The sequence below is a fragment of the Hetaerina americana genome, unplaced genomic scaffold, assembly GCF_022747635.1.
Source record: "Hetaerina americana unplaced genomic scaffold, ioHetAmer1.1.p SCAF_61, whole genome shotgun sequence".
Classification (NCBI taxonomy): domain Eukaryota; kingdom Metazoa; phylum Arthropoda; class Insecta; order Odonata; family Calopterygidae; genus Hetaerina; species Hetaerina americana.
Window position 1 is genome coordinate 2,311,705 of NW_027287217.1, and position 72,089 is coordinate 2,383,793.

Below are 72,089 nucleotides of genomic sequence, written 5' to 3' on the forward strand. Positions count from 1 at the left end.
ACTCTAGGCCCCTCTTTCCCCGGATACTTGGTTTCTATATGCCTTCTTTAATTTTATTCCGTAAGTCTTTACTCACAATAGGAGGCTCGGTTATCATTTTCAGCTTCGGTGGGCATTCAGAAAGACGAACTAAACGGATTCTCGGGACTAAACCGCGCTTGGCGGACCTCCGCTGTGTCTGTAGCCGGCGAGTCCAGGTGTGCACGACCGGCGTCTCTCGTCCGGGGAGGCGCCGTCATTGTCATCGGCCGGAGGAGCGCTCCCCTCCGCCGCTGAGGGTGCTCAAACGAGGGCTCACCTCGAGGCGGAGTGGGACGTCGGAAGGTGGGATATTAGTACGGGGGTCACTCACTGACCTGCCCGGCGATTGCTCCGCGGTCGTCCGTGGCGTTGGCGGGAAAAAAATCATCAATCGCCCCATATCCTTGGTGGCAATACCCACAACCAGATAGGCGTTGCTAGGACACCAATTGCCATTGAATAAAAAATCACCGCGAAACTCTTTTTAGTGACAAGGAGTCCCAAAGTATTTGAGCCATTTGTCGTCACGATCGCCGATTTCGATGTAACTCTCCTAGCGTTCGATATTGTCAACCAGAATCTTTAACATTTTTCTCTCGTAATCTGCAAAATCTTCTTTTCGAGAATGTTGGCGATGAAACGATATCACTGAATAGCTGACGGGGAAAAAGAAAATATAATTTGTTAAACTTAAAGTATTCAATTGTTGCAAGCGTATTTTAAATTTCTCCATGCACGGTGTACATTCAACAGTCATAGTTAATTGTTAAATAATACCAGAATAAAAATCCCATCGAATATTTCAACAACATTCTCTGTTCAAGTTAATGTGGCTAATGATCAGTGAATGAGAAATTGGGTTACTAGGTACTATGATGCCTGAGGTTATATCACAACCTTCCTGAAGCAGATAGTCTAAGCACCATCTGTGTCCTAGTCTCGTATGTACAAGTAAGCAAGGCCCCGCTTAACTGCGTTGAATGAAATAAATTAAGTATTTCTGTATTTTTGGTATGCATCGGAAAGTGAGTTACTTGTTCTTCAAAAACTCTTCCGATTATTTAGTTCACTGCTAGCTTATCTCTCATACCTGTGTTTGATATACTTATATGTACATATGCCTCTAAGTAGGTGCTACCTTAATCACAAGTAGAACTTTATTAGTGTTTACGTATAACGAAGAATAAAAAATACTTTACATTTTCAGGAAGCTATTCTTGCATTTAATCTACAATAACTTCAGTTAATATGAATTTCATTGAGGGTTAGTAGCAAATTATTACTCGGAACCTTATGCTGTTGCAAAATATTATAACGGAATCCCATAAAGTTTCCATGGAACGTGTTTATCTATGCCATATTGCATGATTTAAACTGAGAATTGGAACGATTTAAGATATTATGTGGTAAAGTCTAAGCTTTGGAAGCATCGTAACCATCTTTCCACCACAATGGAAAAATGAATCGAAGGAAATAACTTAAGTAGTTTAATTTATTTACCGCTATAACCACGTATTGTGGGTTAAATTGTTTGTAGAGTAATAACACCACTTAGAAAGCTGCTGACTTCAGAATTTATCTGTGCATCAAACGTGATTACACCTGTCACGTCGAAAATGCATCGGTTATTATTTGCTGTACTTAAATAATGACGTCGTAATATTTGTTGAAGCATCTAATATAGTTGCTAATTTGGTTGTCTTAGTGATTTTTTTCTTCACATATTGCACAAACCTATGTCAACAATTTAGCGTAATAATATATGATTAAGGATTTATTTTATTCGTAGGGTAGCCATTAACAATGACAAAATGTGAAATGCAATTCTTCTTCGAGTCACGCGGATTCCCGTTTCTCCCCTTCTGCTGAGCCTATTCTTACGACATAAAGTAGCATCAAATAAATATAAGTATTGATTTAAAACAAGGGCGGTGAATCTTAGGAACTTCTATTAATTGAAGAGACAAAGGAATTCAGAAATCCCTTTTACATATGACCTCTTGGTGATTTATTTCTGACATAAGAGAAATATATGGTTAAAGTTGACGGTATTGGCCCCAGTTCATACGATACCACTAAGGAAACACACCCATCATCTGAAGTATTGTATTGGAATTAGCGCATTTATGTAGGTACCTACATGGTACATTTATATAGTTACATAAAAAAGTGCACACAAGTATTTGCGATTTTTTTATCGACATAACTTTCTTTTTTTATCGGGAATACACCGACCGATTAGATGATTGTGTTGGATGCAGCCAAAGGAATTACAGTACTCGGTGGACTTCTAAAGCACCTCCGCTATCATGATTTCCACCAACCCCCCGTAGCATTTCATGCCGCCTACAAATGTATTTTCTTTCTCCCTCTCCCCTTCGCTCACTCAACACTCAACCTATCACGGCCTTCAGCATCCCATTACACTTCTCAATAACTTTTTTTCTTTCTTCGAAAACCTCCGTCCGCTACCTTTCTTCCCCTAACCCATCTTCGTTTGTCTCCTTGCCTATTCAGTTTTATTTCTCTACCCTTCTTCGAAACCATAACTCAAAAACCAAGAATCTAAGCCCATCCTCTTCCAACAAGGAAAAGGTTTCGTGCAGCGATACGCTCTATATCATTGTCTTCAATATTTATTTTCTTTGCGACTTCACTTAAAGAGGTTCTGTCATCAATGCCATCCGCCATTAAAGTACTTGTACCATAGAGTTTTATTTTGACCGTATTATTACAGCAAGTGTTTTCGTCTAAAATATATCGAAACATATTATTTTTAAACTTTGATACAAACTGTCCAACTTTGGTGCTTTATTTTAAATTTATTATTGTAAGAAAGTCGAATAATTTGTCCATCCACAATCTACCTTAAGAATAAGAATAGCAGTAATAATAATTATTTTAAGAAAGAATCTAATCATAGCTTACGAAATACTACTGTGAAAAGTATTCGACTGTCAATCAAAGTTTCATTTTTTTCTACTTGTCCTAGTATCTATATTATTGAAATCAAATGCTGTTACATATGCAATCTTCTTCTTCCATGCACAAATTTTCCCGTTAAACTGTCTGATTTTGGTGCGAAGAAATAGAGCCTATGTTACTCATAATACGTGTGCTTAGCTGTAACAACAAGCGGATATTTTTCTCGAGCTAAAAATCCATCATTTTTTATAGATATATTTAATGGATAGCAAACACAGTTACCTACACAGTCGAGCTGCAAATTTTCTTCCAAGCACAATTTTTCCGGTTGAGAAACTTTCCTAACCGCAGTCCATTGCGGTCAAACTGAAATTGCACAGGGAATCACACGAATTTCGCCCTTCCAACCGTTTCCAGAGGTTCGCAGCGTAGCGCACTTGTCCGCAATGACTTCCCTTCGCCTCGCCCGCCGGAGCAAGCCGTGTTAGGCCGAGGGCGGGCAAACGACAGGGAGGGAACACAAAACATTCGTCGAGTGTCGTCCACCACGCCGAACCCTCCCTCTCCCCACCCACCCCCCTCCCACGATCACCCCATGATGACCGCCGGGTGCGCGACCCGACGACTCCCTCTAGACCTCAGGGTTTGTAGCCTCGCCGCCCGTCCCAAAACAACGACTGCTATCGTGGGACGACCACTTAATCGCCCAACGGCGACAACCCACTCACCTGGAGACTTGCGGGATCGCGGTGTCCCTTCGAAGCCAGTGTCCCTAATCCCTCGGCGTTCGTCGTCCACCGCGTCCAATTGGGGTAGGGGCGCAGGGGGAGGAGGTGGGGGGGCGTCGGTAGGTGTCGGAAGCGGATAGAAGGCGCTCAGCGTCTGTCTGCACGGGCAGCGAAACAGCCGCGTCCTCTTTGGGCCTCTTCACTCGCGCACCACTTGTCCAAGACTGACTATCGCTGCAGAGGATTAGTTCTGCACCTGGCCGCGGCAAAGGGCGCTGACGGCGGCCGGAGGGGGCACCTCCGATTCGGTGGGGTGATGGGCGGTAACGATAAGGGGCTCCGCCCTCCAACGGTCGCGGGGAAGCGTCCCATTGGTCCGATATATTTCTCTCTCTCCGTCCCACTTACTCCTTTGCCACTCCCACCTCTCTTCGTCCCTGGGCGCTTCGCCCGACTCCCCATCGTTGATCATCAGAGAGAACTGGGAGGGCAGGGGGCAGATGGCTGGCCGGTTTGCTCCACGCCATGAACGGGCAGGTACATTCCCCATTCGGGCAGGAGCGTTCGAGAACGCATATGGCTGGCCGACAGCGTGGTCCCTTCATCAAAATTGATGTGGGATGCGAGCGGATTATACGATAATTTATTATGTGAATTGTTGATATTTAGTGTTGAATCCAAGTTCGATCCTAAATTGATCGACTCCTCCCGACATTTAGACGATCGCAGAAGCCCCACCGTGGTAGTCATGGCGACGGGACTTGTTTATCACGGCCGGCGGGTTTATTATTTGACCCTTTACCCGAAAGGTTTCGCTTGCGTTGGAGTCACCAAGTGACTTGCTGTCTAATACAGCCACTAATAAATGGGAGAAAACATTATGCAAAAACGTTCAAGGGGATAATCAAAGTATTGTAGCACTATTTGGGAGAGGAATAGTCATGGATTCACTGAGAAAATATTACGTGGAAAAATATAAATGAAGTCCCACGAGAAACTTTTAGTGCGAAATATTCAGGCAAATGAAGAGTTTAGAAAGAGATTTTTTTCAGGGAGTAATAGGGTCAGCATTGCTTGAGGATGAATGTTTGGCTACATTATTGAATCTGAAGAGTTGAAATATCTAACTCATAAATAAATAACCTACATATTTTTTCCTCTTCCTGTGCACCTCATATATACAGCGGGTGACATTTATTTTACAATATCTACTTTAATATCCGAGTAAATACCTGTCTATTTTATTTACCGTGGATAATTGATTAACTTATGTGATTAAAAGTTTCATTATCTAACACTTTGGAATTCTATGATCACTCTGTGGTTGATAAATGCTACAATTTCCTAGGTATATTTATTAGCGCGGAGTTAGGTCGACATTTCGTGGTTTTTTATTATCAGAGGGCTTCAAATCCTCAAGAGGTACATTGCCTTCGGGAAGCTACCAACTGTGGTTAAAACGGATCAACAAAATCATTTTTTTTTTAAATTTCGTTTCGAGACACTGTAAAATTAGTCAAATGAGCCTTAGAAAGAAGATTAAGTACACGAAAGAAAACAGTTGAAATAAATGTTTTGCATTTTTATTGTACAATGATTTTCATTATTGAATGAAAATTTAAATTTTTTGCATAGTAACAGACTCTACATATCATTTCTATTAAATATCTCCAAAAATAGATTAATTATACCAACATTATTTTTCTGATTGTTAACGGACCCTCAGGTGTAAGGTGATTTGATTGTGATTTTTTTATTAAATGATTTCTATTGTTTTATTTTGTCAGGTTAATTACATTTAAACCAATGACTAAAGAGGCATTGATGTAGTTTTTATAATAATTGTTTACTTTCAAACAATATCTGTAAAATAATTAGTTCGTTTTTAAATTAAGATATATGAGCACTGTTGAAAAAACCATATGTGAGTATTTATGACCATTATTCAGAAAATATATCCCTTCCTGGAAATAAATTTCGATAAAAGCGGTTAAAACCTTTTGACGCAGTTGATAAATCAAATAAGAATGTACCTACCGTTGGGCAGCAGCAAGAAGAGATCATATTATAGGAATCAATTAGTGATGAACGTAAAGACCAAAATGCGCTCTGAAGGGAAGTATTACCCAATCAAAGCGTATTAGTGAAATCAACCAAATTTATATGCAAGGAAAACAAGTTTGTTTTATTTCCCTTCCAAATGAGGAAAATTGATATTTAATAATCAGCATAACTGACTTTTGGAGTTTTAACTAGTTCTATCCCTCTGTTTTTCTATCCGAATACCATAGCACGTAACTACTAGTATTAATTTATTCTTGTGAGAATAAATTGTGTTTCTTGCATACTGAAATACCAGGAGCACTAATCTCTTAGCAAATGTATGCTTAGGTACTACATACACCTAAAGAGTCATATTATTAGAAGGTAGTCTACTGTTTTAGCTAAGTTTTGGATGGACACAGACCTAAGAGACATAAGAAATTCATGATTATATCTATATGGAAAAACACGGAATTGGCGTAACTACTTCCTAGTTGAAGGTTTGATCAAGTGCCTGCATACTAATGATGATAAAGTTGTCTTCTTAAACATTCAGATGTGATTTCATCTCCTGAATGTACACACCGCAATGCCATTTGCTTCCTCTCTCCAACTGCAGTTCTGCAGACGACGAGTCGAGGAGGCATCGCCGCAAGCTCCGTCGGCAATCGTGCCAGAAAGTGTATGGGGGTGCCTTGTCAACGGGGAAGAGAATGGAATCCTAATGCATAAGTACATATAATCTCTCAGGAATCCCTGATGGAAAGAGACGATGAAGACAACAAGGCGATGAAGGGAGACCGAATAGCCGAGTCGACTGGATACTACAGGTATTCCCGTCATAGTTTGAAATACACGAGACCGCAGACATCAGTCCATCATCGCACATCCAAAATTAAGGGAAATATCCATCAAACGACAATGATAAAGTATCCCTCTCGACAAATGCTACCCAAAGATGGACCAAAATAATGTTTAGTGGCATAAATATGATGGATCAAAGAGATAGCGTAATTTTTTCACTGTCAGTAATCTACGAGCATATTTTAGCCATTCAAATACATACCTACCATCTTCGGAGTATATTTTGTCTCGAAGTGAGTGTTTTTCAATCACAAACAAGCCTTAAATCAAGAGAAAAATCTTTCTTTTCCATCCTTGAGTTAAATCCGTTTTCTTATCTTAGATTAAATAGTCCTTTATTGACTTTAAAAATCTGTACTTTTTATTGGGAATTTCTTATTATTATCACCTATTAATTAGATTATCACTTAAATACCGTCCAAATATTTTTTGCAAGTTCTGCCACTGCAAAGGATACTTTACTATATTATTTTTATCCTGAGATCAAACAGAAATAACTCAGTTAAGAAATATATTCGGCTTTCACAACACCAAAATATCAAGAGTGTTGGATTCTCCTGGGAAAGTTACGGTCACATCATTTTTCGTTATCCAGGGAATGGTGTATCATCATATCTCACCAGCACACACAACAATATATACGGCATATTGTAAGGATGTACTAGGAATTCTCCTTTCGGCGGAAAAGTCACATTTCAACAACCCAGACTGGAGTAGTAGTATTTAGGGGAGGCGACCGACAGCTGAGGTCATTCGCGCAATAGAGGATGGACAGGAAAGGATGAAGTGTGGAGAGAAACCCGGCGTCGGCATTAGCCTACTCTTTGCGAAAGGCGCCAAGGAGTCCGCAGCTTAACGTCTCATCCGACGGACGGCGTACTCACTCAAAGTGCCCTCCACAAAGCACCACTTGTGGGGAGCGAGATACCTCTGAAAAATATTCAACACCGCCGGGATTTGAACCCGAGCCCTTAGGGTGGGAAGCCAGTACGTTAGCCACCACACCAATTCCGATCCCCAGACTGGATCCGGCACCACTGTTATCCATGGCCGCAAATGAAGAATTGATTATTTAAGTGAATTCACGATCACGCTTAAAGGAACAGTATTATCACTATAAAATGTGCCAATAATGTAAATTTAATCCCTAAAACGGATATGGAATGGATAATGAATGCCGAGCCTAATGCAGGGAGGCCCATATTCATTGATCAACTTTGCTGTGTCATGATCTGGAACGTACTCACCCGTCGTGTGCAGTTGTAGGAAACAGCTTTTAATAAGTTGCGCGAGTATGGAAAATGATGTCGCTACTCGTTTTATTCGCCCGAGTATCTCGTCCAAGTAAGTTATAAGACCACAAAATATCTATTCCTACACTTAAAAATAAATACAAACCCATCTATCGCACGAATGTAGGGTAGTTTTTAATTTTCTGGTTGGCAGCTGTAAATGAGGAAATGGTCATAGCCATTTTTAAAAGGAATTTAATCAGAATTGTTAACATTTCATCAAATTGATACGAATTTCACGGTTTCAATGAGGTATTCATATGTGAAAGAATTTATTGCGAATGATAGTGATAAGCTGAATCCTATTTGTCATAGGTATATATTACGGTAAAAATAATCCCACATTTGGTCATTTATTCTCGGCTTCCTTCGAGTTGAAAAAGATGTTTTGGGTAAACTTTCAACGAATCACTAAAAATTATTATTAAATAAGACGTGAGCCTCACGACTTCAATACTGTTTTGGGTCAATATTTTAAATTTTGCTTGGAAATAAGAAAACGCTCATCCACGAAACACTAGGCTTTAGCCCTTAGTTCTTCAATATAACTCTTTGTGCCTCATAAGAGCATTTGTGGCACCCATTGATTTTAAACTTTTCCCTGAGAACTTTGTTGGCATGGATTCACTGCCGTACAGGTGCGGTGCATGGTAAAAAAAAACTTTTTTGTCATTAAAATTGTTCACCCATGATATGCATACAGATAAGAAATCAGCAAAATAACGTGAAAATATTCGATGTAATTTTTAGAAACATTATTTTAATTATGATCTGGTCCTCTGTCTTTCGTAATATATTGTCGAGCTCTCCATTTACAGGGTTGTATACGCTGATCGCCTCTTTAATACAAAGCCATGAGTGCTTTCTTAAAGTCTTATTGACATTTTTTTTCTTAGTATGTTATGCATAGTATCAACTGGATGATATTCTTCGAGGAAGATTTAATTACAGGATGAATGTATCGCAGATCGGAGTATTCCATTCAGTTTCAGCAGATGTATTGTCATTACGGGATGGCGATTTTTTTCTAGCCTTCATTTTGTCTACGGCGATTCAACGCAAGTATTCACCTGTCTGTATAGCCCATCTTTGAGCTCAAATTTCCTGTACATTGAACGTTCGTTCGATCGGTTCTTTCGGCATCACTACCGTTTGAAGACTCTATCGGAGAAATTTCACCAATTTCACTTTTACAAGTGCTCAATGTGCTTTTAAATATATACTTTTAAATACATTTTCTACCGAAATTAAGTCATAGATACTATTAACACAACCTTTCCTTTACCTGCCGCGATGAAGTTCCTTCCAGATTCGTCACTCCTTGAGGCTGTAGTCGATGAAGTAGCCTTTGCTATCCGGTGGTCATATTTATTTAAAGTAATCTACTGGTTAAGGTAGGTTTTGCATTGACACAGCTAATGAATAAATATTTTGTGACTCCCTGCAGAATACAATCCAGCAACCCACTCTACATCAAGTCCTTTTTCATCTCTGTGTATTTCTTTCCTCCCTTCATCCCGTTCAGCATCCCTATCCTGTTCCTGCCCTTTCCTCGTTTGTCTAACATTCTCTCCTCTATTACAGTCTCCAACATCCCTCTGCCGATCAATACGCCGTTCATTTTATTTTTCCTGCCTCCATAGGATTTCTCCTAACAAACCCCTCTCGTCGCTCACCATACCAAGTACTTCGTAATTTGTTTCCCTTTCGGCCAATTTCACCTTCTCCATCCTTCCCCACACCCATATTTCAAAAGCCTCCAATCTACGTCTATCCTCCTGCTTCAGTTACCACGTTTCCGCGCCGTACATAACTACGCTCCATATCAAAGTTTTGACGAGTCTTTTCTTAACATCCTTACTCAACGTCCCTGTCATCAACCCACTCCTCCTTGTGAAAGCCTCTTTGCCTAGCGCAATTCTTCTCCTTACGTGCCTACTACTTTGACCTTGATGGTCCAAAACACTTCCGAGATACGTAAACTGTTCTACCTGCTCTAGTTTTTGCCCCCCTATTGGTTGTCATATTAACAAATGCTAATACATAACGTCGTTCATTGCATTTTGAAATAGGCAATTGTTTTAACGCATTTAATCTCTACGGATATGTTAGCGGTGAATTAAATAAACGCGGATGCTTTGTGGGTCGTGGAAAATTTATGTGCTGTTTCATAAAGTCGGCAATGAAATTAGGTACGAGCACCAACTAATGATCAAATTGGTATCGCAGGAGAAAAAACTTGAGTCCTCACTCAGACATGACAAGAAAAACGTAGTCATTTGAAGGCTGACTTAGGGCAATAAATGCTCTTGTTAGGGAAGAGCACGATCTGATGAAATAGTTGTAATCAACGTGAATTGATCGCCTGTGCGTACCTGCTAATAGTTAATTTAAACTGTGGATACGATTTCACAATGTAAGTAATCTCTTTGCTATAAGGCTATCAGTCTGAATTTAAGTCTAATTTCTTTTACGATTGCATAGCTACCTAATGAGTCATGAATTAATCATAGTTTTCTTTCCGATTGAAAATGGCTATCAGAAATAATGAGTTGCGGGTTATAAAATGCATGCCGAGTCAGGCTTGTCACATGGATATGGGGGTACATGAATGCTCGTTTTAAGGCTATATTTACGCATGTTGAAATGTAACAAATGTTCATAATGTGGTTAAGGGTCGTGTGCACGTGAAGTGAATGTAGTCTACTCGATATGTAACGCATGTTTACGTCTCCTACATTTATGGACGTGTTGATTTTTCATCGTATATTTTTCAAGTGCCTATTTAAATTAGCTGCTAACTGTGTCAAGTTTGTAGTAATTACCTATTGATTTATCGGATATTTCTTTTTGCGAAAGAACGGGGTTAGAAAATAAACCCTATAACTGCTTATATTTGTTGATACTCCTACTATAGTTTTCAAATTGAAATGAAATGAACTTGATGAGAATATATATATATATATATATATATATATATATATATATATATATATATATATATATATATATATGTTCATATTTATTTATGTATTTATGCATGTATTTATTTATTTATTACCATATAGCTATTGTTAATCAAACTTTTCAAGAGGGGATTTAAATTGAACACATTTTTCAGTGCTAACATTTCTTAGCAAATTAAATTAAGGAAATTTTTTCTCCATGTTTTCAAATTTATCATTTATGCTGGAAGGCATATTGATTTGTCCAAAGATAAAGTGGAGTCTTTAAGTATTTCATGCGGGTAAAAACGCATCTTACATAAACTGGTATCTTGTAATCCAAAATATCAATATGATTATCGTTATCGTGTGCGAGTTGCGAATTTTTGAAAGAAGTTTTGTGCCTTTCTGTGACTTTTAATCACTATGGGTAAAAAAATAGAGATAAAATATAACGAGTATAATTATGTTGTTGTTGTGAAGATATCAGTTGATTTCTCATGTGATTTGATCTCTCATGAAAATATTTTATGCAATGATATCGTTTATTCGATGCGTCCAGTAGATCAGCCATTAATTAATTACTACTTTCCAGGTTATAAGATTTACTTTTACTGATTTTGGCTCAGCCGTTAAGTTCATAGATGAAAAGAAATTCTTTTCTGATGTGATATGTATGGTATCATTTGTGATGAGGCACTCCGTTTCATCCATGTTCTGTTCCAGCCATGACAAAGTTGTTGGGGCACACTATATTCATAGCTAAGGCATAGTACGGCAAGAAATAAATTTAATTTCATATACTAAATTTGATTACCTATATAAACAAAATGTTGCGAATAATTTGTCAGTTCTTTCCAAATGCGAATGCAATTCCATTCCAAGGAAATTAAAGATTTATCAAGATCCATGTCTTCTTAAAGGAAGGATTTTTATTTTCATTTGACTATCAAGTTTCGGATAAATTTATGCGTCAAATGTATAAATATTTTTTTTTATCTTTTAGCTTTGCTTTTCGTTAATTTGTGGAAGTAACAGTTTCTTGGGTACTACTCAATTTTATTCAGAAAATATAGCTGATGATTCCAAATCCTCTGTTTATCCTATAAAATTAATGAATGCTATCTAGACAAGATATCTTATGCAACAGCGTACGATTTTTGCTCTCATTTTATTTACATATTTCAAAGAAACAAGTTTTAATCTAAAATCTGTCTATCATTGTAACGGAGATTCCCATACCATATTTATTTGGTCTGTCTTTAAGCGAACCACTGTGTTAATTGGATGGGAAAAATTTTATTTTATGCATATCATCAGATAAGAAAATTTCTCGCCAATTATGATGTCAAATTTGATCATTTTTTATAACATGTCCAAGTCTGGATTTCTTAATTGGGGTTATCCGCCAATTATTTCCTGGGATGCGTGCCATGGTATTCAAAAGAAAACGGCAAATATCGACACATTTTACTTGGATTTACTCGAATGTTTACGGGGTGTAGAACAGCTATTTGATATATTAGATCTACATATAGTGAAAAAATTATTAAAATGCAAAATAGTGAAGACAGTATGCTCTGCTTATGGGATAACTTTATAGGACTTTTCATGAGTACATTGAGGCAGGATTATAGATATCTTTTTAAGTGGATGGATGAAAAAATGATTGAAGTCCTGATAGATAAGAATACATCCATCAAACGATCACTCTGAAAAGATACTCGTTTATATTTTATTTCGGAAGGCATACCAAAAGAAAATTTGGAGTAGAGAGCAGTAGATGGAGAGGTAATTTGAAGTACGTATCTTATGAGAGCTACATTAAAAGATTATTTTTATGGAAGGTGAGTAGGGACTATAAACGATAGCGATTCAAAGCAGAAGAAGAGGAATATTGAGCAAGAATCTTCCCCATGGCAACGCTCGCCATCACATCGCCCATCAAACCGTCAATCTCCTGTTACTATTTGGATGGGAAATCATCACCCACGAGACCCAAATCCACACTTGGCACCCGGTGACTACCAATTGTTTCCTAAGTTGAAAAAACATTTGGCTGGAAGGCGCTTCAGCGAGGTTGACGTGGTAAAAGATGAGGGTCAATGTCACCTCAACGACATGGTGGCGAGCTGGTATGAGATGAACATGCAAAAACTGCCCAAAAGCCTAAAAAAATGCATTAGTGGAAATGACATTATGTCGAAAATCGAAGAATTTTAAATCTTTGAAATGGTGCGTCAATTATTGAAAATAAACGTTTTCTTTCTTTTTCTTATAAAATTACAGGCCTCACTTTTGGGGTTACATTAGTAAAAAGACATTCCCACGAAAGGTGAGCATCATGGGTCATGGAGAGAAAAAATATAATATGGGCTCAGAACATCATGATCTCACTGCGACTGCAGAGGAGCCAAAGCGGACAGGAAATAGGATGAGATATGAGATGTGGAACTAAGGATGGAATTGGTGCTCAATCAGCTCTTGATTTGTATGATGAAGGCAGCCGAGAAATTGATTTAATTGTTTATTTATTTATTTAACAACTTTTTTCGTTGGGACGAGATTGAGACGGTATAATCCCTTCTTAAACCTAACCCCTACAATTTACATGACAGACATTTACAAACACCCAAGCCCAAGGTGGAGGAAAACCCACCCAAGCGGGAATCGAACCCGCGACCTCTGGGTTGGCAGACGAGGACGTTACCCCGCCACCACCGAGCCCGGCAATGTTATAGTTAATTGTTAGCATGGATGCAAACGTGGACTTCCAATTTCATGTTTTCAACCTAATTTAAACATTGAAAAACAATGTACATACCTAGCGGTTAGTAATAGGAAAATTTCAGAGTACAAGAAACTGCGGGAGAGGCCGTGACAGTTGCTTTTTAACCGAGTCATCCGCTAAAAATACCGGGATCCTGGTCAAGGCGTATGATTTTTACACTCTGATATGTTGAATTTTAAGACTGCGGAGCTTTACGTGAAGTCGCATCCCCACTTCATATTCTCAGCCAACAGTATTCGTAATTGAATTGGAGTTATAAGATCTTGTAGGTATCAGAAGACCTTAGATAACGCATTTTAGTATTCTTTTAAATTTTTTCCTCTTAAGTTTCATTTTCTCAGCATTATTTACCTAATCGGTTTACCATACTAACCTACTTTCCTTCGTACAATCAAAAACACTTCTTTTATTACATTTTCTAACTCATAGCCTGAAATTCTCTCTAATATTAACATTACCGATTACATCTCAATACGTGTGTCTACTTCGTTGATTTATCCTATGAGTTCAGCGTGTAATACGATATTTTACTTGCTCTCGTTTTGATTTTACCCTCAGTAAACGAAATAATAGTTTTTCTTCCTCCCTCTCCAGCCCATAATTTACCCCCTGCATACAAATCTCCTAAAAATCCTCGATCCATCTCTTTCTTCATTGACTAGGTTTCGGATTCTATGAGAGTAACAAAACATAAGGTATCTTTTGTCCACTGTTCCACTGTATCGAAAAAGGACTATTGTTAGGGCATCGGTCCGGAAATTCGATGGTCCGTGGTTTATGTCCTGTTCAAAGAGACTTCTTTTTGTCTGGAATCTGTACCATCCACCTCCCTACCAACCTTGTGTACGTGTGTTTCAATCCCTTTTCAGTACAGTGCAGAAAATAATACACTGTATTGTTTTCTGTTGACATAACTTGAATGCCACAGGTCTCGGCCTCAGCTAACTCTCGTATAACGTTCGCTCTTCTGGAAAGGAAAATATGCGGTAGCAGCGGTACAAATATTGCATCGACAGTGGAAACCATCCGTTTTACAGTGCCATTCTCAAGGTGTTGGAGGAGGCTTCCCTTTGACCCACGCCGCGAAGTTTGCTGGCACACATGATGCTGAATGGAGCTTTGTAAGTAGGGAGACGCGGCCTGCGTGTGCTCCGGGGAGTCATCGGAATCTGCGACAGCGCTAATCTCAATTTTGCTAATTGTCTTTCTGTCTTTCATTTAATGCGCTTCATTAAGTGACAGAAATATTGTGGAAGGCATTTCAATTAAGTAATGTAAAAATCAATTTAACTTTAATGCATAAAACTGCTACACAAAATAATTTTACCACTCTCCGATATTAACTGTTTGACTTGCCTGTTCCCCAGTGATGAGGAGACCCTGAAGCCCGCTTAACTGGGCGATGAGCGTAGAGGCATCCGACTGCTAGTCACGGAGGACCCGACCTCCATACGTGCTTGCTAAGTCTCGCGTCGAGAGGCGAGGCGACAGAAACGTATAATCATTGTTTGTGGACAAGAATTGTGCCTCAGGGAACTCATATCCGGCTGAATGAATCCTTCGCTCTTGGGCGGATGAAATACCAAATATACGTGTTGACCTTTAGAGTCACCTCGTCGTTACTGGAGAGAGGATATTCAACACTTATAATGGTGACCTTTCAATAGTCATTCCCTAATTAACACGCAGGAGAATATACCGAGTGTTAGGAATGATAATGGAAAAAGTCTCAATTAGAGGTATTGCACGGATAAATCGAAAGAAATCTAAAATGATATTCAAAGTCATGATCCGTCCCGTGACTCGCTAAAACATCGTTTATTTCGAAATCTTTCCCAAAGAATTTGAATTCCAAAAAAACATTTAGGTATTGTTAAGTTTCTTGGATACCTACGTATAAAGATATCGAGTTTCTATTCACCCATTCATCGTAATGAACCCTCGATCACCTCAAATATTTATTAATTTCATTCGGTTCATGAAAAGTGTGAAATAATACGTACCTTTGCCTAATGTGTGCCATTTCATTTTTTAATTGTTGCTGTCTATCCTTCCATTTTGTCATTAAAACGAATAATAATGATAAATATACATAATTGATGTTTTTTGTATTTTAGCGGTGGCAAAAGTAACTGAGCGGAAGAGTGAAACAAATTTTTTTTTCGTTTCCAAGACTTTATTCAAAACCCTAGAAATAAATTACTAACATTTTTAAGTTATTTTCGCCAAATTCAGAAGTCGTGTCAATAAAGAACGTCGTCCGTACGAGCGATCACCGTTTATGGTGCAAAGAACATTTTACGTACATCATCTTTATTGCCACTGTATTGAGTAGGCGAAGAGTGCCCCTAAAATACTCAACAGAACTTCGTCGGAAATCATAGTTGATATTTTCATGCATTAATAAAATTTTTTAGAAGCCTACATATCCAAAATGTAGATAACCGAGAGAAAAATCGAGTGCACATTAAGTTTATCAGTTTATTAATAAGTTATGTAGTACAGCATACTTCGACATACATTTTTACCGGACCGTGAAAATGTATCAAACCCCGAATATATTTGTAGAGAAAAAGTTGCAAGATCCAACAAAGTTGGCATTTCATTTTTTTACCGGCAAAATTTCGTTATACCTGCCACCAAAAGGTCCTCACTCCCATTAAACTTCCTCAAGATCATTTCCCATCCATCATTCATCATATTTTCGGTAGCTGATGGAAAATCGGGATGGGCATTGATAGGCTGGAAGGTAAGACAGGGCTCTCCGTTATCGTTCGTACTGTTTAATTTATGCAGCGAGGAAATGGCGAGAGAGGTATGGGCGGCATGGGTAGTTGGAATGGAAGTAGGCGGGAGCTGATTAAGTCAGTTTGATTTGAAGATGATAACGCCTTACTAAGCCTCTCAGCCTTCGGATTGCAACCGTTGAGCGCATTCAAGAGTGAGTATCATAGTAGGGGAAAATTATCCATAGGAAAACAAACGTAATGAGATTAGGAAGGATAAGAAAAGTATTAATGTTGGAGGATATTATTGGTTAAAAAGTTTAATGTATTGAGACTTAGTGTGAATATTCAAACGAGAAGGTTGTAAAAGTAAAATTATTAAGAAAGAAATATGTTGACAAAATAAGTGTTTATAGGTGGAAGTATTTCATAATATCAATACTGAGGAAGGCGACCAAAAGCTGAGAAAATTAGTACAATTGGGCATTGGTGGGTGATTTTGCAGAGATAGGTTGTTGAGGCAATTGACGAGGATACATGGGTAGAGAGAGAAACTCGGCGACTGATTTGACTTAATCTAATTGCGATAAGCACCAAGGGTTCAAAGAATTAAACGTCCCATCTGACGGACGGTGTACTCCGCTTGCTCTCCACGTAGCACCCCATTAAAGGGATCCGGATAGCTTTGAAAAATCCTACCGCTGCCGGAATTCTAACTTCGGGCCACGGTATTGGAAGTTAGTACACTAGACGACGCACAAGACCGATCACCTGTCTTGAATAATCAATGGGACTTCTGAGTTAAAAGGAAAAGAAGATGCTTTTAAAGAAAAGGCCTGATAGTCATTTATTTGGCACCTGGTGTAGCATATTTATAATATCTTGCATTTTGTAGAAAAGCGAGCTGTCTTATATTTGGAAACCTTTTAGGGAAAATATAAGATGAAGGTAAAGAAAGATAAGCGAATAATATTAGGCGAAATGAGATTGTTCAGAAAATTCAAGGCTAGCAGCAAAAGTGGATTGGAGGAATGGTGGGAGATATTGGGATTCCAAAGGTTTTATAATCTTTAGAATGCTGCGAAAGCACTGAAGGAGAAAAATAAAGCAGAAAAAATATGGTATAAAAAATAATAAGATTCAAAAATGGATAGAGTTGGAGTGAAATTATCTTAGATTAGGTATGTGAAAGTGTTTTAAAGTCTTAACGCTATCTTCAAAATGTTTCAGTAATTACCGTCCAAAGTTCTTTACCTCATTCGTTATGTATTACTTCTTCGTTTTATTTGTGCACACGTAAATTTCTTTCATCCTTGATTCCTTTATATCGAAGTTTGCTCTTGTATGGTAACTTTGCTCTTTTCGCATGGCCACAGCTGTGGGAAAATGTGTTGACGTATTAATAAACAAATTAAGTTTAAGATATGAATGTTGATTTAAGGTGGTATAAGATTAAGTGTTTTCTCAAGAAGTTCCTTCAGGTTCTTTGGCACTGTGCTAATCATTTGTTAGAGTTGCGATGATGGCCCTATCAGAATTACGAGATAATTACCCATTTGATGCATTAGCTGATATAACATATGCTTTGGTATATTATGAGATTACTCATGTCTCATAGGTCTCTAAGTGTAAATGGCGTAATTACTTTTAGGCACTTTGAGGGATCAGGTCTTCTATGCCTCCGCATAAGCTACCTACTCTAAGTTTATTACTGCATTAACTGAACGAGAAGGAGAGAGAGATTTCTCCGATGATAAGAGGAAGCCTTTGATACCACATTGGGATGCGCCGACCCCTTCTCCCTCAATGCCAAACAATCAAGATCTGATTCCGCGATATCTCCTCGTCCAAATGCCTTTTCCGGCCCCCACGGACACCCGAACCCTTTCCCCACTCCTCAACCCCCCCCCCCGGCCCCTCCCGCCCCCTCAAGGTCCACTCGAAAAGTATACATTCATATTACGTCCCCGCATCCGAAACGCCTTCCCCGTCCCACAGCTCTACCCGTTCCTCCGTCGCTGCCGGCCTGCTTAATTCCCCCGAACATGCCGTCTCACGGCATATCAATAGCCCCCCGTCGGCGGGCCGCTCTTGAAAGGGGAACGCACGCCTCTCTCGGGGAATTAAAATTCCTTGGCCCGAGACGCGACAACGGGGGGGCGAAGGGGTGAGGGAGGGAGATGAGCGGGAGGGGAGGACAAATTGGGGTGATGGTGGGGTGGGGGTTGTAATTTGGACTGTTTGCCCCCCTCCCCACTGCCCCCACGCCAAATCTTTTGACTAGGGGTCCGCTTCACTTTGGTCCCTCCCCTCTATACCCAAACCACCTTCGGTTACGCCAATGGCCTTGCGCTAAACTTATTCATAATTTTGTCCCACGGTAGCATACAAAATTATCTCAAATGCCCTACAGGACAATAAAGTAATTGACAAGGTGTATTTTCAAAACGACCACGCAGAGTCCTGTTTCCCAAGTGGCGTGCGCCATGTTCACTTTGAAATGCTGAGCCTTCAAGACCTAACGTAATGAGCCAAGTTCTAGCAAATTTCTTCAAAAGCTAAGTGTCATCTTCATTAGATTGACTGTTCATCGAAGACTTCGTGGCCTTGAAGAGCACAAATTACGTTGGTAACGACATTCCATTCTGGACCGACACAAATGAATAATTTTCGGAAAATATTTTCCCCTAGTGCCTAATAAAAACACGAAATATGGCATAATATGTAGTTGCCCTTTATTTATCGATGGTGCTATTTTTGTAGGAGGAAACAGAATATCGCTAACAACATGCTCGCATATAGTAATCTCCTTCCTTTTAACGTTTGTTTGAGTAACACTGACGCAAATTAACGAGTTTCTGTTATCTTTATTTAAAGTTGATAATTTTATCACATATTTTGGTTCTGAAATTTTAACCAAGCTATTAGATTAAACTTGAGGGTAGATCTTTCAGAGCCAGCAAACGAAATACTACCTGACCATTACGTAGAGAGCGGCGTAGGTCGCCTCCCTCGAAGAAGCAGATACGCCGGGTTTTAACCATATGCCTTGCGAAAGAAATAATGATTGAGTGGTTTCACCATCTAAGAAAAACTTTGAATGGCATTTGAACATAATTTCATGCACTTATCATAAAATTCTCGTTTTATATGACTATGACTTTACGTTTTCGATCAATCAGTTCCAAGAAATTGGTAAGTAACCATTGAATTTTTTTGTTTCATAATAGGTAGAATATACAGTTATACCGTCACAATTTTTTCTCAGATTATATAATTTTCCAGTTTCCGATGTTGAAAATAAAATTATAAATATCGGCATATCAGCATAATTTCTGTATTCTATTCCCCGTTGATTGTTTCAAAGGCTTCTCCGTAAAATATGGTAACGGTCGATTTCAATAACGTGCGTATAGGCATCTTATATTGAGTTTGATTTGATATAAAATATTTGACAAATTGATTTTTTACATTTATTTCCCATTTATATCCAACATCTCCAGCCGTATACATCCAGCCCACAATTTTAAAACAGCGTTCGAAGCGCAGTGAAGCTGCGTAAGTATGAACATTGAGGATGAAGCAAAAGTATTTTTCGCAGCTCTCTTACTCCCTCTTATTTTACTTCTTGTCTATTCACTTGTAGCACTATAGTTTCAACTAAATAATTAAACTTTATTCATCTGTGAAATTCTCTTTCTAGCATCCTTCATGAATTTTGTAATAACTGTGGCCTTGCATTAATTCATCCAAGGCTATTAAGTATAAATTATATGTAAAGCCTAAAAATTTTGAGAAACTCTTTTCGCTTGTCTATGCAAATCATTTTGTTGTTAGGTTCTTTATAAATTCTTTCTGGCTAAATTCGGTCTAAAAAGCCAATTTTTTCTTTCTTCCACATCGTTTAACCATCGCAACATTTCTTCTTCCGTCACGGTATGGTAAAACCACACTCTATTTCAATATTTTCTCCACCTACTCCCTCTCCCTTCTTTAGTTCTCCATAGCCATAGCCTATTTTCCCACCATATTAAAAACTGCATTATTAGCTTTCCTCTCTATCTAAATAAATTATTTTCCCAGTTTTTGCCATTTCAACATTTTAAAGGCCTCGATGACTTTTCTTTCTCTGGCATCAAAGAGTAGGTTTCCAGTTGTTATAGCGCTATGCTTTATAATAGATAGCCTTTGTAGTGCATTCCGTTTTTTAAATTAAGCTGCGTTTTTAAAATGTATATTCAATAGTGGATTGATGTTGTGTACTTTTGACTTTCATTGCACCAACGTAATTCGTTGGCTGACAGCGGTTATTCTGGAAGTAGTGAAAAATACCGTCCAGAAGAAGAGTTTTTTATTGTTGCCGAGTCACACCCATTGCCAAACAGTCGCTTTTAGATGGTGAAAGTTTTATCTGATTTGCATATTAGGGCAACACGAAGGTGTCCTCTTTCTCCTCCACCCCATACCACGAGTCGGGAAATGATTGGTACCCTTCTCCCTTCGTAGGAAGGAGACATGAGGGTCTGGAGAGCTCTAGACATGTGGATGTGGGCCCCGTCCTTTGGCGAACACACGACCATCCGAAAAAACTCTAGCTCCCATCTCTCCCCTACGCAGACCCTCCCTCCCCTAGTAATATGTTTAGTGTACTCGAAAGTTCAGCATTGTTAACTTTTATTCATGCGAAAGGATAAAATCAAGAAACCCAGTATGCTTTCTCTATATTTTAAAATTTTTGATTGTACCTCTATTTCTGATTGGATAATATTCTCGTCTGAGCACTTATCGGTTGTACGTCCATATCATATTATCCAATACACATTCTTTTCCTGCTCTAACATAAGGTACATTTCGGATGTGTGTCACAGCAAATGTGTCAATGTGTTTTATCTGCTTTCATAAAAATTCATTGATGAGTAATCGGGGATCGTCTGAATCCCTACCGCAGTCACCCTTCTCATGCTCTTGAGCGCGGCCTAGAATTCCTCGTAACGTGACGATGAATGCTGCGAGTTGTCAAAAAGAACTAAGAGAGGAGTTTGGGCTAATTAATATACTATTTAAGGTACTTTATCAATGTTATAGAGTAAATAGTGCAACGTAATATATACATATATATGTATATATATTATATATACATATATATGTGTGTATATATATATATATATATATATATATATATATAACACTTTTTGAAAGTCTCACGGATAATAATAATTTATAACACGGAATAATAATGTATAACACTTAGCACTAGTGGACACAGACAAAAACACAGAAACACACAAAAAAGAGACACTATTTTTCGAATTTTCGGTGGTCGTGACCACCTTTATCAAGGAAGAGAGGGACAGAACTCATTTTATATGTATATGTATATATATATATATATATATATATATATATATATATATATATATATATATATATATATATATATAAACGTGTGTTTGTGTATACACACACGCATTCATTAACTTGGATACAGATATAGGGAGAAGGGATTGGAACACTTATAAAAGATAAACACAGGAATGATGGGGAAGGGAAAGTCAAGCAGATTACGAGCGTAAAAATATTTTCTTGACCGGGACTCGAACCACGGATCTTCTACTCACCAGGCTTAGTGCCTTCTAGTAGCTGCGATGCTTATACTTTTTAAAGCTGTAATATAAAACTTTCAAATTCTCATGCATTGTTTCCTAGGCAACTAATTAGTGCTGCAACTTTTATTACCAAAATTAGACTCCAAATGTGCAAATTAAAATAATGCACCGTGCATGACTCAAAATATTGAGAAATGACCAGGTGTTAGTCAGCCGGGTCAATACGATGCATAGTCGTGCCAAGTTCAACGTTTTACCGATTTCATCACGTCCAGGGCTCTCGTTGATTTTCATATCCCATTGCTACTCACTGGTCCGTCGTTTTTTTCCCCGGTGAGCATGCGTTCTTCCCCTCCATCCCAACCGCCTCGCACCTTTCATCCCTCCATCCCGCCTACTCCCCTCATCCCTGGGCACCTCCCTCCGCTGCTACCGCAAATTAACGCCGCCGGTTATCGATCTCTCGGCTTTAATAACGCCACCTACTGATCGGAGATGAACGACAGAATGGACGATACAAAGGAGTGAGAGGAGAGAGAAAAGAATTTGAAAGAGTGGCAAAGCAAGGCGTCAGAAAAGGGAGCGGTCCATCCCTCCCAGCATCCCAATGGACCCCTCCCCCCCCCTTTTCCCACCTCCTTCCCCCATCTTCCGAACCCCTCATTCCAGGCAATAATGACGCCGTCTCGAAAGCTGTTCTTTTAATGACTTATAATTATTCGATGCGTCATGCTTCCGTCACTCCATTGTGAATGCATGGGCGAAGGGAGGGGTCGCACGCATCTAACTATACGCGAGCGTTTAATCGCTCCATCGACGAGGAGTGTACGGAGGGCGTATCATTCGTCCACATCGAGATGATCTCTTCGCCTTAATGGGGAATTAACATTTAAAAAGTTTTCTGAGCCGGGTAAGTTTTTATCTTGGTAGAAAGAGAGTATTTGAATACCCGAGGTGTGTCGGAAATTCACACCATGGGTCAAAAGGAGTGGTCACCTGGGTACGCGCGTTTGCATATTGATAAATTCCACTTTATACATACCCATACCGAGTAGTAATGCCGAGGGTGTTACTTTTCGGATATGTTTATGAAGGATGCACACGTTTTGAGGGGTCGGTTTCCAGTTTTGTGAAATGTCGTAACTCATTTTCTTGGGTCAGCAGAAGATAATTTTGGTATCTTTGAAGATATCAAGCAACTTAATTAAATTTCGAAGCCACTTCTTTCATATATGTATTTGTCGAAAATTTCGTAGCGAATATTCAATTTTGTAAGGTTACGTGTGTGTTACTAAATACTTACATCGGCCTATTTTGGCATAATGTATTGTTCAGGAAATAGAAAATGCAGTTTTCCACTAAATTTATATTTTCAAATTGATAACTAAATACGTACAGGTAACTTGTAGTTTAATTCTCAAACGGAAAGAGAAAATTTGAATCGCGGTGTTAGACACTTGAATTAAATGGAATCTCGCTTGGAACTTTCCGGAATGTCTGATGTTAGTTCCAGTTAGCTCTTCTCCAAACACCGAGGTGTTTTTTCGTAATTGAGCTTAACCTGTCAATCTCTTGAAGGACCTCGTTTGTGAATGCCTAAATCTTTGCAAGAGAACGGAGAAGAATTTTATAATTTAGAGGATTTCTAGATCAAAATGTATTTTTTGCATATAGGCATTGTTGCATCACTCCATCCCTAAAATAAATTTTAAAGATTTTAAGAATTGGCGGTCGTGCACTTGATTCAACCTTTGTCCAAATTGTTCCAATAAAACGCTTATCCTATTTCACGAAGCAAACATGTAGTTGCTTACAAGCGACTTTGTTCTCCATCGAATCCTTTAAATAAATACTTATTATTTGAATGATTCTGCAACTGTGGATGTACGAGAGCTGTTCAGAAAGTAAGCTACGTTAGTGTGTAGCGAGCGAAGTAGTGGAGGAATCCGAATATTTGCTGTATTAACAGACACACTAGGGCATAACGCCTAGATATGCAGTGTGTGGAAGGCCTGGTCGCTTGTTGTTCATTTACAGTAGTTAGTCAAATGGAACAATGCAATTGTTAATCCCACCAAATGTAAAATCTGTTTAGTGATAAGTTTTTACTGGCAATTAACTTCAAAGCTACTGACATTCATCGGGGGCTTTATGCTGAGCACTGACTTAGTGATGAGTGACAGTTTAGTGCGTCAGTGGTGTCGTTCGTTTAAGATTGAGAGGACAAATGTCCATGATGTCCAAGAACTGTCCATCCCTCAGTTCATCTGTCACAAGACCAAGCCGACCACTGCGGTCCTCGTCGCAAATATTGTTGCGGCCATTTTCATACTGAATTCTCCACTGCCTCAGCACACCTTCACTCATTATTCCGTCTCCGTACACTTCACAAAATTGCCTATGAATTTTAATTGGCTTTTGATTTTTTGCCTGCAAAAACCAAATGATAGATAGTGTGGGAATTTCTATTGCAGCGCACATTTTAACAGGTCACAGTAAGCTAAGTAGAAGAACCGTAGTCCGAACACTACCACAGCAGGATGTGTACTGAACGTAGGGACGTTTAGATTCCAATGTGGTTACTCTAGCACTACTCATCGCCAAGCCAGGTTAAAACGTAAGTTACCTTCTTGACAGCCGTCGTAGTTTGAGTAAGGAACGTGTGAACGCGAAACACCCCCAAGCAAGAAAAACGTAATTATTATAGATACCCATCAGCTAGAGATAAGGAATGAATTTGCTCGTTATTGAAAATCATTATACTATTTTGAGAAAGCAGTTCAGTAAAACACACATATTATTATTTAAAGTTGTTTCTTTTTCTGCTTCTCAAACCATCTTCATATTAGCAAACTTCACCATTTATTTCCTCTATCCTCACCTTTATAGCATTCATCTCAATCACATTTCATTATTTCCTCCAATTCCTTAGTCTATCTTCTCCAATTTCCCTCGACATAGTTATCTCCTATAAAAAAAGAAAACATCTAACTATTCATCCATTGTCGTATTGCTGTTTAGCTTCTACTATTCATTTTCCAAACCAACAACCTCGGATATTACTAATTTCAACTCATTTTCTTTCTCAAAATATCAAGTTCCGTATTAGTAACGCTACACCTCATATATCTATTTCCATAAGTCTACTCAAGTCTTTCACTAGTTTCGTACTCTAGAGAATTAGTTCTAATTTGCAAGTGCTTCTTTTTATATCTCAATTCTCCTCTTCTCTGGCCATATTAGGTGAAAACGCTTCCCAAACCCGTAAATTGTTTCACTGGCTCTGATTTATGACTTCCTATCTTCATGTTTAACTTATCATTCGTATTTCAGCAAAAAAAATCAATAACCTTTTCCCTAACGCGTATGTATTTTCCAATCGGAGAGTATCTGTTAAGGTATTGGAAATATCACGAACGGGTTGATAGAAGAATGGATAGCAGTACGCTGCGGCAGCTGAGCAATTACGAGTGACCACTTATGGCGCGAGACACGATCGATTTTTACTCACCCGTCGAGCTATCGAATCTCCCTCGTCCAATATTTGCTCAGCAAAGCAACAAATTTCACTGGATAATCATAACCCTTTCATCTTTGCTCTTGAGTGCAAAAAAGCAGGACATCCATCTTCGAGTCTCCGCAACTCGCGGGGGGACGGCAAAAAAATGAACACTCGTCGATCGGATCGGATAGCGGCGATTTTCTTCCCTCGGAGAAGCAGGGAGGCAGGATGCGGGGATCGATCGTCATTTATTCCGCCTGCGTTGTTTCGCCTCCTATAATGGCGTTCCCCGTCCTCGCCACATCCTTCCCGGGTCGCGAAAACAAGAGACGGGCGAAATCCGTGAGCTTGTTTACGAGTCGGCCTCTCCGTCTTTGATGTACGTGGAAAAGTAGAGGCCTGTTATCCGAAGAATGCTTTTCAGAAATTTCGTTTCGTTCCCGGGGCGCTGTTTAGCGAAGGCGGATGCCGGGTGTGCACTACTCACCTTCTCGATTCGTCATCCGGCCGCGCTAACGAAGAGGTATCGTCGGGCCATTGAGCGCAGCGGCGAAGGGTTGGAAAAGGGAAGTGCTTTGTGGGCATCTGGCCATTTTTCCCTCGCAAATGCGGTTGTGGGAAGCCTCTGAGGTGCTGTCGGCGGCTAAATCACGAAACGAAAAATCCACTCTTTCCGCTTGTCAATGTTTAACATTTAATTTAGTACGTTTCCATCTAAACTGCTTAATTTTACAATTCAGTGACGTTTACGATCGCGACGTGATGTGGTGGATTGGAAACCAAATTTGTCCATGGAATGGAATATACAGCTCTGAAAGTATTCAAACTATTTTATATTTGATCGGGAATGATTACGATAGCTTGCATAATTCTCGAGGTATTACGGTTTACATTCATCAATGATCCATATGATCATCAATTTAAAATACTTGTAAAACTAATTGGAAGGTTAATTGAACTATCATTAGGGGCCCATTCCTCAAAGTCACCGATAGATATGCATGCCTTTTAAAAATTTTCGTGAATGTAATGTAAAACATTTGAAATTGCGTATTGTGTACTGTAGACATAATTGGTGCTGTATTAATTTATTTCCCATCAAACTCCGTGTTCACAAATTACAAGTACTTGTAAACTGGCTTATAGTTTAAGGAACGGCCCTTATTTATACAGTTATATACTTAATGATGATGAAATGAGCCACAAATGCGCCGTGAAATTAATATGTTTTACATTACAGAAGTTTCATTGCAATTTATAAACAATTTTCTTATTTCTACATCCATCATTATCATCATCAGTATTTCAATCCTAAGATTGTTTTACTGCAGCCCTCCATTCCTCCCTATTTTATGTTAATATTTATTTTATTTAATATTATGAATATTACTTTGTTTGATATTTCTACATATCACATTTCAATTCCTTTAGGTTTTAATGTAGCGCGTATCAATAAAGGTTTTTTCATGAGGAATATTTGCTTTTGTGCTTCATTTAATTGACTTTCACGGAAATAAGAATAAAATGTTGTGTAAAAAAATATTCATAGAAAAAAGAAATTATTCTTAACATATTTAACATGAAAACATTTATGAGAGGCCAATATTTTTTGTGATTAGCCCAACCTGTTATAATGAGGCTTCTGTCACTATGTTGTCCTAATTTTTCGTTTTACATACAAGATCGCTGAGCAGATCTTCTTCTGTCTTAAAAAAAACCATGTTACCACTTTCTTTTGTTCCCAAATGTGAAATTAACGCATCTTTGTTATACCTACAAGGGAAAAAACTCAAATAAACATTACATTTAAAAGGGTACATGTAAATTCCTGCAGAAAGACAATCAATGCACGGGATTATGCGAGGGGCATGTAGAGTGGCGAGGGATTCTCCTGGGAGACCGCGAAGTGAGAATGCACGAGCCGAGAGGGAGCTGTCGACCGCGGGCTTTCTTGCTTGTGGAATAAAACTCACATTTTTTCATAGCTGATCAAAATAATATCTGTTCATCTTCTTATTATTCCTGTTTGGCAAGTGCAACATAAATCACCCATGCTGGTTCAATCACCTCATTTGAAGGTTGATTAAAAGAAAATCATGACATTTTTTCAATAAAGCTATAAGATCGATTTAAAATCTCCTAAAACAATCATATTTGGAAAATAAAAATCTCTACGGAATCCAATAAAATTTCAAATTCGTGAAAGGGTTAGAAAAACTTTATTTCAATCGATGGAATATGTGAAAGATCGAATTAGTTACGTTAATTGGCATTATAACTTTGATATATGTGTCCATTTTGTTGCAAAACTCAAATGTATTCAAACATTCTGTCGTAATATCCATCATCTGATTTGTTCCAAGTGATGGGTCACTAATTTCCTTATTATTCAACAATAAAGACTTAGAAAATAATAAAAAGGCTCCCATTAACTTATTTTCACAAGGGATAATAATATACCAATATTCAAGATTTTTCAAAAAATCCAACATGAATTATTAGTCTCATACAAATTTGAATGAAAGCATTAGCTGAGGCTCATAAGGGGAGGTAAACGCTTAATTTCTAGATAGACTTTTCAAACAATCTGTGTAGCGTGCATGGTGAATCAGGCAGAAGTTGTAGATTCTTCCATATGCTATTGCTAAATCAACCTATGCAGCGTAAAATAGGAGGAGAACCGTAGAAAAATCAGTTTTTATCATTTTGACACTGAATATTTTTATAATGAAAAACAATGTAGACAAGTCAAGTAATAGGATGAATATCAAAGTAGAGAATAATGAATCTTTTTTAATCCGATTATGTAGCTATAAATGATGATGGCATGTTAACTGTGTTCAAAATAATATTCCGTGCATGAGGATATGAGTTAAGTGGCCAAGATATAATGTCAGCATAGTTATATCCTTTTTCAAAAAGTATGGAAAACTGTCTATGAGGAATGGTATTATTCTATTTACTAAGAGAGTATAGAAAGGTGATCCTCAAAAAATGTACTTGTCAAATAGGGGCATCCCATCGTTGGATTTGTTGACATTAGGTCATTATTATGGAGTAAAACGATAGTAATCGCATACAATTTTACAATCACTTTTACCTTTCTGTCCCTTCTTTTTTGTGATAAGTTTTTTTTTAAATTATACGCTTGTGAAAAGGAAAGGAGTGGAGATTGCACTCGAATGTTGGGAGATAAATGCGTAAGTATGTTAGGTATTCGCATAATGAAGTATCTTTATGATTCTTGAGTGCTCTATACATTTTTAAATCCCTCGGAATTGCGCTCAGGCACCCATCGTGACGGCGGGGGCTTTTTTGTTTTTTTAATTATTTACTCACTGCCGTTAATTTACCTCCGATGTTTTTTTTAACGTTCCGATTCCGTTTAATTCCAAACTTGCAATGTGATACATACTTTTTCAGTGCATTCCTAATGCGTATTCAATTGATCAAGTCGCTTATTAGAAATAACAACTCTCATCAATATTTCATTACGTATCTACCCATTGAAGAGATCCTAGAGCATATTTAATGCACATTCTTTAAAGTTTCCTCGCAAATTCTATTCACAATGTCAAATTAATACTCAGAATGAAAGGTTGAAATGGTTTGTAGATATACTTGTCTGGTTAGTTGGTGAAGGCATACTCACGATTTATTTAATAAAAGAAATCCGTTTCTAGTCTTAAGGCATGCAATCTCTAATTTTATAACATTTCAAAATTTAGAATGAAGCAGTTGAAAAAAATTCGCAAGTTGCCACTATGCATAGGAAGAAGGAGGAAAATGCCTCACTTGGTGCTCAAATAGTTGTATAATGAAACGCGGTAGATATAACCTTTTAGATTCCCTAACCATTTTCTATCCCGAAAGATCATGCCATTTTGCGTCGAGGGCGCCTGATCAGACCACAGGTTCACTTGAGTATTTTACGGAGAAAGTCATCAGCAGTTGCTGTGAGAATGCGCCATTTAAACTCCAATCCCGCGTCTTTGTTGTAACATTTGATTCTTTCCACCCTGCAGCATGGGAAGCGATTCCTCAGCTGTTACTTAAATCGATCCCTGTGACGGGGCGAAGGACGGGACTCCTGCTCCCCATCCCTCTGAGACTCCTCCTCGACGCGCGGCGGCAGTTAACCAACTCTTCCGGATTTCACGGCTCATTCCCCGAGGACCGAGCACGTCTCTCCTCGGTCGCATGTTCCGCTGTAGTTTTTAACCCCTCCCGCCATTGCACTCACTCAGAGGGCTTTTCAATCCGCGGGGAATAACCGCACAAAATTTAATTTCCCTCCATGCTCCCACGAGAATCGGTGGCATTTTGAAATGCGCCGTTGATTCATTGCTCTCTCTTTCTCTCTATTTATCGGAACGATCTTTTTAAGGCTGGTGTGTGCGCAGCGATCGGCGCATCGGCATTTGCGCAGTGTTGTGCGTTGACCCCCCCCCCCGCCGCTCCTCCTACTACTAAATAGTCTCCCGTCCACACCCCTATCTCTCGCCCCCTATAGAGGACCGGGAATCCACACCCCCGCATGTCCTCATCCCCCTGCCCCGATACGTCAACGATCTCCCCCCCTCCGAGTGAGTGCACTCGCTCAAGTGATCGGGTTGCGGCGGGGAGCGGCGATTGGAGGGAAAGCGGTCGACACCGTGGGACGACGTCGGTGAGGCTCTACGGCGAGCAACAGGGAGGAGAGCAACAGGAGCCGGTCCCCCGGAAGGATGCTCACGCATACACGGCAGAAGGATCTCGTCAAATTTTGCTCATATTCAGAAAATAATTCATTTGAAAGACCATCACACACGAGGCATGAGAGATATTATACATGCATATATATATATATATATATATATACATTCAAACACGAAATCCCGCCAAACGGCGAATAAATACTCATATATACAGAAACAGATATAAGGAAAAGGGATAGGAACACATATAAAGGACGAACACAATAGAGGTGGGGAAGGCGGAATCGAACGGATCACAAGAGTAAAAATATTTCCTCAACCGGGACTCGAACACCGGATCTTTCCACTTGCCGGGCGGATGCTCTTAACCACTTGAGCTATCGAGGATAGTCAATTTACCCTGAGATCCGTGGGTCTAATATGTCGCCAAGCGCCCCGATTCTTTCAGCCAAGAGATGGCGTCAGGGGGCTGTTTCACCCACCAAAGGAGAAATAGACAATACACAAGGAAAGGAAAGGACAGTGGGTTAGAATTCATACAACATCATACAGGAAAGGAACAGTGCGTTTCGTGGCACGCATAGCCAGAAGAAAGAGATGAGCCACATTGGCCAAATACACATTCAAACACGAAATCCCGCCAAACGGCGAATAAATACTCATATATACAGAAACAGATATAAGGAAAAGGGATAGGAACACACATAAAGGACGAACACAATAGAGATATTTTTACTCTTGTGATCCGTTCGATTCCGCCTTCCCCACCTCTATTGTGTTCGTCCTTTATATGTGTTCCTATCCCTTTTCCTTATATCTGTTTCTGTATATATGAGTATTTATTCGCCGTTTGGCGGGATTTCGTGTTTGAATGTGTATTTGGCCAATGTGGCTCATCTCTTTCTTCTGGCTATGCGTGCCACGAAACGCACTGTTCCTTTCCTGTATGATGTTGTATGAATTCTAACCCACTGTCCTTTCCTTTCCTTGTGTATTGTCTATTTCTCCTTTGGTGGGTGAAACAGCCCCCTGACGCCATCTCTTGGCTGAAAGAATCGGGGCGCTTGGCGACATATTAGACCCACGGATCTCAGGGTAAATTGACTATCCTCGATAGCTCAAGTGGTTAAGAGCATCCGCCCGGCAAGTGGAAAGATCCGGTGTTCGAGTCCCGGTTGAGGAAATATTTTTACTCTTGTGATCCGTTCGATTCCGCCTTCCCCACCTCTATTGTGTTCGTCCTTTATATGTGTTCCTATCCCTTTTCCTTATATCTGTTTCTGTATATATGAGTATTTATTCGCCGTTTGGCGGGATTTCGTGTTTGAATGTGTATTTGGCCAATGTGGCTCATCTCTTTCTTCTGGCTATGCGTGCCACGAAACGCACTGTTCCTTTCCTGTATGATGTTGTATGAATTCTAACCCACTGTCCTTTCCTTTCCTTGTGTATTGTCTATTTCTCCTTTGGTGGGTGAAACAGCCCCCTGACGCCATCTCTTGGCTGAAAGAATCGGGGCGCTTGGCGACATATTAGACCCACGGATCTCAGGGTAAATTGACTATCCTCGATAGCTCAAGTGGTTAAGAGCATCCGCCCGGCAAGTGGAAAGATCCGGTGTTCGAGTCCCGGTTGAGGAAATATTTTTACTCTTGTGATCCGTTCGATTCCGCCTTCCCCACCTCTATTGTGTTCGTCCTTTATATGTGTTCCTATCCCTTTTCCTTATATCTGTTTCTGTATATATGAGTATATATATATATATATATATATATATATATATATATATATATATATATATATATATAAATAGACATATATATGTCTATAGAGTCTTACTTGAAGAAGGCCTCGGAGAAGGCCGAAAGCTTAAACAATTTACCATGTGAGTGTCTTTTAAGTGATACTATTTTATTTGTGTTCTATTGTGCCGTCCCAATATTATTTATATATATAAAACAACAAACACAATAATCAACCCGAGGGTTTGTTTAGTAGGTGATGGTAGAGTTCACCCAGTACTAAGCCCGACGGCTTGTGAAATTCACACATCAGGGTAGGGGGGCCAGTTCCTTTCCCTGTGCTGGTTATGATTTCCCAGGAAGATCTGGTACCTGAAAAATCACATAGCTTGGGTGGAGCTTCAGGTGCCCAGAGTGCTTTACCCGGGAATCGAAATTTATATATATATATATATATATATATATATATATATATATATATATATATATATATATATATATATATATAATATCTTCGAAATGGAACGCTCTTCGGCGACACACTTTCTTTGTCTCTATATTCTAAAAATCTACATCTGTGTTTTTTTATATATTTGTATATATATATATATATATACATACATACATACATATATGTATATATATATATATATATATATATATATATACATTACAGTACACATTTAAGGGCACGTTTTTGACTCCTGGTGACTTTTGACTTCGGCGGTTTCCTGCCAGATGTGTGAATTTTTGGCGTACGAGATCTTTGAGATCTTTCTGGGAAAAAACTAGTGGAACGAAGAATAAACTGGCCGCCTTATTACCCTGAATGTGTTTTCACCCGTCGCAGGACTTGGTATTAAGTGAAACTCACCCACACCTATCAAAGGGGTCGGCTACTCAGATTGAATCTGGTTCTGCGAAAAATCAACTTGAGAGAAACTTTCTGATGGAAATTTAACAAAAGAGCGACCCTTAATGTTTTCTTATTGACATAATTTTGTACTCTTTTCCTCCATCATTGAAATGGGGACTGTAACCACATTGCCTATCCTCATTTGACTATGCGTGTAAAAGATATAATATCCAGTCTGATTATATTATCAATACTCCTGAACAAGTTCTTCATCAATGTTGCGACGTATTAAAGGTTAGAGAAATAAATGATTTGAATGAAGTCTGACAAGCACTAATGACTTTAACAAGTTTAAAACTAAAAAGAGGAAGGACTCCTATAACTGTAATTGAGCATATTACATGGTTAATCTTAATTAGTCATTAATAAATATATTAGTGAGTAGATAAATGCCACATTTTTTCGATCCTCAAAGGAAGAGATTATGCCTGCCATCTTCTAGTACTGGTAAAAACAGCTATTTTTTATCGCCTAGATAAATGCGTTTATCATAAAGAACTCGTTTATGGGGCTATGATGTTAAGTTTAATATATTTTACTCTAGGAAAGGTTTGGTGGCTGATATACTGAGATTTTTGTAGTCAAGAAATCCTCTGTCAGTTTCTACGAAATAACCACTTTATTGTTTCATTTTTCACGGTTTAAATTAATTATTATTTAGTATTTTACTCAAAAATGTCAATCCCCTGCCCTAGTAGTAATAAAAACATTATATTGGCGGAATACTGGAATGCGGTTGATTGCGTAGCTGAAAACTCCCAGTTCTGGAGGATTTGCTTGATTTTATAAGAAACAATTTTAGATTTTTCCGCTTACGCAATGTGTTTTAATGCAATAAATTCCATTCAGTTGCGTGGCCGTATAAGGGGCATCCACCCCTTTTTATAAATGTATGCAAATTATTTGGAGAGGGCTGTTTAAAACGGTTGCATACCTTATGCTACCAATAATCATGTTGCTGTGGTAATCCTTAGGGGATTTAAACCCTTCTAAATGTAGCCGTAAGTTACACAGAACCAGAAGGCCATCACATCGTTTTCACGGTACACTCGCAGGAGTTTCTCTTCAAATGGTTTCCGTCAGAACGCATGGCTTTCCTTGCTTACGTGCATTTTGATTTTTGTTTAATCTATAATTGTCTTTAACTTTGCCGAACTGCAATATTTTTTAAATTTTTATTTTAATTTCATTTATCGCTCAAGGCTTTTTATGACTTCATAATAGTAATTTCATGTTTCGTGACTTTACGTGATTTGACAGGAGTACAGTTGTCGATACCTCGCCGCAGCATTAAAGGGAATGCCTCCCTCTTTTGTGTATACATTAATTGGTTTAAGATATGAATACTACATACATGCTAACGGAGTCATTTTGAAGATGGTTCTTTAAACCCCATCAAGCTTCCTTCATCGAACACTTCTTTCGTTTTGGTTCTGCAGTATTGCTTACTGGAGCAGGTAATTCAGCGAAAATGGTTTGTGGTCACTAATACCCTCACTTCTACCAAGATTCGTGATCGTTTCAGGGTAGCATGGGATGCAGTAAGTTATACTTGTCTCCTGGCTAGTGTTTTCACTAGCTGGCGAAAGGAGTGGTTGCTGAGAGCGTTGCTTTTCCTCGGAGGGCTCACGGTTTCGCGATTTTGTGTCAATGCAATCACATTTCCTGTCAATTAATGGAGTTTTTAATTCTCCTCCACCAACTATATTGCGTTTGGTATTCTAAAAGATGGCGGTTGACATGGTGGTGGATATTGGGTATGAATTGTGTGTCCGTTGAAATTAGGTGTGCTCTAGGAAGTACCAATTTTTATATAAAGTACAGATTCAGGTGCTAAGAGGTGGAACTGTTCCATAATAATAGAGACAAAGACTATTGCAATTTTCCACCTAATACTATTAAGTATAAGTGGCACATTGTAACAGTCTTCGTCTCTGTTACTAATGTTTATGTTTTCCTTTTACTGTTCACTTTTGCCCATCAAATGTTTTCAATAAATTAGCTAAAATTAAATTGTGTATTGACCTTTGAGTTTGTTTTTATGGCAAGGAACGTCCTCCCACTTGTCTAATTATCCATCAAGTGCGGACGTTTTAACCTATCTTGAAAACTATCCCTTTTTATCTTTGGATAGCAAGGTAGCAGGGACCTAAAACTAAGTCGGTAGCTAACTTATTTTTCAGCTTCACTTCGACCAGCTTGTTTGAGATGAATGCAGCACAGACATTTGTGTCGGTTCGGTCAGCGCCCACTTCCTACATTTTTTTGTTTTGACTTCGTTTCCGTTGACAGTTACAAGTGAATTTTTGCCGTTCCTACTCTATTTTAATGGTTAAACTTTCTATATTTTTTTATATTATTTTCTCGGTAGGAGCGAGTCTAAGTATTTATGTAATGTCCTTGTCAGTAATTTATGCATTTAAGTTGCTACATAGGTGCATAATAAAAGGCTTATAGTTTACCACTCAGTGCCGCATATCCAAGCAGCGATCTGAAAGGAGACGATAAAATACGGCAAAACTCATACAATAATTGGATGTATTTTTCCGTTTATGTCAAAGGAGCTCATCGTTTCACTCATTTTCCCTCCACATAATTGATACCCTTGGTCTTACGCATCTATAGATGTCTTAGCCACTCATCGTCTTAAAGACGTGTCCCTCCTGCTACGATTCTGTCGATAGTTATATTCCGCATGACTCCCCCCACCTCCCCTAGTCACCACACTCCCACCCTCTCAATTTTTTATTCTCCTCTCCTCGCTTCCCTCTCAAAAAAATCGAGAGAAAAAAAACTAACTTGGAGGAATGAAATATGCTTCTTTTTTCATCCCCTCATCCACCTCCTCATCTTCCCCTCCCACGCTTTCCCCTTCCCTTCTCCATATCCCTCCCCCTTCCCCGCTCACTCAAGAAATGCCTTCGGTTTTTAAGAACCTGTAATTTCACGGCTATTCCGACGTGCCGTCGCCATCTTGTGGAGGCCATGTCCCCTCTGCCCTGATCGTCCACTTCCGGTCCACCCGCACGGGAAGCGACGGACGTTGCTCGGGAAATGTCATTCGGCACCATCTTTCCCTCCCCTTCCCCACCCTCCTCCCCCCGCGTACACCACTCAACAGCTCTCGAGAAACAAACGCCCTCAATCTATTGCAAAAGCACATGGCCTCTTAAGCGGCGCCTTATGGCTTCCGGGATCCCTAGACAACATAAAGATTACTCTCCTTAGTGTATAAGGTTCTACGAGTGGTCTAGAATAAAAAATAACTTAGCCATTATACGATAGGATATGGTGCTTTGCTCAAGAAAACATTAGCGGGAAAATATGATCTTTGATTTCCTATCCGTCTAGATGAGATGCTTTTGTTTGAATTAATTTGTATGCAAGTTATACAAATGTACTCGCAGATATCTGTACTAATGAACTTTCCTTTTTTTCATTTGCTGAAAATCTATTTGTAACATTACAAATCATTTGTGTTTATTATTTATTTATTTTATTTATGCTATTTATCAATTATATTATTAACTTAAGTGTATAAATGATTTATTATTGTAAGATCACTCTTTTCACCATGAAGTAGGGTTTAGCTGTCTGTGCTAACGCAAACCTTTAAGGATATGAGAGTTATCATTCGTTATTGAAAATTTGTGAATAAATAAAAAGGGTAAACGCATTTCATCTTATATACTATTCATATCTCTAGTTAATTAAAATTAAGTTTGCGTTTTTAATTCTTCATTGGCCTTGTTATACGATAGGTCTGTCTGAGTATTTAAAAATAATCTCTCTCACACTGAAAATTCGTAAACCGGGATTAAAAGACTTTTTAAATTTCAGCATTTTCTTAGAAATTATTTTGATTTGTATCACGTAGTAGGTGCAGAAGAGTATCTAAATAAAATCAGCAAATGTAATAGTTCAATAACATTTTAAGCTGCCTGTTTTATAATTTTTTGCGGGAATTTTGCTTCATTTGTTTATTAGAGAGGCTAATTTGTGCAAAATTATAATCTACTGGAGTTTAAAAAGTAGTTCATTTAGTGTTTAATAATTATCTTAATTCTTTGTGGAATATCATTACTGAATATTTTTCTATGCACAAAATTAAATTAATGGGTTTTGAATCATATGTATTTTCCAACGAAATAGAAATTGAAAATTGGCATAATTGAAACTCAAAATCTAAATAGTTTCTAATCAAATACACACCTGATAAAAACCGTACGTATTTCATATTATATTTTATGTATCTTCAAATATTTTACTGAAATTACGTCAATACTGCCACATCACTCGTATTTACAGCATGGAGACTTGGACTTATTTATATACATATACGTATACTTTGTAAGCTAATGTCGTGAATACGCTGGGTAGAGTCATCCAATTATTACAGCGGATTAAGAGAAATGGCGATAGAGCCAGGGTTAAAATTGTGGTCGCAAAAAGTTTCTTTTTTGCATTGCAGTATAAAATTTCGTCATCAAGTGACGCCCAGAACCATTATTTATGAATTAAAGCATGCTTTTGGCATCAAATTTACTTCAATTCAAAGAATTCAAGTTCCACTGTTCGCCCATCTGGTAATTTTGTTCTTAAATGCAGGGTTGCCCCCAAAAATGCCGTCATTGACTTCTACTCACGATCCGGAAATTTCCAGGAAACGATTTTTTTTTAAGTTTGGCTGCCCAAATGGTGTGATAATATGCCTCCCCTTAAAGAAAATGATGGCAAACGGGAGAGGATGTGGACTGAGGAAAAATGGCGAGGTTCGAGAGGGGAGAGAATTAGTAGTGGGTTAAAAGGGAAAGGACGGACATGAGACGGTGGAAGACAGAGAGAGACGGTTTTGGGAGCCAACTCGACGGCTGGTTTAGGGCTCATACCAAAATCCATCTTCTAAGGGAGATAGATACATAATTTGAATGTTATATGGCGTGCCCTAGAAAAACAAATAGATGCACACAAAATTTTATATCTGGATTTTATAAGTCAGTTTTTACAAGTAATAAAATACGATTTGTGGTAGTCTATCGTTAGGGCACTGCATAATAGAGACACAATAAAGAACCAAAATATTGCTAAAGGCCCAGTTATCATTTAAAACCGAACAAAAGCGCAAAATATATTTTTTTTCTTTTACATGTTGTACATGTATATTATAGTGAGCTCCTACGAAACAAAAAGAGCATATCAGTTTATGAAAAATTCGGTTTTAATACACAATTATTAGCAGTAGTCTCATAGGTTGTCATAGGACTATGGCATAACAAACTACTTCACTCCTAAGCCAAAAAGGATGTGACACAACATATGAACAAAACTTATACTTGATTTGACAATTACTCATTTATCACCTCTGCATACTTTCTATATCCCTTAATTCTACCTGAAATACTTAATATTTTCATCTACTTTCCCAGCATTCTTCCCTCTGCTGTCTCCCTTCCCAAACAATACCTCGAACTCCATCGTTTATTTTCCTTTCTGTCCGTTTTATTTTCTTTACTCATTTTTAACTGCCCAGCAGTTAATTTTTTGTCATATATAAATACACTCTTTTAACCCTAAAGTAATTCTTTTTCTGTCCTCAACAGTATTTACTTCAAATCTTTACCTGAGTTGCCTGTCATCAATTCGCGCTTCTTATGACAATATTCCGTTATTTAAGTAGTAAAATAAATCTTTATTATTATTCAGTTAATTGCCAAAATGTATGATCACAGCATTTCCTTCGTGGGAACTCTAGGTGATGGAATAGGCAAGGAGCGGAAATAACTTTTGATGCCATTGAATACTTAGCACTCACTAACCTGGTTTTAATACTTTTTGTCATCTGCAAAATTGAGTTAAAAGGTTGAAAACAAAGTGATTAAAATTATTCAGACTGCTTGTGTGACAATCTTGCCTTGGATCTCTTGGACCACGATGAAAGTGACCCAATGTTTTTAGAATAGGTGGTTACTGGTGACGAGGCATGGATCTTTGACTACGACCAAAGTAAAACCCCTTTGAGTACCATTTTGGACCACTGAATAATGTCGAAGGTACAATGACGAGGTACCTGACCGAGGGTCCAGTAATTGCCTCACAGGAAGTATACCACAACTGGCGGATGTACTGGCATTGGTGTGTCAACACATAAGAGTGCTCTGATGAGGAATTTTAGCAATTTGTACTTTGATCTGCAATAGATATTTTCCCCAGATTTATTCTACTTATTTTTGGGGCAGAGGATTATGAAGAAAATAAAAATAAATATCAGGAAGTTACTCTGATTATTATTGCCTTTATCCTGTTTTGTGAGTTATCTATAGACTTATACTCGTATTTAACTCTTTCTCAGTATTTATTTTCTCGTTTTATTCATTTCAAAAGTCTTACTTTTCAGTGAGAACTGGTTTTAAATTGAACCTATTAATAATATGTGAACTAAATAATCAATCCGTAGGAGTTGCAAATGTAGAACGTTAAGTCAAATTAATTCATATATCCACTATTCTGCGGAAAACTCTCCTTCCTATATGGTGTTGAACATCTTTTAGTCATTTCACATGAGATAAGTTCAAACATGCGTCACAAAAAGCGTAAGGTGCAGTTTATGAAAGAGGTTCTGAAATCAATCATTATGCAGCGTTTCAACCTAATTATTATTTCTGTTAAGCGTCATAACATCTTAAATGATTGTATGGGGACGGGGACCGGGAGATATGTGAGACGTACGGAGGTATATTTGAGCCCCGTTGCTTCTCTCACAACCTCACGGATATTAAAACCCTTTATTTTCCCGATACGCCATTTATGAATCATCTCGACCAGCATTCCGTTCCTTACTCTACATAGTAATCGATAACATTTAACGAAAATTCCTGGGACTTCACCGTAATGTTCCATTTGTATTTTGGTAAATATTTATGCAGATCTAAGCATTGACTGACGGAAAAAATTACAGTCGGCAAAGCCTATTTGGTTGGCGAATGTGGTTCAATATGTGTCCCTCTTTCCAGGGGTGCACTCAATCCCCTCTATTTCGTTTCACATTTGTTTTGAACCTTCCCCACAACCTTGTTCGATTTCTTCCACAAGGGTCTCCTCAAAATTGGCCTCTGATGATTCGTATAATAGTTGCTTTCATTAAGTTTGCCGCCGTGCCATAGGGAGGATGAATTCACCCGACCAATAAACTCTGCCGCAGGGGACTAAATGGAAAAAGGTTCCAAAAAGGTCCCTCCGCATGATCGTCCATCCCTCTTCACCCTCCATTGGACCGCGTAGCAGTGTTGCAGGAGAGACTGCACTCAAATCGCATAAGGGGAGTTGATGGACTCCAGTGGCTGGCTGCTCGAAATGGATCCTTTTTTCTTTTGATCCGCTCCAAGGCGTTAACTTGCAATGAAAACAAAAAACAATCCCTATCTAAGCTGCAGTAAAAGAGTAATATCCTCTCGTTCACACGCGATTTGGTTCAAGACCGTAACCTCCCCCTCGTGTTGATTTTGATGAGGCGCTCTCGGTGTAATGTGATTCATAAAAGCGCAAGGCGATGAGGAACGACCGTGAGGTCCCGAGTTCTCGGTACTAGGGGTTCAGCTATGTTTACGATTGAAGTTAACCTCGATCATGAATTGGATTCACGTTCACGAATTTGGTTTACGATTGACCGCCTCCTGGAATGTACCCCGGCAATAATCATCGTTGATTGCCGGTTTCGCAGCCTCACGCAAAGATCCTAAAGTTCGACAGTTTTGCTCCTCTGAACGATGGTCACCACAAAGAAATTAGTTACCCACAAAACCAAATAAGCACGGCGCCATGGACGTCATACGGGTTCACCCCGATGTTAACGAAATAGGTTTTAAGGTAGATCATAGAAATTTAAATACATAGTTCTCATGAACCGCCGTCAAGATTTTACTTGAATAATGTATTTTGGGGTCAATTTACCTAATAATCTTTAATAAATAAGGAAATTCAACGAACGAAATTGTGCGCAGCCTATAGAGAACCATTTAGCGCATACTGGTATTGGCTAAGATGTGGAAATTTATAATTAAAATTATTTCGACTTTATTGGGAATCATCAAGGATGTTTAAATTAATCAAAAACCAATTAACTTTTATAAATATTTTCCAATCTCTTAAAACGCTGAGCGTCAATAACCATGTAACTAATGCAAATTCCTGAAATCGAGATAAGAAAGGTAATGACGAAATAACACCTTAAAGAAAGATACTTTGAAATTAGAGGAAGAATTCTACTATTTAGGAATAAAGAGCAACAATTATGAGGGAAGCAAATGAGAAGCAGGAGGCGGAATAAGTAATGCAAAGGCGGTTTTCTTCCGAAATAAATAACTACGAATAATATATTTTACCATTATATATAGAGAAGAAACCATTGATTGAAAACTGATGTATTTACTTACTTTTTATAATGTATGCACTTTAAATAATATATTTACTTTTTCATAGACGTGAGATAGTAGGATAAAAATGGACATAAGAAAAAGCAGGACAGTGGTGATGAAAGTAAAATGAAACAGTAGGTCTCTACCATGCATACTGTATGAAAATAGGTGTACAGAGAGAATTTTGCAATAAGATGAGAGTAAACCAAGTGTTGAGGCATGATGAGACAAGATTATTTATTGGCTATCGTAAATGAAGAACCCATTAGATTTTGATGATTACGGAAGATGACCAAATTGAAGACAGAGAGGTGGCCAATGGAAGAAATACGATTCAAACTTCAGAAATTGAAAAAGAAGAAAATGACTAGACAGTGAACGGAATATCTTGGTGAGTTTTAGCAAACCATTCCACGGAAAATAAAAACCCGTCATTTGGGTGTGCCTGCAAGAAACACCATACACAAACTTGCTGTGTCAAATGGAATGATTGTTCGATTAATTATCACTCTATAGCGAGGCTCCATTCTCGCAGTTTTGATTTTACACTCTTATTTGCCCTTAGCGCCACGATGTGAAACATTATCCATAGCAATAAGTATTTCAGTTCTCCCTCGAAAAACATATTCCTTGGTGGTGTGCCATTACACAACTGACAGGTAAAAGGAAGATGAAACCTTGTCAAGTCAATCGTTATTCTTTTCAGGGTAAATTTCCACAAAATTTGAAATTGACAGCTTAAGCTCAAGTTGAGTGATTTCTACATTTACACTAAAAGGATACTTCGTGTTGAGGACAGGATTCCAACACTTTAAAACCGTTTCCCAACGTTCAAAGAAAGGGATGCATCCTTCCTTTGGACGTTTTCCAACAGCAATGGTCTTTTCTAAGACTCGAGCATTTAATGTGGCAGATAACTCAATTCGGATTGCGCCAGCGTAATGACTTGATTGAATGCACCCACATCCATTGAATTCATATCAAGGTTCTTCCTTCGATGACCCAGAAGTTCGCCTCTCAGACAATAGACCTTCTCTTTAGCCCCAGAAGCAATCAAAGGGGAAACGATAGAAAACATTAAAAATTGCAAATGAAATACTATAAGATAATAGCGAGCGAAAATATAGTGTTGCGACGTGCCGGGAAAAAAACCATCCAGCCGTGTTAACATATTTAATTAAGGATTCTTATTTTTTCTTTTCGTTGTGAAACCCCCTTCTCTGCTTTGAGTCTCCGACCATGTCTTTTCCAGCTCGAGACCCTTTGTTCCCGTTGCGTTTCATGTGCTCTGACATAATTTCCTCGCCGCTTTCGGTCGATAATTGGACTCCATATCGATACGTACCTCGTCTATAAAGAGTTCGTGAACCGGAAACAATTGAATTTTTCCCCATCCGGCGAAGGATTATTTTGGCCCTGAACGGAGTTCTTACTTTCGAGGCATTTGAACTTTTTCGTCGAGTGAACTCTGGTCAACCTTCGGTCATAATCAACTGAGTCCAACGCGCACATATGCGTTTGATTATGAAATATGTGAACTTCTGGATACCAGGGAGAATGAGGATGATTAAGGATCTACCCTCCATCCTTTAAATAAATTGAAAGTAAATAAATGATAGTAAAGAAACGAATTCTCATATGGTATTCAGTAGAATTTTTCTAAATTTTCCGAGCCTTACCACGTTTTGACATTTATAACGACAGATTCGCTGGTATTTCAGCCCCTCTAAGTCGAAGGTAGACCATCACAGCTGTTGTCAACTATGTCCACGTACACAGTGAACCAGCCAATGCAAGCCAGGTATTCTAACCAGCGTCTTTAAGTCGAAGGTAGACCAGCAGAACTGTCGTCTGCTATGTCATCGTACGCGGTGAACACCCAGGAAACAAAGATAAATTCTACTAATAAACGCCACGGAAACCTAGGAACCAACTTCTTTTATATCCATATGACTAAAATTTGTAACTGAGTCATTGAACCCTATAGCATGATTCAAAATGAAGACGTGGGCAATAATTATAGTCACAAAATTGGACACAAGGAGCAGTTACAAAGCATTATTTAAGGGCCTAAATATTCTTACCCTAATAATATACTTGTGTATATTATTTAAGGTATCCTGTATGGAAGACAAACCAAAGCTAAAATATTGATGAATAAAGTTTCCAATAATTTTAATACTTGTATGAGATGTGATCATAGGATTGTGTTGCATAATTAAGAAATGTATTCCATGAGCCCAAAACATTCTGGGTCTTGATTTTTAATAAGTTACCCACAGCGATCAAGAATATTTAAAAAATTTCCTTGTTTAATAAATAATTACGAAAATACATTTTAGAAAACTGCTTTTATTTTATGAATGGACTGTTTTCTTATAACTGGCAGACGTTATTGCAAAATATTTGTTAAGACTTGAATAAACCTACCTCGACCTATAGTAAACTTTAAAAAGTGATTTCCTTGTGCTGCCACACCTGGCTCCTATAATTGCTATGTGGGCGCATGGACTTTTATCTGCCTCTTGAATACTCGACTACCATCCACGTTGTGAATGTTCTGTGATATTAAGTTATCATTTCAATTTAATTTATGTCTTAAGTGAGTCTAATATCGTCTCAACAACTGGGCCTGAGACCAGTCCTTTCCCCTGTACCACCTGCGATTTCTCAGAATACCCTGGTGCTCATCCAACCTGGGAGGCTCTCTTAATTCAAGGAAGAGAAGAAAGTCAGCGGCAAATGTTACGTACTTCAAATGAGACCCCACACATGCACACAAATTTGGAAAAAATAGACGATTCATCGGAAATAGAGAAATGTAGGACAAAAAACGCGAATTATCTCAGCTGTCGGTCACCTACCTTAATAATCACTATCACTACCACCATTGGACAATTTAACTTCTGGTATCAGTTTTGAAATTAGATCTTAGTTTTGAATTAGTTTAAAGCCTAGTTCCATTTAATTCAGAAAGAATAATTTTTGTTCCTGTACAAATGAATACAATTCATAAGTTTATACTAATGCAGAGTGAACTCCTTAACACTCCTGTATATGCTATTCTCGATTCTCCCTACGCTGAAAATGACATTTCACGGGAAAACGCTCCTGAATTGCAATATTTCCTACACCACTCTTTCGTTTTTCCATTCCGCAATCGTCTGCCAGGTGGAGCTCTAGGAAACTCTATTAGTGAGTTTAATATCGAGCATTACTTGATCGTAGGGAAAGCATTATGTCTACATTAAACTAACGTAAGTGGGGAGTTGAAAAACCACGTTCAACTTGCAAAAAAATATTGTTATCCCATATTTCTTAAGCATAGTAAACAACACAACACAACAACATAGTGGTCTCAATTTCGCCCTAATAAATACCTCTATCTATCTATCTAGTAAACAAAATCAAAATGAAAACTAACAGAGTACGGATACCACTATTCGTCATTTCACCAAATCGAACCGCAGTACTTCAGTACTATTCTCAGCTACGGTTTAGATAGCAGTGACTAGAACCCGGATGGAAATGACGGGTTGTAGAATTTCATCAGGCAAATTTACGTCTGAACACAACGAGGCAGCCGTGCAAACGGCCTTACCTGCCTCCTTTTATTCCAATGGGGCTCTCAAAAGAAGTCAGCCGAAAATTTACGCAGCACCAGACTAGGTTTACAACGCGCAAGCCCCGCACTTGCTCTCGGGGAAACTTTATGTGTTCACGCATCCTAAAGGTCCCCAGTTCCCTCTCCTCCTCCCTCTCTCTCTCTCTCTCTCTCTCTCTCTCTCTCTCTCTCTCTCTCTCTCTCTCTCTCTCTCTCTCCTCCCATCCCCCGTCGGTCGTAATCAAGTAATTCGCCCGTAATAACGGGGTTAATTCGCATTCGCGGGAGGAACTTGATTGTACATTCTGCGCAGACGGGTATAATGAACCTTTATCGCCATCCCCGCTGATTGCCGTGCCTCCTGGCGGGATGAAAGTGCAACTTTTCTTCCGCCCTTCGAATTTAACGTGGGTAAGTTGCCGAGGCCGTAATTCCATATCATTCATTATTGAGAGGGGCCCGCATTGCGGAGAATGCTGTTTACGGACATTCGCTTGACTACTTCTCGCATTCCGTCACGGGTTCATTTCCTTCCTTTATTTTTTACGCCAGTTTACTTTGCGAGAGGGAAATATCCTGATTTGCTCTCTTCTCTCCGTTCGGAAACTTCTTGATTTATAATTTGCGGCCTGCGGTCTAGCAGTCACGCAATCAGGAGTTATGGCGGTAGGAAGTAAGAGTAATGGTTGTTTTTGGATTTGGCCGCATTAGCGCTAATGAGTCTACGTTGCATTTTGATGACTGTAATTGATATCTTTTCGCCGGTGTTTTCTTCTCGGTTTAGAGTTACATTGATTCCTTTGAGACTTTCGTAGCTCTTCCTTGATTGGATTCCGCTGTTTTTCCAGCGATTTGGGCCTCGAGAACCGTTTAATGCATTGTGATGTTGAACATTTTGAACTTTGCAGGAAAATATCTTTGGAGGTACCTACGACGAGGAAGAATGCCTTTCGCCTCTGTTCCTGTACTTACAAGAACACGCATTGGTACTTTTGTTGTAAATTTCATAAATTTTCTCAAACTAATCTCAGTAATTGTACACAATGCTTTATTATACATTTGATCCATTCCCTTAACGTGCTTTGAACGCACACCTATTCATTACATCTAATTGCAATACCGACGAATCGGGGACTAGCACATAGAGTAATGTATCATTATATAAGTATTTTCTTTCTTTTTTTAGTAAATATACCGAGCGGGATTTGAATATTTCATGCAAGGAAGACGACTTCTCCTTTCCCATATCTGCCGGATGCCAATGGCGGCGGGGTAACATCCTCGCCTACCAACTCAGAGGTCGCGGGTTCGATTCCCGCCTTGGTGGATTTTCCTTCATTTAGGGCTTGGTTGTACGTACTTGTGTAATGTAGTGTCCGTAATGATTTAATGTAATTTCTGTAATGTAAAGGTTAGGTGGAAGAAGAAACTTAGTAAGTCTTAACCTCGCCCTATTGAGTCGATAAATAAATATATCACAGGTTACTTCATCCAAAAATAGATTTTCCAACTGTATTTAAATTTAAATATGAAAAACGGTTAAAGACAGCTAAAATTTTTCTAATTACATGCCTCTTTACAGACATACTTTTTCTTATAAACGCACCTCTAATGTTGAGTAACCTAATTCGCAATATCTTCTTTAGTAGACTGAAAAGAAGGTAATAGCGTTCAATATAAACCATTTGGATTTTACAGCTAATATGGATCTGCTAATACACATTTACTCACGTAAAACCAGAGTATTGTAGAAACAGATGTCAGGAGCATGCTCTGCCGATTAACTAGGAACTTACCTGAAAGTAAAAATGAGAAACTAGATGAATATAGGTTGGAGGAACATCACCATGGAAAATTTCATATGAGATAAAATACCAGTGTTTAGCTTACCAATGTACCCAATTATATTTTACTCCGATGTTGACTCCCATTAATTAAAATTAAACGGTAATATTTAAAGTACCAGTAGTAGTATTGATGAAGATTGAAATCTAAATCCTGAACATGCACCATTCCTAATACACAATTGAAATTGCATGTCCTATTTTGTATCTAGTATGAAGTCATGTGAAATACGCAGTGTTTTTTTTATTATTCACTTACAACAGCAGTCTCATGTACATGGGTGGATTACTTGAATTTCCACTCAAAGATGGTGATCTTTGTTTGCATCAGGTGTTTCCTTCGATATTGCACGTTGATACTGGGTAATCTAAAAAGTAAAGTGCTGTAAGGTGGTACTTTATGAAACTCATCTCCTTTTTTTTATCTCTCTTTCACCGCGCTTTTAACACATTTATGAGAATAATTCTTACTTTATGCGGGTAATAAAATCGAGAGTTGGGAAATTTAAATATGTCATGTTTCGCCAACATTTAAAGTTTTTCCATTCTCAAATTGATCTATCATTCAATTTATGGATCTTGTTTTCATTCAAGCGTCCCAAAAGACATATTGAGTGTACTTTACTGGGGCTAGATCCTGGTGTTAGACGTAAGAGTCTGGTAGAAGTCTGCATATTGTTTCAGAGGCCCGAGTGCTCAATTAAGAGTATACGAGTACTCAATTCCCATAACACCAAAGGATGGGAGCAGTCTTCATGGTCTTCTAGGAACTCGATTCCTAGGGCCTTAGATATTGCCATCCAGTAGGAAATCATTATGGGAAATAACAGGAAAAACCCTTTCTTTTACGATGTTGAAGCTATAAGAAAAAAGAGAAATTACCCAGAAAGTTTACAGCAGCATTTAAAACTTACAGGAATGAGGAAGGAGCAGTGATGGCTGGAATCGATTACCGGTCGTGTACAATGACACAACAAAGTTATACTTTCCTATTCTTACGCTTTCATTACTGTTTTTATTTCTAGTCCTTTTTAGCACACTTTGTTCAATTTTTTCATGCAAGCATCTTATATATTTATGTGAGGTTAGGTGAATGGATATTTTCCCGATAATTCAATAGTCATTGGTGCATTCCATATTAGTTGAACGGTAAATGTGGGCATCTGAAGGTGAATGCCCGTAGCAATATAATACACTTTTATGTTATTTACATCAGTTAAAAAAGTTATTTTTCATCGCCACCTTTGAAACTAACCAATTCAACTTCACATTTAGCAAATCTGCGCTAGTGATACTAAAGGTTTTCCAATCGTACAATTTTCACACCACCGAAATCGGGCATGAAAAAATCGGACAAGTCTACGTGACGGCTGGACCCGGGCGGACTCTGAAGTCAAGGATCTAGCCGATCAGGGAGTAATCCCTTGTTCAAGCACCGCCCCCCATCTGAACAGGACAGGCTCCCGATAGGGGCCCAAATGGATCATCGCGCACCCATATTGGCTTAAATAGCCCCTATGAATCTCGAACAGCCGATTTGCATGCTTATAGTTGTAATTTTGAAAATCAAATTCAATCTCCTCTGCTTACATCTACCCTCCCATATCTAAAGATGTACGAGCGTTGGAATTTCTTTTTTCCATAATTGCGTCAGTATGTGTGTTTTCATATCTAGATCTAAATCTCACGCAATATGCCACGAATAAATATTGGTGAGGTCGCGGGAAAGTCTTGCGGTCCTTTTTTTACTATTTACGGTTGATAGTCACATTATTACGAGTAAAACAGTAGTTAAATAAACTTTTCTCACTGTAGATTTTAGAATTTATGCTATTGAGCTTTGATGCAAATGAGGTAAAGGAAGGGACCGAACACGCTTCCTTGGGGGACTCCAAAGCCTACTTTCACCGAATCGAACTAATTAGAGCAATTTTTAGTTTTTGCTCATGATGAAAGAGAAAATCGTAAACTCATTTTACTATTTTTTCAATTTTGTTAAATTCCACATGATTGTAGTATGTTCTTTCAACTTAGCTTACGATTCATGATTGAGGTTTTTTTGTTGAAATCATAGACTGTCACGCGTTCTTCTTTTATTTCCTCAAATTCAGATATCCGTGAAAGTTAACAATGTTAAGCAACGTAACAAATACTCTTTCAAAAACTTAATTGTCTCTTCGCAAAAGAACTACTTACTGCCCAGGGTTATGCACAGGGATAAGCTAAGAGTAAACATTTAAACTTAGGAAATCAGAAGAATATGAAGGCAGTCTTAATGCTCATAGGTTTCATGAGACCGGTTGTAGGATATATAATGGAAAGGAAAAATGGAGATTTTACTTTGCTTAATTAGGTCCATAATATGTGACAAGGATTTGGGATCCATGGGAGAAGGCGTTAATTAAGGAATTCAAATTGATCAGTGAAAATCCCTTAGATTTTTATTAAATCGTCATGAAAGGAGAAGGCTTTGACAGGTGTTAGAGGAATTATATTGATCTTGATTCTACAATAGAGTAGGTTTAGACTCTTAGAAAAGTACAGGACACGCAAGTTTGCTGGTGACGTCAATGGGGTTTTAATGGCCCCAAAATTATATTTGTAGATATAGACAAAATACCTGCGTAGTAGGTATGTGCGTTGAATTATTAATAGAAAATCCAAGTAACATATGAAAGCTTGGTTGCACTACTCGTAATTCGTCTTTTAATATTTTCGGTAGCCGCGAAATGACGGACTTACGAAAAATGGAGAAACAAAACAATTGATTTGAAATATGGGATCATGCAATTGCGTGTTCACCGTAACCACCGAGAAATGAGCATCGTAAAAGTTTCAAATTATAGCGTGCAACTCCAATTAGGTGGCCAATTCAGAAGCCTTTTTTCATTTACATTCTGAAGTGACACTAACGGACTGTTAAAAATACATTGTAGTATTAAATATTTATTAAGGCTTTAAAATGGTCTCGCCTTTGACATTCATCATAAATAGTTATTAACCAATGAATGACTACATGTACCTTTATACCTAATGATGTCCCCAATAGTTGACGCGAGTGGTAGAGTAATAAAAAATAATAGGATAAAACCAAATCTATTTTTCTTTAATTTCATTACCATCATTGAACTATTTTTTAAATTTTATCTCGATTGACAAACACTTTTTGTCAGTCAAACTAGAGTAATTTACACGGGTTACATAGAAACCTTGGAAATCGATGTTTGTGTGTATTTTACCAATTTCGTACTAAAAAAGTTTAGCAGCATCGGTTTTCATGGAAAATGCCAACATTGGCCTAACTCCCTCGAGGATTGACGGCCCCGGCGGTCCTGCCGCCTTCCAAGCGGGCGACATTCTGCGGGGACACCGCCCTGAACATCTCGCCGCCATCACCGATCGGTCCTCCACGGAATGGATCGACCGCCATCATTACGCGCCCACAGGAACCTCGAGGCGCGTGCGCTTCAGGACGCGGCGGCGTCTCTCCATCTTTTTCCTCCGAAATCCAATCGCTTCTTCCCCCTTTTCGTTCGAATTCGAGATGTTTTTAAAGACGGAAGAGAGCGTAATCTCTCCCTCGGTCTGCGCGGTAGATGAAATAAAAAAGAAAAGAGATTCTGATTTGCGTCAGGGCGCATCGCCGCAGGGCAGGCACGTGCCCCCGTGCGAGGGATCGAACTGCCGTGTATAAGTGGCCCCGTGTGCCATTGGAATTCAAATCGATTGGAGGAAACATTAATGGGGGACCAATTGGAGAGGCGAGGGGGGCCTAATGACAAGCGGCCCACTCATCCCTCCACCCCGTTTCCCCCTCTTCCACCCCCTTATGGCCCATCGCCTCCCTTATGTGCGCCTTAGCCCGGAAAACAATCGAGAGATGTGAGGGAGCGGCCAATCGGAATTGAGGATTGAGCGAACGTGTGGATTGAAGACTCCCATCACCGCTTCCCACATCAATGTTCGTTCACCTTTGCTTTCGCCAGCAGTACTTTTTCGCGTCGTCAACACTAGAGTAATGGTTCGGTGAGCGATGAAAAAATTATCCTCGGATCGTATTAATGATTACGATGGGAACGCGAGGCATATTTAAGTGAAAAACTTAATCTTGGTACTCTGGGTTTATCACGAAAGAGATCGAGGTGATCTCCAAGAAAACTTTACATGAGACGCAGAAGTAAGTAACATACATCAACTCTTATGAACATAGGTAGTCCATAGTCAAGCTTTTGAATTTCACTCATCCGAGATATTTATACGAATTTGGTTTCCTTTCATGTTGATGTCTGGGGTTTCCCAGGAAGACCAAGTAACCATAAATAAGATCTCACAGCTTGAGTTCTGCTGATGATTTAAATCAGGGATTCTCCACAGCTGCCTGCGAAATCCACCACCTGTCGCCAAGGTTTATGCATTAATATTGGAAAAATCTTTGCTCTACTAAGCTCAAGGGACTCATATTTAGCTATACCCGCTTCCTCTATGCGGAAAATGCATAGTGTAGGGAAAACTCATAGTGCTGTAGATTACTGGTCGACCAATATTCTTTCGGGAATGAATGGAACATAGTGTGATAGTGTTCCAGCTAATGCCAACTAAAGTTAAGTCAAGTCAAGAAGGGACCATTAGGTCTCAATTTCGCCAAAATAAATACATCTATCTATCTATCTAAGTTTCCAATTCCGTGTTCTTGATCTGCAAGGAGTTCCCGAGCTCCACCACGCAACTGTGGCTTTTGATCGGCCTAATTTCCCGCTTTTTGAAGATTGAAATCCATGATGAGTTATGGGAAAGATGAATTAAATGTAGGTAAATATTAGAGGGAATGGAATTGGTAGTTGAATCTAATTAAAAAATATGTTTAATGGAAGCCTCTTCTAAAAATGGGAGGAATAATACGTGAAAAAATACAGTGAGAGGGAAGAAGACGATAGAGGGTCTCGTCCTTTCTACCCTTCCCTCCAACTATCATTACTCACTTCCCTCCCACACCATCTCTCCGACCTTCTCACCTCCCTGCCCCTATCTGAGTGTAGTACATAGAGATGGATGGATGTCTGTATGAGTTGTCACCTGAAGATGACGTTGAACGTCGAAACCCGGGTCGTACCGTGATAACATTTTAGTGGAATCACAGAGTTACTTTTTTTTTCATTTCCAATTGTGTAGATACCTGTAGATCTTCCTAATCACCTCATCCTTGATTCACTATTTTCTCGTCCTTTTCCCATTTACAGTTCGAAGTTTCTTTTGCGGCTTTTGGTTTCCCTTTCTTGATATATATTTCTATTTTTCTACGAAAGTACTCGGCTCTTTACCCTCATCCATGATTTACTCTACAACCTTCTGATACACCTTCCTTGTTAATCCAGTTAATGATTATATATTCCATGTCCTAAACCCCGCCGCCCCTGCCCTATCTTTTTGAAAAGGGCGCTGCACTTCCTTAACAACTAAAATGTGGTCAGAGTCCGTATCCGCTCCCGGGGAGCTGTGGGAATAGATCAGACTCTTCCTAAACCCATTTATAACCATAACATAACGTAAATGATACCTTTCTGAGTCACCTGGCCTTTTGTGGTGTCTAAACCAAGTGTTGGTGATGACTAAGCCCTGTCTCCTGCGGAACTCAATTGCTTTCTCCCCGCGGTCATTCCTCGTGCCTAAACCGTAGTCCTCCACCTCATCATCATCTCTTCCTTCGCTTATAGACGCATTCAAATCCGCCATCACTATTAAATGTTTCCTAGCAGGAACACACACGACTACATGTATGCCCTGTAACTGATAGTGTATCCTATCGACTTCTTCCTTTTTATGATTGATTACCTCAAACTGCCAAAACAGATCTTCTCTTTTTACTTCGCCATAATGTTTTATCCTTCTTGTACGTATAGCGCACCAATTCCACCCTTCCTCAGCAGAATTTCCCTATCCTAGCACTGCATCTTCCACCATTCTTATTTTGCTTTATTTGTTGCCCACCTCAATTTATTCCTTAATTCTTTGTACCTTCTTGTGACTTACACTGTGATTATATTCTTCCATTTTCTTCTCTCATCTTTTCTCCCTATCGAGTTATTAATGATTTCTGTCTGGATCATCTTCTTCGAACGCGTCATAATTCTATTTCAACTAGCTTATTTTGTGTAACGAAAGCACGATCGTGAACCGTGTTCGAAATGTCTGCCTTGCAAAATCACGCGCATCCCCGACCTACTCTTTCCTTGATGAAGAAAGACGTTTCGCTTTTCAACATAGAGTACTTTTATTACGACCTAGGCTTCGTTACTGCGTCACATCTTCATGACCCTGAACGATAAGGGAGCAGAATAGCATTTTCCGAACTCGGTAGGGTCATATTTGGGTCAAAGTTAGTCAGGTGTGTATTCACCCCCTGCCACACATCTTAAATTGGCTTACAGGGTACTTAAGTGTCCCCCTTTAATTCTAATTAGCCTTTTTTCATCAGAAAAGTGAAAATGGAAATGACTTCATTTTGAAACATTTCTTTATTCAGATCAAAGGTGATATCTCTCATTAACTAATATTTAATTATAACTCAAAACTTATATTATTTTAAGCATCCAAAAAAATATTTTATTTAGGGAATTAATCAATAATTAGAATGGCTGTTCATATGCATAATTGCCAGTGAATTCAGGAGGACCCAGGTAATTCACTTCGTAGTATTTCATCATATCAGCGAGATACAACTGCTACATGCGTAGTTCACCTTCGAGATCGTTCAATTCCCTGGTGCGCAAAGCCTTAATGTCCCTAACACGTCTTCTAGTCTCATAAAATTCTAGCATTCTCTTCTCAATTAAATCTAAAAGGTACACATTTTGGCGTTCGAGTGCATCCAGCTTATTCAAAAGCGTATTCACATTTCTCGCCAATGCTCTCTCCTTCTCTTCCATTGCCTGTTCCCGTGCTCTCATTGCCATTTCATATGACCACCGCATCATTTGGTACTTCGTTTGAGCACGGCTCAAATCTTGCCTGAAATTCTCTCTCATTGAGGCCAATTTCTGGTTGAACTCAGTATTGCAATCAGCCTGTAGATGTTCCTTTGCACGTTCAATAATTCCTCGAACATTTGTAGACTGTGCAAGGAAAAATTCGATACTTAGAAATGGTCCTTCGTTAATATTAATATATCAATGACAATAGAAATGAAATATTGAAAGTTGTTTATTATCCACAATAATGCTATTCTTATGAATATTGAATGTTGATCTTTAATATAAATGGTATGAACTTCATGATGAAGTGAATGATAAATTCACGAACAGAGAAGAAAATTGTCCACCCGAAAACAATGGGTGGTAATACGCATATAATGGAATTATGCGGAGCATTTTCACACTGTATTCCAGGCAAGACGAAATTGTTGCATTGAAACGCACATTAGTGGATGACTCCGTTTAAAGTTACTGTGGCGGCATCTCCCGCAGTTTCTTTGGAAACTGCATAGTCATTTAAATTTGAGATAGAATACCTCAGTGGATTGGCCTCTTCTAATGTGTTGAGCGGCGGCAGTGGGAATGCATTGATGTTGTGTTGCTCCAGCCCTTGCATGTGACCAGTGAATAGGGTACTATTCCCCTCGGCATGGCTTTTGACCCGTCCCATTTCTCCTCGCGTTCTCTCCACCTCCTTCTTGAATTGTCGGGGGACCTTTGCATGTCGTCACAGGCACCTCCTGACATGCTCACGAAGCTGTATGCACCCGGTCGTCCAGGGAGAGCTCTGGTTGCAACATAGAGTCGACCATCTTCAGAGGTGTGACTCACTTGGGGGTCCTTTGGATGGTCTTCGGAAGCTGGCTCGCGTCCTTCAATCAGCTTCGTCACCCAGTCAGGAATCGGGAAGGCACATTCTTCCGTGGATTGACTCTCTTCAACCGGCTGTTCCTCCTAGTTGAAGTGGGTGACGGTCGGCGCTGTTGGGAGCGACTCGTGCGCTTTCGGGGGAATACTGGTGTATATTCTCCTCAGAGTCCCGAGAGACATATCCAGAAGCAAGTTGACGAAGCGCATATTTCGGATCCTCATCTCCTTTACGCTGTGGGGTTTTGTTCTGATCAAAAATTTGATCCATACCCCCGCTTGTTTGCGCAAGTGTTTGGGAAGCTTCTTGAGATGCCATTGTGCGTGCGTCAAACAGAAGAAATAATCTGCCATAATTCTTTCATCTCCAGAAAACTGCTCTCCGTACCGAGTTCTATTGCACGACGCCATTGTAGCGAATGCACTTGATTTGTACTAAATAGGTATTATATCAATTGCAATAGCGAACCGAAAAGTTAATTGCTCTTCACAACGCTAATAGCTTCTTGAGTATTGATAACTACACATATGTTCTCGGCAGCATTGTTGCGAAATCTCCTTGTCTCCCATTGTTATAATTTCCGTAAACATAAATAAACGGCTGCATATAAATAAATAAGCAAAAAATATATTATTTATTTTAACGCCAAGCATTAATATCCCACATTCGACATTGGAGGTATAATTAAACCCCCTATTTACACTGGCAGGGCAGACAATGGTAACAAAATTAGAGAGTTAGACTGTCGTACTGGTAGATTCAAGAATTTGATTTTCCCGCACACTTATCGTGACGGCAATAAAAGGGGGAGCACATAAGAGAGTAATGGATACGTGCTGTTGAAAATATGGGTATAAGGGATTAAAATACCACTAAAAACTCTCCAAGTCTGGTTTTCTAACGCCCCCCGCCGTACGCCCTTGTGCCGGGTGGGGTGTAGGTGGATGTATATTAAGTATATTTTACTTGTGAATTGCCCATCCGGAATGAATAGGATATTAACCGGTAATAAGTGTCTAAATTTTATATGTGCCTGCTCTCTTTTATCATATTTTCTTTTCCTCTTTGTGTACGCATATAAAATAGCTGCTGACCATGTTATACTCGTAATATACAAACGCATGTTGCATGATTGGTGTTTGGTCACCCCTTTCCACGTGGTTTTTCGTGGATCGCGGGATGCTAGGTGCATGAGGAAATAGAGGGGATATATGTAGAATGGCTGGTGGCATACCACCCCTGCCGTACGTCCTAGCGATGGCTTGCGGGGTATTGTATAGATGTAGATGAATACTTAAGAGAAACAGCGAAGGATGAATTGCAATGCAAGTATTGTAAAACAAAATCTAGAAAAGTAGGAGATGAAGGGAGGAAGATGGAAACGGTGAAATAGTCGTAGCCAGTTTTCGGGGGTCACACAACTGTGGAATGTGGAGTTGATCAGTCCATGAAATTTGCCTCTGAGGAGTCCAAAGATGGGAAATCCACCACCTGCTATCACGAAGGGAAGGTGTTACGGACCCAACACATGTGCTATTTTCACCTGTTGAGAGATTAAATGGAACACGTTGAAGTTCAATGAGGCAGTAGTTTTAAAGAAATACTCAGCTTTTCAACAAAATGTTGCCTTTTTCTTCAAACATTTGCTTTTTCTGGCCCGTATTCATGTATTTTATGGCATGTATTCATGTATATTTCATTCGGGCCCGAATTCAGATCTGTCTCAATTCCACAATTTCAGAGTTTAAAAATTATTCGCCTTGACGAGGATCAATCAATATCCTAGTCAAGGCGAATGATTTTCACTCTGAAATTGTTGCATTGAAAGGCATTTGAAGCATAAAATATAACAATGATTATTTCCTAGATCCATCGAAGACCTATGTATCTTCTCATCTACATCTTTACTCCACCTCGCAAGCCATCACAAGAACGAGTGGCAGGGGGGTGTTAGGTGATCAACCTTTCCACATATGCACGGATACTTTCCACAACCGCTGTATGGATAGAAAATTATTGTAACGGTGCCCATAACCTATTGCTGCTGAAGTATTTACGTGAAATCGTTTTGCATCCGCACAGCATAACTACGCCGGCCGATCCGCGTAGAATTTTGCGGAAGATTCAAAAGAAGAGGCGGAAAAATCCTAGATCAGCAAATCATCCTGCTCCGATAGCAAATCATCCTGCTCCGATAGCAAATCATCCTCGTGAGAACGGCAGAAACACAGGCAGGTGGAGATTCCGAGGTACTGCGAATTAGGTGGCCACTTCTAGAAAATGATGTCTTGATGACCCGCATCTGTGTTCGAATCATATTCTGCCGCTGCCTTAGTTAATTATGCTTCACTCGTTACTGCTTCATAGGTCATCCCAGCTGCTCAGTATTTCCCATTTGGCCTTAATCATAGATTTAAAACGTACTAATTTTTACACGGGAACGCTCATGTTCTAGGACAATCAACACCATATTAGAACGGTTCTATTCACAAACGGATGACAACATATTGTCACGTCCCTTCACTAACACGTTCGAAAACTTCCTCATCCACCGATTTTTGAAAGAAATGATTTAACCTCACCTACTCAGCAATTCTTTCCTGGAGTGGGGTTCTGATTCCTAGTGATTGTAAATGGAAGTAGCTCGATATCACTTATATACTCGTGAGATCTACATCGGTGGGCACAATGCCAGCCACCACTTTAATGCGTGGCAGGGGGTGATTACACACAAGAGTTGCAATATACAAATTGAATTTAGCTAAAAGGCTAGTAACTAACTGAATTTTTAATGATTCATATTGTAGAAATAAATTTAACTGCGGATTTTATGCACCACGGTAAGTTTCAATTTAAATAAACAAATAATTCTCTACGCAATCAAGAAAAAGTGCTGACAAGAAGAGCAATAAAATATTAGCGAGTATGTGAGTGTGTAGGATAGGTGACAGATGAAGTATAAAGTGTCAAACGTTTTGCAGTTGTACGAGATGCATCAAATAAAATCTGATAGAAGCAATGTAACCCTCTCGGTTCTTCCACTGAATTAGTGCCTCCATAGCTGCCAACGTTTCGATAACTGACTCAGCCATCGTCCTCAGCGCTTCTGAATGCAACGAAGCGTCGGCAGCTATGGAGACACTAACCCGGTGGGAGATCCAAGAGGATTTCACCCAACAGATACTCCTGGAAAGCACAAGATCTCAGACAGATATTGACTGAACATTAGTTGAAATTATTTTAAAAGCAGAATTCTCTCTTTAAGAAAAAACAATCTAGTTTTTTAAACGACTCAACTTGTAAAAAAGAGAATTGAATAATATTAGTATTATAGTGTATGGCAGTAAATAACAATTTCAAAAGTAAAATGGTGGATCAGTTCAGGTGTTCAGACCTGAAGATGTTACGCTGTAAAGAAATCTAAGTCGTAAATAAAACTAGTTTATATTGAATAGCCAAGCGTCATCTTTCATCATGTATGCTAGTAATGAATAGGCCTAGGGCTTACTTCCTTTCGTAAACTATTACCAAGCATTGCTTGACCTCGCCTACCCCTAAAAGGAACGGCGTTAAGGACACGTGTGCCTGCCGATTCGTTGACTACCATGATGAAATAATGTAATTCGTAGCAAAAAATTGAATATATCCGTTATAATGCCCGAAAAAACTCAATGTATTACTTAATAATGAGTTTTTCTGCATTGCACAAGTGAAAAATAGAAAAATAGCTCGACTAAGAGTTTAAAGTTTTGTTGACTATTTTGCACGTAATTTTCATTCGTGCTCCCGTGTTAATGAGGATAACTGCTCAGCTTTGCGAAGAACCCGGTTGAAAAATATATATAGCGTATAACACCGTTGCCTCTACATACATAGCTGGTTCTTAGACACGCCTTTGGTGCTGGTCCCTTGGGTTGGCATTTGGCACCTGCCCTTCCAACAATCACTTCCACCCAGAGCATGTCACTATCCCCACACACCTCAACGGGTGGAATCGGGTGATTGACAATGGGTTGATTGAGGAAATGAGACGAATAATGGCAAATCATGGGGGCGAGGACTGCTCCGGAGTCGAAGAGATAGGAGGGGGATGGAGTAGGGAGGGTGACGTTGGTGTGGGTGGGTGGGAGGTCATGGGGTGGAGGGATGAGGGGTGACTCTGGTTGGGCGCTTTTGCGGTTTTTAGGAAAATCATGATGACGCATGCGCAGTCATCGCTTACGGGGGAGACTCGGGGGGGAGAGGGGGGAGTTGGAAGGGGTGCCCTTTTCCGCTAATGGGCCCCTGTCTCACGCATTGTTGGAGACGCGCCTCCCCCTTTTCAGCCGCTGCCATAACGAAATAGAGTATGGCAACAGAACTCAAACAGAAGGGTCATTATCTCGTTTGCGTCGGTGGGGTGGATTCTCCCTCCCCTCCCTCCCTCCCTCGCAAACGGCGCAAATAATGGGCGCTCTCCCCTACCGGAGACGAAGCGATCGGCAAAAACACCTGAGCATCGGCCTCCGTCCCTTGTTCTTTCTCCCCGGTTGTGTGTAAATCGAACATCCGGCCCTCCGATGATATTTTTTTTTACCCTTTCCATTTTTTTCCGCTCTTTTAAGCGAAGCGAAGACGGAGATTTCTTTAGCAACCGTAATCTGGCCCCAGATGATCACTACAGTAATGCCACTTGGAAAATTCTTACAAGTCCCTATAATGGACTCCGCTGTTCTCCGTCAAAGCGTGTAATCATTGGCGGCTCTTGAAAGAGTGAAAGTTAAATAAATGGTAGTTAGAACGCTGTTCAATAACTATTGGATACGTTTCGGGGAAAATCTCTGTTTATTCATTGTAAATCAGGTTATTCTGACTGAATTTAAATAGGCCGAATGTCATACGAAATGTTGTGAGAAAATCAATTTTGCTTATTATCGATTGCTTCTGACACAAAAAATTCATTAGGAAGTAAAGTGCGTGATGCTTTAGATTAAACTTTGGGGTAGTTTATCGGGGTGCATGAGAGTTTCCTGTATGGAATGAATTTTCAACGAAGCTATCTACCTATAGGACCCTCAATTTAAAACTGGTATGAGCTAACCTACGGCAGGGAGTATGAAGCGTTGCCATCTTAAAATTTTCTTGAATCTTAAATCTTGTCCATCTTAAAATTGAAATTATTCAAGAACAAAAAGAATTTGTTATTGAATATATATTTTCCTCTAAATAAATGAATTTCCATTTCCAGAAGAGTTAAAAAAAGCATTGTTCACATTTTCAGATATATATATATATATATATGTTCGTCCTTTATGTGTGTTCCTATCCCTTTTCCTTATATCTGTCTCTGTATATATGAGTATTTATTCGCCGTTTGGCGGGATTTCGTGTTTGAATGTATATATATATATATATAGGGAAAGGGATAGGAACACACATAAAGGACGAACACAATAAAGGTGGGGAAGACGGAATCGAACGGATCACAAGAGTAAAAAGCAACCGCCCGGCAAGTGGAAATATCCGGTGTTCAAGTCCCGGTCAAGGAAATATTTTTACTCTAGTGATCCGTTCGATTCCGCCTTCCCCACCTTTATTGTGTTCGTCCTATATGTGTGTTCCTATCCCTTTTCCTTATATCTGTTTCTATATAAATGAGTATTTATTCGCCGTTTGGCGGGATTTTGTGTTTGAATATATATATATATATATATATATATATATATATATATATATATATATATATATATATATAATGGGCCGACACAATATAACACAAATAGAATAGAATAGCAACATTTAAAAGGACACTCACACGGTAAATTGTTGTTATATATATTGTATATATATATATATTTATATATTTATTTATTTATTTAGGTATATATATATCCTGCTATTGAATATGTTGAATGTACTCAAGTCTTTCTTTCGTGTAATCAACATTTTTCGATTGCATGATCAAACAACAATTTGTGTAGAGGTGGCATAATTGGTATTGTGCATTCATGGTTGGTGGCCGAACACCCCCTGCCACACGCCCTTGCAGCGGCATGTGGGTTACTGAGTAGATGTAGATATATACCAGCTAGGGGTAGAGACCACTGCGAAATATGCCCTCTGAACTTCTCACATTCATCGAGGGGATGCACAGTTCATTTCTGTATTCAGTCATTCAGTTGCTCACGAAGTTTTTGCAGCAAAAATTTCGAACCTTTCGGATTCAAAGTCAAGATCTTCAAAGATTTCATCTTGGAGCCACAGTAATCCAAATATAACCTGATATTTTATTTCAATAATTCTTCTTCGTTATTTAGCGATTTTTTGTGCAATAAAATCAGGAGTCTGCTCTTGGGAGCAAACAGTATTCTATATCTTCTTGAATGGGGAGTGCTATGAATTATTGATACTAAACATTACTCCCCAATTATTGCACTCAATAGCAAATGGATAGTTAAACACCCAGTGTGATGCGCTGAGGAGTGTCCCATCCAATTTTTCCATCATTTTCGCGAGGCCTTTTCCCTTATTCACAAGCGTTGATAACTCGAACGCCTCCCTTCTCTCTAAAAGTTTGATACAAAACCTTATTCATTATATTGGTGCTGTGGCATTTTGTTCCGAGTACACATATATTAATTAATATGAGAGACAGATCATGGCTTATTACAGGAAGTGTATATTTAGCGAGGAGACTTCACAAACTTCGCTTCCATAAGATTCATTTAATTTCTCGATATTAACTCGGGTGTCACATATCTCGCGAAATTTGAATACGGTACAACCACAGGATCTCACCAGAATCGTTACGGCTTTACATGAGATGACGTACGTGGGATGGGGCAAGGGGGGGTGGGATAGCGGGAGAGGATTGGCGAGCTATAATGAAGGGGGAGGAGGAAAAACCCACCCTCCTTCTCTCTTTCCTCCCTCCCCCCACATTCAATGAGGTAACAGTCGACTCATTTGAGGGATGGAGAGACGTAATTTGTTGGTGGGTACGTGATTCCATTATTTCGTGAGGCTTCGAGCGGGCCAATGTGTGTGGAGTGAGGAGGTGAAGTTTTGGGGGAGGGGGTGGAAGTAAGGAGGAAGCGTAGGACAGAACGCATGTTTAATCCGTTGCTCACTTCTTTTCCCTCGTGTCGGGAGGCGATAGACACCCGACACGGAGAAGATTCCGCCCCTTGGGAGCAGACGAAATGGCCCGGGAAGGCAAGAGTGTTGTGCCCTTTGGGGGGGTGGGTGGTAAGGGAGTCGGCATTGACCATGGTGAAATCGTGGTAAGGGAATGATGGAATGTACCGGGTGTATTTTCATTTGGTTCGGGAATAATTTGAACCTAATGTCTCTAAACTTACCTTAATGTGTCACGGAATGTAGTGGGATTTGAAACGAAGACGTGGAAATAGGGCCTAACGAAAGACTCTTCCGCTTGGGAGGGAGAAGGGACCAAGTGTGAGGCCGAATGCAATTTTGATCTAAAAATCCAATTTTTATGAATTTAGTGGAATCTAAAATTGTCGACACATGAGATAATTTTGGTAATTTCGAAAAATGGGGGCATAAGTGGGGACATAGGAGGAAGAATTCATGTCATTTAGCATCAGACATTGGAGATATAATTAGGCCACCTAATTATATTGTCAGAGTCGACAATTGTAACAAAATTAGAGATTTAGACTGTCGAACTGATAGATTCAAGCATTCGTTTTTCCTGCACATTTGTCGTGACGGCAATAAAAGGGGGAGCACATAAGAGAATAATAGTTACGTACTGTCGAAAATATGGGTATACAGGAATAAATTCCCACTAAAAAATACTCTCCAAGTCTGGCGTCCTAACGCCCCCCGCCGTACGCCCTTGTGCCGGGTGGGGTGTAGGTGAATGTATATTAAGTCTTTTTTATTTGTGAATTGCCCGTCCGGAATGAATAGAATACGAAACGGTAATAAGTGTCATAATTGCATGTATGCCTGTCCTCTTTTATCGTATTTTCTTGTCCTCTTTGTGTAGGCATAGGAATAGCTGATAACCATGCAATACTCGAAATACAGACTGTATACCTGTACATAGGCATGTTTCATGATGGGTGTTCGGTCACCCCCTTTCCACGCGGTTTTTGGTGGATCGCGGGGTACCAGGTGCATGAGGAAATGGAGGGAATATATGTAGAATGGCTGATGAGCTACCACCCCCTGCCATACGCCCTTGCGACGGCTTGCGGGGTATTATTTAGATGCAGATGTAGAATAAGGGTCGAGGTGAGAACATAGATTTAAATTCAAAACGGGCGGTCCAGAGTTTAGCTTAACATCCGAGGCATGGAACATTGTAATTAGAAAAGTGCACGTAAAACATAAATCTAAAGGCCAAAATGCTAAACAAAAGAATAAATAAATTAAAAATTGTCGTTGAGGTGTTATTCAGGGACATAGATGAATGGCCATCAAACCTTCCTTCCCCCGTCGAGGGAGTGCTGTCGAAAAACAGTACCCTCATATACAGTACATTTCCTCAAATATATTTACATATTTGTGCATTTGAGAAAGCTTATTCCTATTTACTTATTTCTTCTATAAATTCCTGTTCTCGCATACTTCCTTTTATCTCTGTCAAATTAACTCATTGTTTGTTGACTGTTCCTGTCTCTGAGGATTTCAATATTCCTCATCTTGAGAATATCTTATATCAAATTCTCCCACGACTTTCTAGGTCTAACCCTTTCTCTCTCAAGCCACTCAACCTTAATTCAAATATTTTTCCCGCAATTCGACTGTCTTTCACACTTAAATTGTATTTTCGCCCTTTACAAATTAAAAGGGTTTATGAAAAAATAAAAGACACCTAAAATTGAACACCAGTCACTAACGCATCGGGTCTTGCATAGGAAAAACACGAACCTAGTGACTGCGGTGCGGTCTTTGGACGCTATATTTGTAAAACGCACCGTCATACATATTGTGGCGATTGCCAATCGAATCTACCATTTCTCATTAATTAATCCTATAACATTGGCAGTTTGACTCATCAGGATAAATTAAGAGAGATGGCATCATCTGCAGGTCCATAGTGCTAGTTCTCACTTCTTATTATACATACCATATCATAGCAAAAATACGTGAAGGCTCATAATATCTTAATTCAAAAAGCACTATGCAGCATTTCACTTCGGAAAAACCGTTATTTTATACTGCTGATAGGCATGCATGTACGAAATTGCTATGTGCAAATATATGTTCATGTTACAAAGGCGAATATTTATGCAAAACAGACTAGTGAATAAAAATTTATCGCAATGCATCCTGGCTGCAGTTTGAAGGATATTGTGAAAATGTATCATGGAGTTTTTTTTTTAAATTTTGGATTGTAAAACTACCTCAAGACTTTTATTTATTTATTTTATTTATTCACACAATTACGTTGCAATTAGGCGAAATTCCTGGTGGCAACGGTCAAGTTAGGTCAAAGATTACAACGAAAATTAAATACGAACGCATATAAAAACAGATAAGAGACAAAATATTTTTACATACAATCACACTTCCTCATCACATACAAACAAACTTCCACATCACATACAAAATGCCGTCCACATCACATACAAACAATATTTTCACAACTACAATGAAGTTTATTACACTTGAGCGAACAATAGTGAAAAGACTCCAGGTCACTGAACATCTATGACGAAAAAGTAAATGGTCAACAAATTTGCTGCAGAATATAGAATGGAAAACAAAGGAGGCACAAATACTAAGAGGGTGGGATTTGCGTGCGACATAAATTAAGTAGCCGAAAGCACCGTATTAGCAGGTCGGGCAATAGGTAATGGAAAAATTTCAAAAGTTATATGTCCGAAAGATAATCTTATTTGTTATTCTGTCCTCCATAACGCTCTATCACAATCCAAAAAAGGTGAAAAACGAATATTACTAAAGCGTATCACCCACTAACATAAATATTCATTCCCCTTATGATTGCTGTCACAAATTCCTATTGACCAACGTCTCTTAAAAGAAATGTGCGTTGGTGCAGATGGGATGAATTTAAATTTAGTTTCAAAGAAGTTGCCCGACCATCGAATGTATCGATAGGTATTCTAGGGAGAGTTATGCCAATTTGCTACGCAATTACGAAAAATATTTATAGTTTCTCCTGATTTACTATGGCATAAAAAAATTTATTTAGACAATTTACATCATTTTTTATAACTTTAGTGCCGTTTTGATGGTTATACAGGAAATTAGTTTCGATTGATTTATCTATATAAATCTATGATTTATTGTGATCTATTTATCACAATAAAGTGTCTTTTCCTGTATTTGTATTGAACTCAGACTGTCATTAATATTATTGACGCAAGCTAAATATAAGAAAAAGACTATCCACTGTACCTATTTTCGTACAAGTGGTGTCACCCAATTTGCGTATCAATTTAATTCTCCTAAAATTTCAATTCATGTAGAAAAAGGATTCCTTATTGTAATTAGTATTCTACTGATTAAGGTGGGTTTTGGATGGAAACAACCTATACAATTGGCCAATAATATAGTACATTTGATTACTTCTCCTAACAGGAAACAATCTGACCTCGGACACTTCAGTTAGTTAATTTTAAATTCTATAAGCTTCTTTCCTCTCTCCATTTATTCTACCATGCCTATTCCTTCCCCTTCATCATTTGCCTACGTTTTCCCCACTCCAGAGTCTTCAAAATTCCACTCCCAGTCAAATTGCTCTGAATCCATCTTCTCAACCTTCTTTGGATTTCTCCCAACAATATTCTCTCCTCCCCTACCATTCCTTTCACTTCCTCGTTTGTTTTCCTTTCTGTCCATTTCACCTTCTCAATCCTTTTCTACACCCACATTTCAAAAGCCTCCAATCTATGTCTAATATCTTTCTATAAATGAACATGTTTCCGCGCATTGTAAAGCCACGCTCCATATTAAAGTTTTACAAGCCTTTTCACAACATCTGTATCAACGTTCCTGTCAGCAATTCCCTTCTCTAGAAATTTTCTCTGCTAAACGCAATCTCCTTCTCCTTATGTCAGCACTACTCTGGTAATCTTCTACAAAAAAATTTCCGAGAAATGTCAATTGTTCCATCGACTCTAGCTTTTGCCCTCCTATTTTATTATTTGACTTAGCCTTTCTCTTTCTCGAAAACCGCATAATCTTTGTTTTTTTTCATTTATTCTCATTCCATGCTAATCTTACTGGATTCCCAGTGCGCTCAGTATTGTTTGCAATCCTTTGGCTGACTGACAAACTAAAGCTTGATCATCTAGAAACCTGATTTTATGAATTCCCCACTGACTATCCACAGTTCTTCCCACGCCTCTTCTACAATTTCCACCGCATATACCTTGAACAGCGCAGGTGATAATGGGCACTCCTGTGTTAAATATTTTCCTAACCCTGCTCATTTCGATCCTCTACCCACCACTGGCACCTGAACCGTCTGAGACACATATGTCACAGAAAAACTCCTGTCCCTGCAATCTGCTCCTATTTTTTGCAATACCGTCTTTACTTTTTCCCAATTCACTCTTTTAAACGCCTTTTTTTAAAATCCACGAAACATACGAATACATCCTGATTGTATTCTATATTCCTCTCGATTAAAGACATCATTGATGCTGTGTCATGACACTGCCTCTCCCCTTCCTGAACCAAAATTGATCATCCCCTTTGTATGCAATTGCCATGCTCTGATTTGGACTGGTGTGTATGTAGATATAGATCTAGAAAAACCAGAAGCTTACATGCTGATACCAAACATGATAAAAGTTAAATTACATCTTAGTTACGCACAACATTCTAGGCACCGTCGAGATCATGAATAAGATGAACTGATCAACCAGCTTGGCCCGAAATACGTGAAAAACATTTTAAAATGAGTAACCCCCACAAGAAACTGCAAGCGAGTAAATATTTAGGCACCGCCTGATCTTCTTTCTGAGAACAATACTGCTTATGTAATTGAAAGGCGTTTTTTCTAGGATCCGAGCGAATATTTTATCACATTTGGTGTTAAATCGTAGTGTGGCCGAAGTATAATCTTACTTATTCCGGTATTACACGGGCTCTAGAAGCTCACTGCCCAATTCCATGGCGTCAGCATGGAATTTGATAGTATTTATACTTCCTGAGGTTGTCTAAATGAAAGAAACATGACAAAGTTGGCGATGCGAGCAGTTCACTTTGCGCGCTGCAGGACCACGACACGCCGTCGTCGAGTTCTCACGTACATTTGGAATTTGGGATCACACGGGAAGAAACACTCTTACGAGACTCTTAACCGTTTCTTCTTCCCAAAAGAATCCCTCGCTAACCCCTCCTCCACCCATCTTCGACCCCCCAACTAAACCACTTCCCCGCCTTGTTTGCTCCAACCCCTACTCCGACTCCCCACCCACCCAAACGCGCCTAATGGACCCAAATCATCATCTCAGCACCACAAGCGCAGCCGTAACAGCTCTCTTCGGCACCGAATCGCGAACGAGTCGTGATTGGAAAGAAATAAACTCCCACTCTCCGTCTCTCTTCGGAAAGGTATCGTATGGAGAGCGTTGCCCGGACGACACAGTCGAGAGGGCCGCCTATTACGCGAACGAGTTCTTCCTTTTCCCACCCCGAGAGACCCTTTTCCCCTCACCCCCTTGACAATCGCCTCCAAAACACCCACATTAAGTGGTTCCCAGGGTTTAGGAAATGGTGGATGAGTAGGGCACTCCTCGTCCCTCGCACACTTTTTCCGCGTCCCTCGTCACGGGATCGCAGGTGGGAAATTGTTCGGTTGTCTGTTTGACCGCGGGGTTAATCAAAGCAATTTTCCGTCTCTCCGGAGTCAGTTTTCTCCCCTTCGCTCCTCCATGGAGAAGGGGATGCTGGGAAACGACCATTTGGGATAACAATGGGGGAGAAGCGAGAGGCGATGGATGGAGCGCGTTCGCTCTTCCGAAAACGTCCACTTCCCCCCCTCCCCCCAAAGGAACGAACGGCATTGGCAGTTATGGGGTTGCTAAAGGGAGGTGGAGGTGGGTTGGTGTGGGAGACGTTGGGGGGAGGGTGGCAGCCGTTTTTATTGGTCTATTGTCTCGAGAATTCCGTGCCCCAACAAGCTGCGCGTGTGGACTCGCGTATCGGGGAGGGCGTGCGTGGAAAAACTGCGCGACCGCTTGCCCGCCGATGCAACTCTAAGTCTGCGTGTGGATCGTTTTGGGGGGGATGGGATGGTTGAAGGGGGGCGAGGGAGAGAGGGCAAATGATAGCGCTCCGAGCCCTCTTCCGATCGATTCCTCTGTTTCCCTTCCTCGTTTATCCCCCTTCCTTCTCCTCACCCCTTCCCTCCGCCCACAAAAGCGTAGGATTTTAACCCTTCGCACGACCAAGCGCCACGTTAGAGGGAGGGGATGAGGGCAGCGTTCCGAGTGGTCAGGGAATGGGGAGGGGGGGACGTAGTTGCGGCCGATCTACGGCATGTCAACACGGTGTCGACTCTAATAGACGAAATTGCTGGGTGATTCAGAGTCTTTTGTCTAGGATAAACCTTGAGAGACCACTGGTTGTTTTCGGTCCACGTGAAACGAGGCTGGGAAAAAATAAAATGCGGCTTCGCCTGCAGACGTGTTCTCGAGTCCTGAGTCCTTTTTTTCCAAAGGCGTTTTTTGTTCGTGGGCCTGAGAAAACGACGCGCACCTCAATTGCTTTCTATTCATATGAATGTATGAGTAATTTAGTGATTTCCTGGCTCGCTGGCGGCTTCGGTCACCAAACTTGGCATCATTAGAAGATACAGTTGTGGTGGTCCATTGTGGCAGTGACCAAATTCCACTTTCTGAGGGCAGTTTATGATTCCGGCTGGAGTTGTTCACCAATTTAACGATACTCATTTTGAACAAAAATAATTAATTTTGTTAAATATTTATTAAATAAACTCACAATGATAGCAATTGTCATTGGCTTATTCCACAAGTCCATGGGCAAGAGTGGAGAATTACTTCTTAAATATTTTAATAATTTACTGGAGAGATCAGTTTGCTTGCACCCTAAACCTTCTATGATCACCATTTGTTATGGTATTAAACAATGTTGAAATGATTCCATTTAAAATTTATTAAGCAGTAGGTTTTTATAATACTATATAGTTGGTTCACGAAGACGTTTCGAATCACTATGGCATGATCAATCCACAAATTCACGTGATATAAAGTCCAGGTATTTGAATATTTAGTAGCTATATCTCCATAGTGAATAAATCAAATTTGATAGAATAAACGATGACTGCAATTGTTTTTTTGTGATGTAGGTCATAATATTTTTGCGGGGTCCTATCTTATAAGAAAACCTGTATTTTACCGTTAGCTTCCGGTTACTATGCTATCATTAACTTTGAAATCAGTAAATAAATAACACGGATAACAGAGTTTCAAAATTTCAACGAAATCGGTCATTAATTTTGTAGTTATGGAAATTTTCTTAAGGACGAATGTTTAATATAAATCAATCTTGCTTGTAATACAATAATTTCTAATTCATATATCATGAAAGTATTTAGATCAATTAGCATTAAATAACATACGAGTACACCTACTATCGATTATGTAACGGAAATAAACTAATTGGTGAAAATATAGTATGACGTCAGAGAGAATTCGAAATACAATACTCCGAACTAATCGCTCAATTCATAATGAAAATATAGTATCTTATACTTAGTGCAATTAGATTATTTGCATGGATACGCACGGGGTGGTTTCTCCTCTACCTGTGATTCATTATAAATTTCTAATATACGCCCAGCTCCTTCGTAGCTATGGGTGAACGAAGTTATCACCGGGGTATAAGCAAACCTCCCGTCAATATCCGAGCCCTTCACTCTCCCGAAGTGGGGATGTGGAGGCAAATCCGAGAGATTCATCGAAGACAGAAAGTGTAGCGATGAGATGATAGCCGAGAGCAAGAGATCTGAGGGCAGGCAAGGCAGGCGGGAAATTGAAGATTTTTGGAAGTCCTCCCTCCTCCCAAATCCCTTAAGTTTTTTGCATTGACATTAAAAAGGGCACGAGGCGAATCTAAATGGCCACGACGGGAAGTGAGGCATAAAGGGAGGTGGGGCGGAGGAGAGATGGAGGGAATGGATCCGATGGAAGAAATATATCGGTACCCACCCGTGGAGTGGGCAAATGCGGGAGAGGCTGTTGAACTCTTATTTAAGACATTCCGACGGCCCCGCACGAGCGCCTCCTTTTGGGAGTATTGACAAAAAATAAGAAATGAGGGGGGAAGGGCGCACGCTCAAATGGCGACGGGGCAACCATCATCTCTCTTCTTTTTCACCCTCCCAACCCCCCTCCCCCCACACAAATCCCCGGGGATGGTTTGGTAGGGAGAGATATCCGGTGCGGTGGGAGCACGCGCTGCTGTGGCTTTTGCAGATGGACCACGGGGGGAGAATTAGCCGGGGGCGGTCTCCCGCTTCGCTATAACTCGCGTCGCCCGGGGCGAGCCAACTGCCCGACGGGGCGAGGAGGGGGGATTTAGGGAGAGGGCGGTTGTTGCGGGGAGAGTTCGGGTGATCAATTTCGTCGGGGATGATCGGGAGGGAGGGTGTGGTAGGGGATTCCGGGGGGAGAAGGAGGGAAAGCCGTTGGACGAAGATACCTCAGTGATTTATGAAAGTTCTCGGGGCCTCGTTTACGCTGTTGTCTTATCCTTTCTCCGTAGTTGAATGCGTCAATAGGCGTGTTGGTTCTCACAACGAGCGCATTTCTATAATTCCGATGGACCAGTAGGTTTCTGAAGCGCCGTATCTTATTATCTATCTCGTTCCTAGATATTTAAAATTTTCAGCTCCCCATGTCTCGGAAGAGTCCGCGTTCGCATCACATTCATCAAATTTACCCGAAAAAATGTATGCCTATCAGCTCATTTACGCGGTAGCATCTCCAAGTCTAGACGAGATGCAATGAAAATTAACTGAAGAGGATAACTTAATTTAACTCGTAAATTCCGTTCCCCCATCACATTTATCAAGCTGAAGGGTAGGCAGGGGTAGAGCTCATCTAATTTTCAGTCCAAAGGTATGTGTAGATCACACATCAACGTACGGAGGCCAATCCCTACCCCTGTGCCGCCTGTGATTTCCGAGAAAGCTCTGGTACTCGAAAAATCACACAGCTTGGATGGAGCTGAGGGTGTCCGTCACCCGGAATAGAACCCTGCCCCTCCGGTTAGTCGATCCAGCAATCTACCCAATGGACTATAATGTCCCTATAAATGACGTTATGTTAGCATTCTTAAAACGATCGAAAAATGTCGTAAGCTGTAGATAATTCACGAAAAGATTGAAATGAGCTTTGTTTATTCCTCGCCAAGATGTTTATTCTCATTCCCGAAAGGGGGTTCAGCAGTTCTGTTTTATTTCCAGATATTGGTTAATATGTTGAAATCCAGGTACCTGATGATGCCGCAAGTCGGTGAAACGCGTTGTACCATATAATAAAATCTGTGGAAAAGTACAAGTCTTTCTTTTTAGAATGGACAATAACATTTAAACATGTCTATCAGTAGATTATAGAATGCTTATAATTCTTTAAATTCAAAAAATCCAAAGTATATTATGTCTTTTTTTAAATGGAATGTCAAAGGTTGAAAATTTGACAAAATAAATTAAATATTGACCTTATACTCAGGAAATTTCAATTAAATTGCCCATTTTAAAATTCTGATTATCATTCACGTAGGGAGGAGTGTTTCCTTTGAACCCACTCACTCGTCCAACCCTGCTACCTTCCCCGAGAGCGCGTCGCAAACGATGTTACAAGAACAAACTTTGACCAATTAACGATAAAAACATTTGAAGTATTCTCATAAGGAATAGCAGATTGTCTTTTGATCTTAATTTAAGGACATTCCCATTTTATTTTGCTTTTATTACAAGTTGTGCTTAGCAAGAAAAAATTATATCTCTTGTTTTTCGACTCAATCTGAAAACAAATCACATTAATTAAGAATCATAATTATTTTAAAATAAAAAAGAGCCCTTGATCGTTCTGATTATGCGTTGGCGAATTCAAAGGAAACAACTTGAAAGATTTTGAGGGAACGTATTTGGGGTGTATTTATAGGGAATGTGAAGAAGGTCAGCAAAAATATTTTTTCCGGAATGCCATTTGTGAAATTATTGGCGCATTGCAGAGGTTCTCCAATAACGAAGTGAGATAGAAAAGTCATAAAATTGAATAGAAAAGCAACTCTCAAACTTGAAAACAAATTAAATCAAAAAAATAATAGCATTCATTATACAAGGAGCAACTTACTGATGGTCTGGTACATTGCCACGACTGGGTACTCTTATTTATGTTAAAAAATGTTGTAAGCCGCACGTTTGGAAGAGAGGACACATTGTTCCCAGACGTCCAACGTAGATGAATAGTATCATTACCCTAAATATTTTGAAATACTTACAAATATGATTTCTAGTTATTTGACGTCCGATGCACAGGGTTGGTACCGTTCTTTATATATGTTTGCACTCCGCTCTTACCCATTGTTGTCCTCCTTTTAACCTTATGGTATCTAGGTTAACACAAGCGTGACCCTT